At 49.1% G+C, this 72,089-nt stretch overlaps 1 long non-coding RNA gene across 1 annotated transcript; it reads left to right on the top strand.

Annotated features, from left to right (window-relative positions):
- Positions 1-27,993: 27,993 nt before the first annotated feature.
- Positions 27,994-33,487, top strand: Gm31542. The gene is made up of 3 exons (XR_382469.1): positions 27,994-28,308; positions 28,543-28,611; positions 33,402-33,487. It is a non-coding gene; the product is annotated as a predicted gene, 31542 (long non-coding RNA).
- The last annotated feature ends 38,602 nt before the right edge of the window (positions 33,488-72,089 follow it).

Here is a 72,089-nt window from a genome sequence, read left to right as displayed (position 1 = left end):
AGAAATGGGTCTTAGAAGAGCGTTTCAGTCTCCCACTCAGGAAGTCACTTAAAAACCTGCGACCCATGATGAGACAATGCCACTGACCCATGATGGTAGCACTGAGCCATCAGAGTTGGTGGCTTGTCTTAGGGCCCTGATGGAAACCAGCTTAATTCATTTCCTCTGGGGACAGCACAGACAAAAATCAGTGAAGAAAGTTCTGGCAGTCTACATGAGAGTTGTAGCCTTGCAGGGCAAGGTGGTCTGTATGCATGCACACGTGTGGGCACTACAGATAGACTGGTGCTTTAAAAAGACAACATTTCCACTCCAGCGCTGACCTAAGCCTGCCTGGCAGGGCTGTTTCCAGGGGATGTGAACAATGTCAAAGCATGTTCCCTTCGTCGGAGGGCAGATACACTACCTCAGTGGTGTGTGAAGCTCCTCCCACCTCATGCTGGATTGGAGGCATCACGGACACATCACCCACCCAGGGACAGCCACTCCCACCTGTACAGTGTTCGTCACCCCCCAAGCTGCCAGGCCTTTGTTCCTGCACGCCAAGGACATGCCAGCCTGTCCCTCAAACTGAAGCAGACTCCCATAGGATTGTACATAGGTCATGACCCCATCAGACGCTCCTACCCACTTCTGACCCATTCTTTGCGCCCACCAGAGAAGCCCCAAGCGGAGAGCAGGGAGACCACCTATGCACCCAGGCTCCTTCTCGGGCAATGGCGGAGCCTTTGAGGGGAAAGTTCGTTTTGTCAATCAACCCATTGTTGGCCTGCCAAGCGCAGGCTCGTCCTCCTCCGATGTGTCACTGGGTGCTGTTGACACAGATGTCAACTGTCAAGGGTGCCCTCCACCCTCCAACTCCCTCCTAGGGCATTCTGCAGGCCCAGCACAAGGGCCTCTGTCGCAATGCTCCCCACTGGCCCCTTGCAAGAACCATGGATTGCCACACCTTCGGAATTGCCAAAACTTGACTGGATACTTCATCATGTGGATTGGCCACAGAGGCTGCAGCTGACACGAACAGGTATGGCAGATACTTGACTATTTGCCAGGTGACAAATCCCAACTGAGTGAAACCTGCAGGCTTCACAGTGCACGCCTCCTCCCGCCCTCCCCACCAAAGTGGCAGGTAGTAGCTTCCTGGGACCCATTCCTAGAATGGAAAAAAGAGAGGCTACATTCCCATGATCTAGGCATACGTTGGCCCAGCAAGCAGGCTACGACCATGGTCCTGCCCGGTCTGCTGCTATTCCTTCCACATCTACTCAGACCTGCCTCTAGCCAGGGAGAAGCAGGCACACTGGGAATCTGTGCAGGGATACTCATTGGCCTCATTTCCATTGGTATCATCATGAGTCCCAGTATACCTCATGATAGGGGTTATCCTTTCCTCTATGACAATTACTACATGGTAGAGACAGCATGAGTCCCAGAGTAGAAGCAAGGCCCAAACTTTACTGAATTCTAGTTCCAAGGAAATCCAATACAGCTCACGTTAAAATAAGCAATCCTGTGGAAACTTACCTGGGTATGCCACCATGATCCGGCTGAGCTCAAAGTCTCAATCTGGGTCTCAAAAGAAATGTCCACCAACCATAGCTGAGCCTGTAGGAATGGCACAAGGAGGAGGCTGTTGGGTTTATCATCTATGTTATATTACAATATGCGCAAGTCCCTAGACTATAACCTAGCAAGCTTGTCACTAGACATCCTGTGCTCAAGTCAGCAGAGAGTCAAGCTTCCCAGCCAGTGTCTAGGGGGAACAGTGACTTAAGTGAGGTGGCTAAGGAAGTGTGTGGAAGTTGACACCACAGACCACTGAGACTTCCTGGTGTCACCCACCATCACCCCTGTTGTTCAAGTAAGTAAAGCAAGGCCTGCTGGGAAAAGGACTTCTGTCAGACCAGTCAAGTGAGGATGGAGGCCCAAGGCTTGGTTTGTGAGGCCAGTGTTCCAGCCACCATGATAGAACAGGTTTTAGACCAGGAGATGATGCTCAAGGCCCTTTCTCAGAACATGCTGTTATACATGGCTAGTGATTCTTCCCCATGATCAGGCCAGATTTCCTACCCAGAGGCCAATCCCGCAGAGCTGTAGCAAGGAGAGAGAGGGGGTGGGGGTGGGGCAGAGGTAAGCAGCCAGGCAACAGGTAAGCCTGGCTAAGGCCAGGGCAGGTTGACAGGAGAGGACTCTAGATCTCTAATTTTGAAATGTCTATGAAATAACTGTTTTGAAATCTTGTTCACTTTTGAAACTTATTTCAGATAAACCCAGATCTGTTTCTGATGAGTTGATTCCTTGAGGACTGGCCCAGTATGAGGATGTGGCAAGCAGTCTCCCCTGTCCTCATGACCTTGAGGGCTGGCTCGCAAGTCCCACTCTGCAGCCATCAGTGAGATGGGAACTGGCACTTCCTGGTGTTCTACCTTGAGACAGAGTCACTGTAGAAAAGCCAGCAGACACTGAGTGAGGAACAAGGTGCATAGTAACTCCCTGGGTCATGTTCAAAGCCCACTCCTGCTGGGTCTCATATGGTGCCTGGCCCACAAGGGCATCATGAAGTAACCCTCTGCTGCCACTGAATTCCTTACTGTAAATATGAAAAAAACAGTCAGATGTTGAGATAGCCTGTGATTTCCTACTCAAAGACTGCCAAAAGACCTTCAAGGTCTAGATTATGGTCTTCAACCATAATCTAGGTTTACATGTGTAAAACAAGTCAATGAGTGACCCAGGGACTGAGAAAGCTAAATTCTTTCTTTTTCACTAACAGAAGTAGATGTCCCAAGGGGCCCCGCAGGAAGCCACAGAAGAAACACAGAAAACTACAACAATGAGGCCAGCCACCCTTTGATCTAGGAGATCCTTCGGGGGACTAGTCTCTCCCCTCTCATGCCCACTTCCCTCATACTATTACTCTAAGACCAAGAAGACTGTCTGAGGAAAGAAGAGCCACACAGAAGAACATTCTAGAAGACTGGCCTACTTGTATGTCCAGATTTGCTCTTTGGGACAGAGAGACCAAGAAAGCCAAAATGTTGATCTACTTGAGTAGGATAATATCTTCCAAGGTTGGTATATATTCTTTAATACAGCAATGGCATGTCTCAGTATAATATGCCCTGGTTGACCATACTCTGCGTTCATTTCTTGAACCTATGGAAATGTTTTATGGTACATCAAAACATACAGCTCTACCTCTTATGCAACATCTGTGAGTCAGGATTCAGGTCCCATGTACACTGGGTAGTTGAATCATGTTTGAAAACTGTCTTCAAACACCATCTGCATGTTCAAAGAAATTCTTCTGGCCACCTGCTAGGTGTGCCCTGGAATTAGACTTCGAGACAGTAAAGGCAGATGAAGGGTTTCCACTGGGAAGAGAAGAAATAGAATCCTTGCACAAGTGTGCCAACCTCCAATCCCATAGCCTTGACTCTTCCTGATGACCACAACTCCCTCTAAGGCCAGTTTGAAGAAGAGACACCAGCTGCCAAGACACCGGAGCATGGCTCAGCCAGGCAAGCAGCATCTGCTCTCCAGGCTTCAGCTTCCCATCTGAATAGTGGGGGATAAAAGGAGCTGAGCCAGGCACTGCCAAGCGCCAAGAGGAAGGAAACCCAGCTATATGGTTGTAATGTTCTTATCACAGTTATGTAGTTGTTACAACAGAGGAGGGGAACAAGAGGCCAGGGTCCCCTCCTAGGTACGGGGAGCCTCCTTGTATCTGTCTTCATATCCTGACTTCAGCCACTCTAGCCAGCTCTCCTGACTGGGCCACAGCCTGAGAAAACAGCCTGGACAGAAAGTTAGTCACCCTCCCACCACAGGCAAAGGCCAAGGTGACACAACTCAACATACTTCTTAATCCTGCTCAATGCCAACAGTGGGCCATGGCTGGAGATGGGGGCATTCCTCCTCGTGTGATTCACCTGCAGCCAGGTCACTGCCCACATGCTAGGGATGGTCTGACCTGGAGGTAACCTGAAGAGTTGAAAGCACTCTGCCCCATTCCTCACCCTGAATGGCTCTCCTGACACCTACTATGCTGCCTTCAATCCATAATTACAGTAAATTTCTTTGGATGTTGAAGACTTTAATGGTCTCAATTTTTGTGGCTATTCGATCTTTTAAAACTGTATTTCTATTAGTTCCTTGATAACTCCAATAAATATATTTTCCTCATATTTATGTCTAACTCCTCCATCCCCCGTGGCTCCAACTTTGTGTATTCTTTGGAACCCTCCCTACTTCTATAATGGTCTCTGAATCTTGGGGGAGGTGATAAAGATTCACCATCATGTTGCACATGCTCACTGTCAGGTATTTTCTGCTTTTATCTAGTTGTTTCTATGTTCAACACTGTCCACTACACAAAGAAACTTCTCTGAGGAAGTCTGAAAGCTATACCAGTCAAGATATAGAGATAGGTATTTAGAGGACAGTTTGGTAGCATGTCACTTTAGTACCTTCTGATAGAACCTTTAGAATGGTCTAGTAGAAGAAGGTTCACTCCTTGAGCCTTTGAGCTCCCCAGCCATGGCAGATTTACAGTACTAGACACGTGTTTCTTCTTATGGAGCGGAACAGTCCTTAAGTCCCAAAAGTGTAGATTACCCCATAACATTAATGCCACCATTGCATCCACGGGCATATATTCCTACACCAGTAACTATTCTAGTTTACAAGGTTCACAAATGGATAAAGCTGTTGACGATATCTCCTGACCCACAAACTACACACCACCTTTGGTGCTATGAAAGCTAGCCAGCATGGAAGAATGCTGGTCAGTACCAATTCGACTTCGCCATATCCTGTGACCAGAGTATGATATCTTCAGCAATTGGGTCTTGCCACTAATTTCCAGTTGGCAACCAAGAGCAATTGTATTGTTTTGAGGGTCTGTAGGACATCTTTGACCAACAATTCAAAGAGAGTGATCCTACCTGGCACTGAGTTTTTTTCTTCATAGGCTATGGCTCTGGGGAAGACTGTTAATCCCAGGACAGAAAAAATCCAGTTAAACTCTTATATGAGTATGTGTGTATGTGTGTATGTGTGTGTGTGTGTGTGTGTGTGTGTGTGTGTGTGTGTGTGTGTTTGTACTTTTTAGATAATAGGTCTCAATTTTTAGAAAGAGCCCATTTGATAGCTAGATTTCTAACTTCTAATTAATTGAAAGAAATCAACCCAATGACTAGAAGACTTTTGAAACTCTCCAGGAAATTCACAACTCTACTTCAGGTGGTCCTCAGAAACAGACTGATACATGGCCCTTGAGTTACCTTTGACCCCTCACTAGCCATACCCTTATACTGAATGTCTTAGAACACCTACCTGGAAGCTATAAACAAACACTAATGCCACACTATTTCAACAGCTGAGTGGCCTATGACACTTTATCTGCCCTCCCTGGACTATGGAAACCTTGTTATTGGTATTAATATGTTTGGGGGGCTGAAGGCATCTCACCAGCTCGGCATCCTTTACCTTTACAATGGTGCTTGGCATGACTTCCAAGAAATCGTGGGTGAGTCTCATCTCTCATTCCTAGGAAGAACTCTTACTAGGCAAACATATGGTAGGGTACAGTAGTCACCCTAGTGTGATCAAGGTGAAGATGATATATAAATATGGGTCCCTTTTGTCTAGAACCAAGCACTTAAGATCTACTCTGACATACAGCAGAGTAGTCATTTCTGTCACCATTAAAAACCGCTTCTATACCCAAGAGGAACCTTATCTGAGCTTGGGTAGGCAGAGAGAGTGGTTCTGACTATAGGGAGCTCTGATCTCCTTTCCCCTTGCCTGGAGTAGGGTAGCTCTGGAGAAAGCTATAGGACTGAGGACAGTTTGAAAGTCGTCATGGGATACCCTCTGGCTTCCAGCTTCCTGAGAACCCCAAGAATCCTGGGATGTTGTGAGCAACTGCTAGAAAATATGTCACTGCTCATTCCAGGGGTCTCCTCTCCTTAGCCACCTTCCCCTCCTCTCAAGAAGTCTCAAGGAATAGCCATGCCCTCTTCCTAGTCTCTCACTTCTACTCAGGGAAGCCTAGATATGTTTTGTTTTGTTTCATCCCTGTGACCAAATTCCTGACAAGCTGCTGTAGGGAGGAAAGGTCTGGTTTGGCTCACAGTTTGAAGGGTACATAATCTCTATCATGGAGTGGAGGGTGTGTGTGTCTGTGGCTGCACTATCATGGGGTATATGTCTGTGGCTCACAGTTTGAAAGGTACACAGTATCTCATGGAGTGGAGAGGGTATGTGTGTGGCTGCAAGAGCCTGTGGCAGCCACTTGCTCACATGTCAGCAGACCAAGAAGCAAAGCTGGGGCAGAAAGTGGGACCCGACTATAAATCTCAAGCCCACCCACAGCAACCCACCTCCTCCAGCTTGTCCCCACCTCTAAAAGGGTGCAGATCACCATATATTAAAACACACACACACACACACACACATGCCTGTGGGGGAAACATTTTGCATTCAAACATTAACAGAGATGGTTATCAAAAGCCGAGGGCAGCAGATGACAGAGGTGGCCAAAAGGTGACCACACGGGAAAGAGACATCAAAGTAACTTGTTACCTCAGTCGTCACAACTGTGCCATGCAGAGCAAGCTCCCTGCTTCTACTCCCCTGTTCCTTGGTTACTTCTTGTGAAGATGAAGGTATCTCCCCCCTCTATCACAGACCCTACCAGTAGGCACAGCTCGCATAAGGCATCTCTACCACGTGGCAAGGCTCATGTATTTTGAAAGACTGAAAGCTCAGATTTAGTGTAAGGCCAAGAAGTACCTGTGAGAGGAGCACCACCCCCACCCCCAGAGAACATGAGGCGTCCCACCTACCTCTCCCCGCCAAGAGACCAATAACCTTTATCTTCCTTGACCAAAAATATGACAACGGACAGAGACTGGTGGTCTCAGGCCTGACCCTATCTCTGTCTCCCAATGTGGCCAAGGAGTAGAGCAGACCCAGACAATCCCAGAACAACGGTTTGTCCTCTACACAGACCTTCAGGATAGTCCCTAGGTGACCCTCCAAGGAAAGCCGAGTCCTTGTGAGGAAGATGGACGAGACCACTTCCGCTCTAGCGTCTCTCACAGCTTTCACCTGCCCTCCCTGGCAAATGCAGGTTCCGACCAGGCTTTGGCACTCCCCGCCCCCCACAGGCACCTTCACAGAACCCCACACTGGCAATTACTCCTAATTACATGATGTGACAAGGTGCTGGGGCTGGGGCACTTAACTCAGGCCCTGCATTATGCAACGTTTTTAATCCTCTTACTTAAGGCCGAAAACCGATATGGTGCTCCCAGCTCGCATGAATGACTGGAAAATAATTCTAAGAAATAAAAACATGGCCGTCGGGATCACCTTACCAGCTCCCTGAAAGGATTAAAAAGGACACATACCTTGAACCATCAGATGCCCTCTGCTGAACCCTCCAGGAGCCTCCCTGATAAGAAAGTGCCTCAGAGGGAGCAGAACCAAGCTGACATTCCCTGGCTCAGGGCTGAGTTCCATCACTTCGGAAGAGCTATAGCTGAGATGTCCTGGGCCTTGTATGTCCCCAGGGTATCAGAGTACACAGGCAAGTGCACTCCACAGAGCCCCCTCCCCCTCTCTTCCTAAGGCCTTCTTACCTCACAATTCTGACCACCAGTCTCTTCTCCCAGCACCAGTTGGGCCTAGCTTCTAGACATGACCATGGAGCCCACAGGCCCCAAAGAGAAACATGCAGTGACGACTAAGATACCTAAATACCTCAGACCCTGAGAAAGAGGAGAGGCCTCAGCACTCACTGGGCTCAGGCTGTGTGCTTCCAGGATGGGCCTTTATCAGCCCCTAAGAGGCGACTGTCCCACACTGAACTCACTGGAGGCCCCAATACACTCCAATTTGCTGCTCGGCAAAGTGGGCAGGTGGGCAAGCAACAGTATGGGTGCCTCCAATGCCCACACCCCAGTCAGCCTGGAGGGAGCAGCTTATACGGGCAGGTACAATTACAGTGGCTAGGCCCATTAAATCTTGGAATAAAGAGCTGGCCTGGTAATTGCCCCTAATCCCTTTTCGAGCCTTTGTCTGTTAGCAGTTCTGCTGTAAGCCTAATGGGCTGAGGTAAGTGGCCAGACTCCCAGCCCTCCCCAGGGCGCCTCAGGCAGGCCTGGGGTGGGGACACCCAGTCAACAAGCCCACCAGTATACCATTCTTAAAGGGTTCCTTTGACAGGACCCTCCACGAAGAAGAAGTCTGGGACGGGGGAGGGGGGGGAGACAGGACTAGATGACAGTGAGATGCCTGGGGCTATCATATGGTACCAGAAGAAGAAGATTCCAGAGCCCAAAGGGAGCTGAAACAAGCCAAGCCACGTGGTACCTGGACCCACAACCACAACCACGCTCTGGACACACTCAAACTGAACTTCCTGCACTCAGGAGCCACGCACCTGCCGCGTACACTGCTGGAACTTCAAAAGTGAGGAGGGATGTCCCACCTGCAGCCAGCACAGAGATCGCCCAGGGCTGTCAGCCTCAGCGCTCTTTGTACAACCTACAAAAAGCAGATGGAACTCTGATGACCCAGGACGAGTGACTTGTACCTTGTCTTGTGGACTCTGTGGTCCTCCATTGAGTGCTTGGATCCAGAGGCTCCTGGGTCCAGCAGTAATGGCAGAAGTGAAGCCCACCTGTTGTGTCTCCACGCTGGCCCAGGCAAAATGAATCCCCACGTGTGTGTTAGTCTGGAACAGACAGGCCTCTCAGCCTCTGTTCACCCTACTGTCTCTAGAGAGAAATTACTCCACCCCTATTTTTAAGAGGGTTTCCTGGGGCTGGGGAAACAGCGCAGTGTGCAAGAGTACTTCTTACATAAGCAACGAAGACCTGAATTCAAATCCTCAGCAACCCTATAAAAATGGTCACATGGCCTCTCTTGCACCTATAACCATGATATAAACAGACACTCAGAGATTGTGCTGGGTGGACTAGGGCAGGAGACTTCCTCCCATGCTACAAGCCCAAGAGGCTAAACTTGCAACTCAACAGAACAGTTCTATTATGTCCGGTGTTAGCTGCCTGTCGGCACAGAGAGATATTATTGCAAACTTAGAAATGTATGCTATGGTCAGGCTAGATGGCTCAACAGGTAAAGGTGCTTGCCACCAAAGCTGGTGACCTGAGTTCAATTCCTGGCACTCACATGGTCAGAGATAATCAAGTCCTTCAAGTTTTCCTCTGACCTCCACAAGTACAAACACAAACACACACACACACATGCATACCACAAATGTAACCACATGTATGAGCATACCATACACACATGTGCACACACACCACACATGCACACAATACGTAAGTGTAATTTTTAACGTATTTTATTATCTCACGCTTATTTAGCTTAGTAATCTAGGATTTGCTGCTAGATCCTCTTGTGTGTAAGGGTCTTCTGTGAAAACTACAGAAGATGCATCAGCCGGGCTATGTTCTCATCTAAGGCCTGGCGATGGGGAAAGACTCACCCTTTCTGTTACATGTGACTGTTGGCATAATTCTATTCCACGAAGCCCAGTGGATAGAGCTTTTCCCCTGGCCTTTGCATTGAGTTCTGAGCTAATTGTTGTAGACTGTCCTCAGCCCTTTCCCAAAAAGATGCATCCAAGCCTACAAGGATTCTCCAGGAGTTGACATCTTGTCATCTTTTACCCAGTCCACAAATAATTACAGGTCCTTCCTGACACATGAGCAACCAGTGGGAGGGTACTAAGGAGGAGGATTCTAGAGTATCCAGCACACGAATAATAAGATTTTTATTGCCCGTGTCCAAAAAGACCAAGAGAAATGAAGAGAACAGTAGCAGTGAGGTGTGCTGACATCACTCGTGAGTGACAGACACTGATCCTGGTCCCAGCACTCTCCAGCCTGCTAGGACTGCACTTGGGTCAACCTTTAAGACAAGTCTCGAAGGCAACTACACTCTAAGACAGAAAGGGCACCTTTAAAGCAACCCTCCCTCAGTGTATGGCTAGAGATGTAGCTGCAGACTTGTTGAATCTGTAAGTTGATCATTAAAGTCTCAGACTTCCAGCACACCCTATTCTGTCTAACACAAGCACTTTTCACGCCACACAGACTACTGGCTGCCTCAGAGACAAGTGTTTGTGTGACCCACAGAGCTGTGAAATTCACCAACCACTTGAATCATTCGATGCCATTTTTACTGGGTGGGGGGGGGGGGACAGAAGAACTGATAAACAATTTACAGCTATCTAGATGTAGGTATTTGGCAGGTGTTTTCTGGAAAATTAACTTAAGTTTGTTGATTCAAGGAAAATAGCCAGCAGGATTTGTTACTAGAGATAAAATTTGAGTTTTCAAGCAGTATTAGTGTTTGGGTAAAAGTAGCTACCCTGTGTACTTGAGAGCCCCTGAGTGATTCCTGTCCAGTTGAGATCAATAGCTATGAATCTGATTGACTAACGGCCTAAAAAGAAATGTGTTAACACTCAAAAGATTTGTGGCTTAGTGAACCCACCATTTTCCAAATAGCTGGTCCATGAAACAGAAAGCAGATGTACCAAATCTCCAAGTGTCTCCACACTGGCCTTTGCTGAGTTCTCCCTTGAGACTGAAAGACATTCAGAATTTTCTGGAAAAGCTATTGAAGACCCTTCACCTTTTCTAACTACACATGAGAATGAAACCACTCTTTCTTTATATACTTCAAGTTGAAACAGCATGCAACAGACTGAACACAGAAAGAACTGAGAACATACCTATCTTCTATCAAAATACGCATTTGGGGTCTGGAAAGATGGCTCAGTAGTTAAATGTACTAATTTCTCTCAGAGAGGACCCAGGTCTGATTCCCAGTACCCACATCACAGTTCATAACTATAAATAATGCCAGTTCCAGGATAGTGACCTGGTTTGTCCCCTGTGGGCGTCTGCACACACACACAGACATGGTGTATACACACATATATGTATGAATATATACATTATACACATACATAAGTATTTTCAAGCAAACACATTATAGAAATGATAAAAATATGAAATAGCTTTTCAGCACTCTTGTTTGGGCGAGTAAATTTTCACAAAACATTATGTTAGTAGATTACAAAGATTTCATTTTTTTAACCATTAAGTATTTTTAAGTTTTTCTGCATTAATTTCCCATATGGTAAATGGTATTAACAGACAAGATGCACATAAACTTTTTGGCCTTTAAGACCTTCATTCTAGCTGCCTAGAAGCCAGTATTCTGCTAGCAGCCTTCAGATGAAGATGCAGAACTCTCAGCTCCTCCTGCACCATGCCTGCCTGGATGCTGCCATGCTCCCGCCTTGATGATAATGGACTGAACCTCTACACCTGAAAGCCAGCCCCAATTAAATGTTGTCCTTGTAAGAGTTACCTTGGTCATGGTGTCTGTTCACAGCAGTAAACCCTAAGACAGGTGCCAAAAGCAGGTTGAAAGCAACAGCCTTAGTGGTACCCAGCTGTAGTGGGGCAGCTATAGCCTGCAATCACAACTACAGACTTCCAGTGAACCAGATGAGGAGAACAAGGATTCCCAATGCAACCAAATAACATTCGAGAAGATACAAACGCTGCTCGTTCTGCTGAAGTCATCACACATTGTATTCACATCTCAAATGACACCCACCGTAAAGGTACAAGTTTTATACACCAATTATTTTTTTAAAAAAATATCAAGATCACAAATACTTTAAAAAAAAAAACAAACCAGCAAATTCAGTGCATAGTTCAAATGAAACAAAAAATCTGTGTGGAAAAAGCAGACAAAGGGGGTTCCCAGGCTCTGATGGGGGTAATCTGCACACTTACCTACAGCCAGGCTGCTCACGGTGTTTCACAGAGGCAGGAAAAGTGAGTAGCATGACCATGTAATGAGAAGAGACGTTTTAATGGAAAGACTCCCTCCCTCCCCATCTTCCATAACTGAAAGTCAGCATACAAATACCATTTAAAAGCTCAAGGTAGACACACATTTGAAATACAGCAGAGAGCCAAAGAAACAGCTAGCAGTGCAGTTACCTCTAGAGAGCAGGAACCAGGAAGAGGCATGCAACCATGGTTGCAGATGTCACAATGCTGGCTGACGTTTGGATAAAAGTCTTCCTTATCAAGAGTAAAAACTACGTTTAAAAACTCCAGGCACCAAAGAACAGTCTCTGCTACTCCAAGCCCTGGTCTGACAAACATTCCTTAGATTTTTTTCTTTTCTTGCTACTTCTTCAGACCCAGAGCTGCCTGTCCTGCATGGGAGCATGCCATGACCGTGGTCTGGCCAGGAAGTACAGATCCCTATCCAAATGCTGTTGTCTCCTTGGACTGCCACCTGTCACTGCCCTAGTGGGCCCTCATGTCATCTGCACTTACTGTTAACACTGGGCTCTACCTAAGTTTCTCTGAGGATATGTCCCTACAAGTCCCATACCATCATTTGTCATCTTCTTTCACGGAAAGCCTATGCTCTCTGAGATGAGACAGACGGCCTCCTCAGGAAGAATTGGTGACAGTGGAGATTTGAATCTCAGAGCCGCCTCTCAAATATGCATTGTGCTCAAACACCAGCAGCCCTCTCTCTTCCTGAGTTTCTTTTTGTTGTTGTTTTTATTTTTTCATAATTTATTTTTCCACTCACACTACATCCCAATCACAGCCCCCTCTCTCCTCTCCTCTCATTCCTGCCCTTACAAATCCCTCTGCCACTCTCCATTAAGTTTCTCCCTTTTCTCTCTCTCAGTGGGTCATCTGCTTTCCTCCACAGCTGTTCCGGCTTCTGCTCCTCCGGCCAAATGCCTTCATTGATTCTCACGTGTGCCTTTTCTTCCCTTGAGGAGGACGGCCCAGAACAGAGAGAGAAAGGGCTAGCCTGAAATCACACAGCAGCACCCTAGGTGACCAGTGTCACCTTCTGGCATTGCTTTATTGACACCCCAGATCCAGATGCCCTTCTTGTCCCCATCCAAGTTTTGCGATTGGCCTATTTGCAAGAACTCCTACCCACGGGTTCCCAGAGGCAAGCTTGTGTCCATTCTTCAGTTAAAATGGTACCAAGCAGTAGGATGTGGTGGGACCTGTCCCCAGAGGGCTTAGCCAAGGTCCAGCAGCCTCCTCCAGCTTCCAGAGTCCCCTGTGAATCACAGCCTTTAAGGAGAGCCATTCCAGGAATCTGGGTGGTGCCAGGGCTGAGGAAGGCAGGAATGAGCGGCACCCCACAGCAAGAACCGAGTCTGTCTCCTTTCCCAGTCATCCTTCACAGTCCAGAGGGTACCAGGGAGTGTCCCCTCCACTCGTTAGCTTAAACACTACTGAAGTATTGTGCCCAAGAGTCTTTCCTGATGCTGACAAGCCACACCCAAGGCAGGGCATAGCATGGACACTGATGGATGCCTTGTAGGTGACAGTGGGCCCACACAGCCAACTGGCATCATTTGGCATCCGGCTCTGCCCAAATTAGAGGCTGTGGCCTCTTTCACAGAACAAGGAAATGTTTCCACAGACACCCAGGAAATGTCTCCCATTCCATCAAAGGCATAAATGATATTTTCAAAGCTAATGAAGTTTAGGTCATCGACCCAGACCATTCTCCTCCAGAGCAGTGATCTTCAAAATGTAGTCCCCGAGCCAATTGCACCAGGATCGCCCGAGTGTGTATGAGAAATGCAAGTTTCCAGAACACGCCCCAGACATAATTAATCATGAGCTCTGTGTAAGAACTAGGAAGGCAATCTGCTTTTTAAAAGCACAGTGGGTGGTTGCAGTGCAGGCTAGCTTGCAAACCACTGCTCTGAATAAAGGCCTCCAAGAAACATTTCTGATCCAGAGTTACTTCCTTAAAAAAAAAAAAAAAAGTCATCAAGGGTCACAAGTGAGTATCAAATCACAATTTTCCGACATCCATTTGTCCTCCTGTATCTCTGCAGACCTGATCTGATGAGTGTAGTTAACATATAATTGGGGGCAGGGTCATAACTTTTTACAGTTGTGTGTGTGTGTGTCCCCATCCTCTAGTTCCCCACTTACTTCCCCAGTAAATTTCCTAATCAGGAGAGTCAGTGACTCCTGCAGGAAGATTCAGCCCATCTGAAGCTAGAGGGAGCTGAGCTGGCCACCACTCTGCCCTACTTCACACCCAGCGCCCGCCCTAGGCTTACATTACAAGTAGTTTCTGCAAACTCCCTCTGAGGCTGGATAGATAACACAGTTCTCCTGTAAGTAAGTAAGTACGCTTACTGCTACTACCCCTTCCTGAATTCCCCTCTTCCTTCTTAATGAGAGGCACATCACGTTGTGAAATCCTGGAGCCACCATCTCAGCTCTGCCTCCCCCTTCCATCGCAGCCTCTGATTGGACCTCTGTGTCCGGCTCCTCCCATTTCTTCCCCAGACCAGCCTCTTCCATTAGCCTCCCCTGGCTGAAGGTCAGGTGCTCCACTACTGGGGATGGAAGGGTGGAATTGCACTTGTTTTGCACCACTTCAAATACTTTTTTGGGGTACGTGAGAACATGAAGAAGTTCTAGGGGAGCAGGCCATGGGCCTTTCCTAGCTCAAGACCGGGGCTTGCACCACGGACCCTCTGAGAACCTCATGAAAGCATTCCAGGATGTAATAAACCCGTCAAGTCCCGGCTAAGTTATATGGAAGCGGATGATTTCCCATTTTTTAGAATGTAAATGTTTACACTGTAGCATTCCCCTGCCCCGGCATCCGGGGCCCTGGCACGAGAGTGATGGAATCAGCCGCTTCCCCTCGGGAATCCTTAGATGGAAGAGCCACGATGCCAGCCGGCATCCGCATGGAGAAGCGTTCCGCCTTTAACCAGCCGGGTGTGCAAACCCCGCACCAAGGAAAGCCACTGCGTTTGCTTAATGTCACCCAGTTCCATCTGGCTCTTACAGGCGAGAAGTAGCACTTTTAAGTGTAAGCCTCAGAAGAGAGGGTGCAATTCTAACTACATAGCTACCCAGGGTCTCTTTGCCAAGCTTCTCTCCAAAATAGTCAATTACTGGGAGCTCTAATGATTTATTAGATCATTGTGTTGTAGAAATAGTGATAAATGGGTAGGAAACCTCAACACAGCAATCCAAGGAAACCATGCGCTTCGGCCAACAGACTCCCAAGCACCCCACTGTCCTCTGTGCGCAGGTCTGACTGAGGAGACTCCTGCCCTCTAACACTCTGGGTGTCCGTGAACAAGTGTGACTCCGAGTAAAGAGCCTGCACTTGGTCATGAGCCCCAGAAACTATCGAGGTCTCCTTGAATCCTAAGCAACGCTCACCCTGAGAGCAAGCAAAGAGGCCCTGTGATTCGTCACTGGCAACCAAAGCATGCCTGTGGTTCTGGTCCATAGACAAGCCCACATTGTATCCAAAAGGAACTATGTATGCCACCGGGCCCTTTAGCTTCCTCACTGGCCCGAGTGAGGAAGAATGCCTGACCCTCCCCACCTCTAAAGAATTGTGTGAGAGAAGTAAAAAGCCTTTCCCCCACCCAGGAATGGGAAGAGATACAAACACCTTGGAACCCTGGTCCTACGGTTACTACCATGTCTGCCTGTGCTTCCTTGGGTAAGTGCCTGACTTCCCTGAGCTCTGTGTTCTTCAAGATGATGGAGATGCTCTTCTATTGTACCAGTCTTCTAGCTACTAATAATTACCAGGTGCTGAGTTTTTTTTTTACTCTCTAGTCTACGGAGCAGTCAAAAGGGTACCTGAGACTGGACCATCTGCTGGGCAAACAATATCTTCCCTCCATGCGTGACGCCTGGCTAGTGACAGATAGTGCTCAGGGCTGGGAGGAGGCAGACATGACCCAGGGGCATTCCTGCACTCAAAGGCGTCTCTGGCTCACCCTGGCCCCATCAGAGGCATGTGGCAGATGCATGGATCAGCCATCATTGTGATGTACTCGACCACAGATCTCCATGCCTGTTCTCAGAATCCATGACAGAAGCAGGAGTCGGGCCCCTCTACAGCTGAACCAGGTCACCTGAGGACCAGGTCTCCAGGGAAACAGCAGAGTGAGCCTCCCTAGCCCATCTCAGCCTTGCTGGCATCTGAAGCTCAGAGGCAGCCAGCCCAAGGCCCCACAGCCACCTGTGTAGAAGACCAAGCCTAGTGTCTCCACCAACCTGAACCCATCCAGGGCTCAGCAGGGAGCCCTCCTCCTGTTTCCAAGAACCAAGCCTCAGTTCAGTACCATTTCCCTCCCTCTCAGTACCATTTCCCTCCCTCCAGGAAAAGGTAGTCAACTGAGGGCCCCTCCCCAGCCCACCCCACCTACCCATCCAGGCCTCTCCAGTCTGATTGTCTCAGAACACTTCCTGGCTGTTCCTGCTCCAGCCAGCTCTACACCTGCTAGACACTTCTCCTGTTTGTTTTCATCCTGGTGACTGTGAGTGGCATCTCTAGCCCCAGCTTTGGTGGGATTTAAGGAGCTAGGCACACACACACAGTGCCCACCAAAGCCACTGAAATCTGCCTTCTACCAAGGTCGCCACTAGATCCTGCCTTTTCCCAAGCTGCTCCTGGCCTTGCCTGCACAGGCGCTCCCTCCTCCCTAGGTACAGCCTGCTCAGAGAAGGGCCAAGAAGCTCAGCCTCTACAGGGCTCTCAACAACCCCCTTAGTGAAAGGCAGAATGGAATCCTCTTTGGATCCGTGTCCACATTATGGGTCATAAAGGCCTTTATGTGCCTATAAAGCAAAATTCCTGTGAAGTGTTTTTATTTCAACATGCTTTGTGCAGTAAAATGTTGCTGTATACACACAGCCCTCATGCCTGTCAGGGTCTACACACATGGATGCCAACAGTGTCACCTGCACTCACCTGGCTAGGAAGGTGTGCCTGGGGGTGGGGGGTCTCAGTCCCAGCCCTAAACTGGGTCTTTCACTTCATCTCACTGAGTAAGATGGAACACCCACCATAACCTCCTGGAGCACCCACCATCACCACCTGGAGCACCCATCATAACTTCCAGGAGCACCCACCATCACCTCCTGGAGCACCCACCATAACCTCCTGGAGCACCCACCACAACCACAGCTCAGTCGTCAAACTAATATAAAACTCGCTTTCCATTTTATCCATTGACTCAGCAGATGAACAAACACCTATCGGGTCATTAGCTGAAGCACAGGACAGCAGAACTTTGGTTGGCAAGCCCATGCTCTCTCCATGTGCCCATCCTCAAGAGAGACAATAAGAAACAGGTTCAGGGAGATAGATACCTGGCAGTTAGGATGAGGAAGTATAACACGTCAGAGCTGCAGGAGCCATGATGGGCTGAGAGGGAGGGCACATGATGCATATGGACCAGCACTCCTTCGAGGAGAGAAACCCCTCTGTGGCTGCGTTTTCATGGTTGCGTGGCAAGGGCACCTTGCATCACAGCACAGCGGGAATGGATGGAATTCTTGGAGCCTTACTAATACTGTGTTAGTTGTGATGGCTCCTAGAGACAGGTCACATGCCAGTCCTACAGCTGAGTCCTCCTGCCCCCTCCTCGGGGTGAGTCTCCTGACCCCTGACCTCCCAGCAACAGCTCAATAACCAGCACACAGCAGGTACCTGGGATCATCAGAGGCACAACTAGGAATCTGCTAGTTTCAGCCACCAAATCAGAGCCACCATGTGTAAGTGCAGAAGAAAGGAACCTCATTTTGTCCTTTGTGCAAATTAACAATGCCGGCCCTAAAGGGCAAGAAACATTGCTCATGACAACTGAGACTCAACTTCTTCAAGCTCATCTCCCACAAGGCTAATGGGCTCTCCTTACCCCCTATCCCTCTCCCTCCTCCTCCCTTCCCCCCTCCTCTTTCCTTTCTTTTAGCGCCTGATGTGACAGAGGTAATCCAGGTTACTGATGAGTTACACCTGTGTGCAGCTTGTCCCCAAGGGAAGTCTTGACACATCTGTGTCTGGTTCTGAGGGTCCAGGTGGTCCCTCTGGGCCAGAACACGTTGACTGGCCCAGGCTGAGCAGTGTGACTGGTATGGAATTAAAGCAGTAACATCCTGCCATCAGGGGCTGTGGGAGATGGTGACTCATGGCTTTAAGTCTGCCAGTGTCCACAGCACACATCCTACATAAGTATCACAGGGTCCTCCCTCTGCAAGGAATCATGAGTGGTGAGGCTTTGCAGCAGGCAAGCCCACACAGGCAGAGGGAGAGAGATTTGTTTAAAGGGCAGGAAGCCAGAGTAGATGGCGAATAGGGAGGTGGAGAACCATCAGTGGGTTGCCTCAGGCGATAGAGACCCTGCAGCCAAGCCCCAATGATGCTGGAAGGGGCTACCTTTGGGTACGAAGGATTAGGATGCAAGCCATCAGACAGCTAATCAGAGCGGGCCTGCAGAGCTAGCACAGTGAGGCAGCCAGGCCTTTCCTGAAGCCACAGGTAGTTGTATATCCAAAGGGTGGAGAAGAGCAGCCTGCTCCTGGAGTCTGGGGCATGTAGAGGCAGTAAGCCAAAGGGTGCCAATTTGTACCAACACCATTGCTCTTAAAATGCCCCCCCTCCAATGCCCAGGAACCAACCAAAATCGAGTATAGAACTGAAGAAGGCTGGTCATTCGTCAGGGAGTCCCCAGTGCTGTGGGGATAATGGGGCACAGAGAGGAGCACAGGAGGGTTGTAGAGCCAGGAGTGGTGTGGCCCTGCCCAGGTTGCCCAACCTGCTTTCCAACGCATGCAACAGGTGTTTTCACACCCAGCCTAAGTCGGGCACCCTTCCTCACCAATCTCAGGGCTCCAGGCATTTTGACAGAGATGCTTGGCCTCATCTCTCAGTGAAGCCAAGCCTGCTGTGACAGGAACAGGCAAGGAGGGATCACCATCAGCGCTGGAACCCTTGGAACTCACCCTTGTCATCTGGCGAGCACCAGGAGCCCTACATTTTAACATTTGGCAGTTGGGTCACAGCAACTTCAGATCGCAATCTTCAGGGAAAAAGAAAAAAAAAAAGAATCCTTCTCACGATGATCTAAAAATCTAATGTGATCAGCCATCTTGGCGTGGAAGGAGATATGCATGCCACCTCTGCTCATACACCCCAGGAAATGTAAGGCAGCCCCAGAACACAATTTAAGTTCTGCCCCTGAGGTCCAGGGTTTCCTCTTCAGGCTGACAGTCCTTCGGCTTTCTGCCTACACACACACACACACTCCATGATCACTGACTGGACACAGAGAGCCCATGTCTCTGGCAGTATACAAGGAGTCAGATAGAAAGAGGATGAGACCCCTGCTCTCGTGGGCCAGTGAGACAAAGCCATGTCCAGTCACTGGGGTCAGTGAGAGAAGCACTCCCATAGACACTGAGCAAAGGATTTTAGGAACAGAGCATGAGGCCACTGAGGAGACCACACTGGAAGTCACCACATGGCTGAAGGGGAGGAAGTATAATTATGGCCAGAGGTGGAGGGATCTGAAGACCAAAGCCCAGAGCCAGGCAAGGTCAGCTGAGAGCAACTTCCCTGGTGGCCACCAATGTCACCACTCACTGACTATGGTCCCTACCTTTCTCCAGGCTTCCTAGCTTCTCCCAACTTCTTTGTCATCCAGGACTCTCCTGTAGACATGTCAACTGGCCTGAAGGTGTCCAGAATCCAGTCACACATATATACACAAACATATACACAATCCCCATCTCTCTTATCTCCTGGAACTCTCTGGGCTCTGCCTGGTACTGGTAGAAGCTAATCCATAAATTTATGTCTCTTCTGTCAGCTCTCTAGATCCTGACATCAGATATATTGTAATGGAGTCATGGGGGTCTGTCCTTGAGAAACCATGGCATAACCCCTACTCAGGATACACAAAGACCCGGCTGCTGGTAGAGAAAAAAATAGGGCATCATGGTGCCAGTCCTTGGAGAAGAGTTTAGTTATCTTCTAAATACTGAGGTGGCGCCACCACCACACTGCCCTCCCAGAGCTCACTCAAATATTTATCAGACGCTCCCTCCATTGTTGGCACTGACAGAGGAGCATATTTCAAATTTTCTACCCTTAGGTGACTGCCATAAAAAACCTCCAATCCTTGTGTTCATTGGATATTTATGGGTCTTCTGTCATCAGCTAGTCCTGCCGCAGCCCCACACACTGGCTTTACAGACTTGCCTAAGATCATCTGGGCGGTCACCGAGCTGACTCTTTATAGAGGAAAGAGGGACTTTAAGGAGCCCCACCCACCCACCCAACCAACAGAATGCATGCTACAGAAGTAAAATCTTGTGATTCAATAGAGGGATGATAACGCAGGGCACTTAAAACTGAGCAGTCAAGATCCTCTGAGCCCTCACATCACTCAAGGGGCCTTATGCTCGCCTCTAGCACCACGGAGATGAGAACAATCACACTCTAAACCTTACTGGGCTGCCATCTGCCCTCGCTGGCCTAAGTCTGCAGCCAGGACCCACGCAAAGCACTTGGCCACCCTGAAGAGCAAGGAGAAGGGAAGCAGATCCCTACCCTACAGCCAAGAGGAAACCGGACACGTCTGAGAGGCAGGACCTAGGAACAGGGCAGCAGAAGCTGGTTGGCTGAATGCCTCTGGAAGTGATCAGTGGTGCGCATGCGCAGGTAAGATTGCGTATCAGCAGGCAGTGCTGCGCTCAGCCCTGGCTCCATCCAGCAATGTGAGCGAGGGCCTGAGAGTTGAGCTTTGCTATGACACACTCAAGCCGTCAACAACCCCCCACTGATGGGCACCCCCATGTCAGACACGGTCCCGTGGTTTTTTTCTCCCTTGTCTAGATGGACCTCCAAAGGTGCACGGAAATTCTCTGCTGTGGTGGCCAAGATCAAGAGATACCCATTTCTCCAGCCTTCTTCAAGACTAGATCAGCTCCCTCTGGTCTCTCCCTCCATGTGGGCCACCGAGGAGAGGACCACAGGCTCTGATGCAACCAATGCTCCTCTGGATTAGGCCAAGAAACTTCCCAAACCATAAAGATGTCCAAACATTGGCCCAGCTTCTCCCAAACAGACATAAACTGCCTCAATCACATCCGGGCCCACCACACCCCCTCCCCTAGGCTTCAGGGACCATCTGGCATCTCCACCCTCAGGCAGCCCATAGCTACATGGTGGTGGGAAGCAGGACCAGGAAAGAGGGCCACCACCACGCCCGGCCCAGCCCCTGCGGCTGAGGCTGGGCCTTTGATGGTGCCTACCCTCACCCATTGCTGCGCAGACAGCCGGCTTGCTAGCTGATGCCAAGTTGCCCCGAATCCAGTTATTTTTAGCCTGTTTGTGTATCCCATTTCAAGCTAACTCTGTCACCACTTGCTATCATAACAGACAGCACCTGGACGCCTCTCCGAAGAGCAACAAATACACTTTGGAGAGTGCCGGGGATTGCCAGGAGCGCCAACTACACTTCCAGCCTGACACCCAGCTGCAACAAAGCAGATTCCTTTCTTTCCTTTGCTCGAAAAGCCTAATCCAGATAAGCCGGCCGACAATGGCTGCCTGGCCTCGAAAGACTTCCCTTTCCAGGGTGATGGGGCTCACACCTGGTGACATCAGCCTGGCACAGTTCAGCCCTAGCTTCAGCCAAGAGTGACTGCCCTTCCCCCCACATTGCCAGTCTAGGACTAGCCCACCCTGCAACAGCCAGGACAGCAGGACAGGCTTGAAGGGTAGGTACTAGGTGACATGGTCATATCTTTAGGCTGAGAGCCACTGGGGAGCCCCAGAACACTGGCAGGCCTGGCCTTCTGCTAATGTGTCTGGATTGTCCCCAGAGTTGCCCAGAGGAGTGGATCCTGCAACAGTTGGTCTAGAACATTCTTTTCTGTGGTCTGGCTCCTGCCAAGGTCAGAGCCAAGTTCTCCCAGAATGTCACTCTTGCCATCAGACGGATGAGTACAGATGGAGGACCCAGTGACTCTCACGGGACCCTGGCATCGTGTGGACAGGCTGAGCTACTTGTCACTACCATCTTGGGAGCACTACCCAGATACCCTCTTTCATGTCTTACCCCAGGGAGCTGGCTCTAGTCTGTGTTTGGAGAAAGAGGATGACAGGCAGCCCTTCAGGAATGCCTTTCCACACGGGTGAATCTTTCTACACAGTTGTACCAAGATTCGGGTGACCTCACATGGAAACCTTAAATGGCTCCCACTCCTCATCATTCATCTGAGTGTCTGCCATATGCAGTATACTTCAGCAACTATGGCTCCAAAGGCAGGCCAGGAGGGACAGACATCCCAGGTAGGTATGGAGGAAAGCTGGTGTCAGTATCCAAGAGAGCCAGCTCTGCCATCAGACCCACGGCTTCCATCCCTTTGCAACCACTAACTTCTGTGTTAACTACTGTTGCTATAATAACACTACAAGTCCCTGGGATCCTCAGTACTGACCCCTCTGTGACCCCCGTGTGACACTAGCTCCTTGTCCAAACCCCTTGACTGCTATCTTAAGGTATGTGGTCAGTGGAGGGAAGAAGGAAGATGCTTCCCCGGGCCAGGGGATCAAATATCCCAAAGACCACATTGTCCATAAAGTGCTGTCTACCTGAGCCAGCAGATTTGAATGGAGATTGAATTTGGAGACTAGAGCAGGAAGCAGGGATCTGTGACTATAGGGGTGATTGCCACTGTACTTTGCTTTGTCTTTATCCATGGAAGCTTCCAGTTAGAAGAATCTAACCGAGAATTGTTACCAAGAGGCAAAGTTAGCCGAGGCAGCCATAATGGTCAAGACGGAAGCATTGGAAGAGCGAGAGCTCAGGCAGAAGCCTTGGGTGGCAAGCCAAAGCTGCCCTTGGTTGGGGGACAAGGGACTGGGGAGAAGGAATGGCATGGAGAGAAGAGATGGGCTTTAATGAGAGGCTCATGGGGGCAGGGGATCAGGTCCAAGCATCAGACTGGGATGCCTGGGAGATTCCTGTCTTAAGTACCACAGTTTAGGAATCTATGGACCACAAGGATGTCTACAGCCTAGCAGCTCAACCTGGAGTATGATTCACAGCAGATACTCTTGAACAGGTGCCAAGATCAGGAAAACACTGAGAAACACTGTGACATGTCTCTTCCTCCTCCTAATGAGCTGCCTACCAGACTAAACATGAGAAACGTGCATGCGTGCGCACATCTACCACACACAACCCATCACATACACACAACCCACCATGTACACAGACACACACCACAGACATACCACATGTGAGTGTGCACATACACACATATCCATACCTACCTTCCCTCGGTGTAAGAGCTGTTCTCCGTCACAACGGAGACATGATATCGCAAATGTCTGCTCCTCACAAGCCCTTGGTCTTCATTCCCTTCTTTCCCAGCTGGAAGATGCAACTGAGATGATCTGGTAGGAGCCTGTCTTCAAGGGAGGGCATGCCAGCCAATCACACAGCACTCATCTAAGCCCTCCTTGAGAACTGCACACAGCTATGCCACACAGAGAAGGCCTTTACCACATGTAACCAAATCAATCAATGCAAAGCAAAACTGCCTCGAGACAACTCCCTTGCCCTATCAGTGTGATGAAGATCTGAAGATCGGCATGTCTGATACCATCAGTGTAGGTGAAAGTGTGGAGAAATAAGTGTTTAACGTGACCCTAAGAGAGGAAGATACTCCAGCCTCTTTGACAGGAAAATATGACAATCCAATCCCCTTGACAGAGCAATATGACAGTGTCTGTCAAGTTGTAAAACTCGTGTGCACTTTGATCAGCAGGTCACCTTCCGGAACTTCTCCCGGGTATACATACATATTCAGCAAGACAAACATTTGTGCCCCATCATTTCTTGTTATAGAAAAAGGCAAGAAGAAATTGCCTTGCCCACCAACACAGCGCTGGTCAAAACAGGAAATATATGTATGTATGTATGTATGTATGTATGTATGTATGTATGTATTTATGTATGTATGTCTGTCTACATAATGGAAGCCTGATCAACTCCAAAAAAGGACGGCATGGCTGCATACAAGCTGATCTAGAGAGGGTACCAAGATGTGCCCAGTGGACAAGGGAGAGAGCGTGCAGAAGCCCCTGCTGTTGACCTGGAAAGTAGGATTCATGATGAGTACGGAACCCTCTTTACATGAATAGCTCATCTCTGGGAGGTGATGAAGCATGCACTGGCCACAAACAGATAGGGGGACCCGGTGGTCGGAGTCCACCCCTTTGTACTATGCACCCTAAGGCACCTTCTCCTTGCTGCTGTATCACTGTAAGGAAATCAACAAGCAAAGCTGCTTTGGGGACAGTGTTTCTCCTACCCACATCTATCTATGTTAGACTCTTCCCACACTGCCCTCAGCAGCCATATACAGTGCTGGTCTCCCTGACTCCTGGGCCCAGCCCTGTGCCTATAGGCACAGGATGCGACTGTAGGAGAAAGGCTGGCACTTCCGGTTCAAGGATCTCTGCGTCTTCCTGACAAGCTGACAGAGGCCACGGCTTACTTTCCTTCTCGGAGGTCTATGAGATCAAGTAGTGAGGCAGCAGGCCCCGCCACCAGCCCCACCACAGTACTTCACGGTGAGCAATGTATGCCTGTAAGGACCTAGAAGACACCTTCGTGTCTGGAAGGTGCACCAGCATAGGATGGTGCCCTCATGGTGCCTGTGACAGGCTGCCCTGAGGTTTTGGGGATGGTCTCTGTTGACTAATTTCTGTACATACGTACGCCTGGGATGAATCAGCAGGACTCCCAGGAATGGCGCCACAAGCTGTTCAGAAGGTGGAGAAAGGGGAACCCAGGGCACCCAGGTACAGAGAGAGGGGCTGGTGTAGGCTCCCTTGGTCAGGTCACATTCCTATAGAAGCTTCTATAGGAATCCATCCCCAGACTTTGTCAGGTGGAGAAGGAACCCTGCTCCTTCGTAGCAGAGCCAGGTACCCCCTCACCCCACGAAGGACCTCTGCTTCCCGCCCTGAGCTGTGTCAGCCCACCCCACCTGATGTATTCTGTCCACCCTCCAGAGGCAGCCAGGGTGACACAATGCTACAATTTATCAAGGCCTACATCCCCACACAAGTCACCATGACCTGGCGGTGGGCCTAGGGAGCTGACCCTTCCCTTCCCTTCCCTTCCCTGCTGAGCACCTGCCTGAACAGGCAGGCTTTTCCAGTGGCTCCCATCACACCCGGCATGTGCAACCTCAATCACCAGGCCAGGGCTGACATTTCTAGAACCTTAGCCTACGTGCCTGTCAAGTGAACCCATGGAAGTCATGGACCAGCACACTGGGCAGGGTGAATATAAGTGCTTGGGGTAACTGACAGATGTCACCAGAATGAGCATCCTTAGGGCCAAAAGAAGCCCATTCCATTCCAGAATCTTCCTCAGAGCACAGGGTCAGCGTCAGGGAGGGGAGGGTATGGGAGGAGAGGAGGTGGTCACAGAGAGAGGGCTTCTGCTGGGCGTTGGCACTTGCAAAGCCCGGTAGCATCACCTCCATCCGCACCTATGTTTGCTCTCCCTTCTCCTCTCCCCGTGCTGCCTGCCTTCCCGTAGCCCGCCCTGCTCCTGCAACAGCAGCATATCCTTGTTAGCAAACAGCGCATTAATTGCTTCTTGGCCATTTTTCAAATGATATCACAGAAGCGGGCTGCTCAATTTGAGCGAATGGAAAGGAGGAAGGAGGGGCGACCTGGCAATCCCCACCAGAGCCAGGGATGATGGGTAGCTCCAGTTACTAATTAATTGACTGCTCAGATGGAACAAATCTGAAGCCCCAACAGGTTGGGCGAGTGAGCCCTGGGCTCCCCGCCAGCCCTTTTTCAGCAGAGAGCAGAGCTCGGGTCCTGACCACCTTCATGATGGGAGCACAGGAATCCTGCTGCCAACCACCCAGGGGAGCCCTCAGCTCCTGAGGGCCAGTGCCCCGATCCTTACCAGAAGATCACTCAGTCCCTAATTAGTCACTGTCCCTCCTCATGCCAGCCTGTGAGCAGAATATGCCACTATGCTGTCAACTCTGGGAGGGCAATGATGCACCCAGGCCCCGGGAGAAAAGAGAAGGTTCGCAATTTGTACACATTAATAAGTAAGCAAAAGCTCTGAGGGAACTGTGCTCAGCAAACCCAGACTAGCCAGGCCTACTGACACATTCTATACAGGGATCCCTATCTTCTCCAAGATGGTAAAGAGGAATGGGCAACAAGAGGAATGGGCGTGTCAGATATAAAAAAAAACATCAAGACCACATACACACCAAGGTGCTCACTGGTGACATTTGTTCCTTTAATATCTCTCACTTTAATTTTCTCTTATTAGGGTGGGGGGTGGGAAACCACCCTGGGCCACAATTTCCGATTCTCCCTCCCACCCATCCCACCTTTTACAGCCCAGGTAGCATGTGAAGGAAAGCGCTCACCACCTCCTGCGTGACCCAGGAATACACCCAGCATGTAGGGGCCTTTCTTCCCCAGAGGTGTGTCTGACATCTACAAAGCAGTACATTGTTTTGAAGGGTTATTTTCTGTACTCGCAGTAATAATGGATGCAGAGTTCTAGGAACAGACTTGAAGCTAGCCATCTGCTTAGAAAGGAAGCTAAGAAGACAGAATCAACCAAAGTGTGCCTCAGCGGATGGGTGACAGAAATGGGCGCAGGCATGCAAAATGTTAGTCCACCTTTAGAGGAGAGGAAACCTTGTTATCAGGCCCTTTGTGAATAGAACAAGAAATGTTGTATTGACTGAAGCAAGGCATCAAAAAAAAAAAAGATACATAATACATAGTTCTCATTCTTTCGAAGCTAAAAAGTTGATCTCAGCCCAGTAAAACAATGGTCTCTAGAGATGGAGAAGGGTAGAGGGTAGGAGAGCTGGAGGGAGAGGTGGAGGGAGAGGTGGAGGGAGGTGAGACCACAGACACCAGAAGTGCAGTTAGGCAAAGGGAGCTATCTACACAGTAGGATGACTCTAGTTCCTAGGCATTTGTGGTGCATTTCAAAGAGACGAGATGACTCTGAGGGCACCCAACACACAGAGACGATGAATCATGAAGCAGCAGAAGTGATAATTACCCTGACTTGATCTTTACACACTGTAAACACATTTAATTATCACACTATAGCCCCATAAATACATGCAAATGCTACATGGCCATTAAAAATAAACATGCACCAGGAAAAAAAAAAAAACAGGGGAGGGGCTAGGAATTTGCCTGGAACTGCATTTGCATAGATCATAGGCAAGTATGGGGGGTGCTGTCTGTGGAAGAACAACAGGAGCACCCACCTCTGCCAAGGAAGGGCGTTACACAGTTTCATTTAATTCCTTGACTAACCAAGGAAGTATTAGCTCATTTTACAGATAAGTAAACTGAGGTCCAAGGAAAGGCTAAGAACTTGCCCAAGATCCTACAGTTGGCTTGGGGTAGGGTCAAGATTGGGACACAGGTCCATCAGATGCCACGTCTACTGCCACTGTTCAGTCCAATCCCACCCTCCTCCCCTCTGCCACATGCTCCACTCTCCCTTCCACTCAGGGACACCCGCCCCACCCACCCGACCACCCAGGCCGCCAGCCTGCAGCTGGAGGGCTTCAAACTTCCAGCAAATGGATTTCTGAGCTCAGTCTTTTTTTTTTTTTTTTCTTTTCCTAGTGGGAGGCTGAAAAGACTTCTGCTCTTGGTAACTGCTGTTCTTAGGCTTTCAAAAACATCAGGGAGCCTTAGACCCACCCAGGAGACCCTAGGTGCCCACTGGGGTCAGAGCCCCCCAAGTTCAGGGCTTCCTCAACTAAAGGAAGCCCAGAGCTGTTAGGACTCCCCTCCCCTCCTAGCCACACCTGCCAGGTTCTCTTCCAAGGAGGCCAGCCCAGCCCCAGGCTGCTCTGCACAATGAGCCCCCGCCTGCAGAATGTGTATAAATCCTGGGGCTCCACACAGGGAAGCCAGATCTCAGGGGCCTGGCAGCAAATCCCAGGATAAAAGCCGAGACCATCCTGCTGACAATTCATTCGCGCTTCTCCCTCAAATCCATCCACAACACAACTGTTAAGCTCATGTTTCCTCTTCTGCTGCAAACAATTGTAAAAATGATTGGTATCTGCCCTGGTGGAGAGCCTGTCTGCTTCATCCCCCGGGCTCCAACTTCCTGGAAGGGCTGTATGTGTGAGAAACAGGCATTCCCAAGACGTGCAGATAATAGCTTCTCACGGAGAACCTAATCACTCAGCTCAGAGAGGAGAAACGTAAAGACTGTTTCAACATACCCAAGAGCTCTCAAGCTGGAAGCCAGAAGCCCACCACAGACTCCAGGTGGGGCACCTGAAGGCAAGATGGTTTAAGGTATGTCTAGAGACTGAACTGTCCCAATGGGTATCATTCTGCTGCTTGGGACCCCGTGATGAGTCCTCTAGCCTCCTGCCTGGATCTCCTGTCTCTGTAGCTCTAAATGTCTTCAAAAGCAAAGGTGGCATTGAGGAGTGGGGGAGAGTGCCAGGAAGAGAACTCCAGCTGTTGACCAGCATATCTGTTTCTGACAGGTAGGGAGCTGATACCCACCAATGTCTGTACTTTCAGGGAAGAGCCTTCGTCTCTCTAGGCTTTGGCTTCTCATCAGGACCTTTGGAACAGATGCCCTCGGAACAGGTATGCCTGAGTGGCTCATGTGAAGTCAAAGATATTTTACATGAGGTAGCACTACAGAGCCAACAGCCAACCCCCAGTCAGGCCAGGCACTGGCATCTGTGCAGCACTGGGCACAGCTATACACACACACACACACACACACACACACACAGGGGCTCGAGCACGTGCACTGGCACACACTTTGAGACATCACATACAGGCCACAGCAACTCAAACAGAAGAGGGAAACACCTCTTCAACCTGAAGCAACCTGGAGTGGATGAGCCAACAGAAAAACCATTTTCCACCATGAGTTCAATGAGGAGTGCACTGCCTGTTCCTTCCCACATCCTTTTCCCTTCTCCCAGTGATGGCTCTGTCTCTCCCACGATGTCTATCCATAGAGGGGTCCATTTCTAAGCCAACGGATACATGAAGTTTCCTCCAGCCAAATTCACTCAGAGGAAGACCTGTGACCAGAGCCAGTCTGACCAGAATAAGCAAGGATCTCTGCCAGGGATGCTGGGATAGAGATTCTCAACCTGGACTGCTGGACCCAGTGTGATAGTGATACGACTACTGACGCCATCTTTACATTGTTATTTAAGTACATGTCTCCCTTCTTTTTTCTCCCTGTGCCTGTAGGAAGAGCCTTGGCTTTGGAACCAATGCTCAGTGCACCCAGCCAGCTGATGTGCCATGAGTCATCTCTCCAAACCTTCCCATTACAGCCTTCTGCACCGTCCTTTAAATTTGTGACCTCTTTTTTCACTATTATTGCATATACCTATTATACACATACATACATACATACATACATACATACTAAAATATAACATACTGAGTCCATATAATGTTAGTTATATGTCTTTAGGGCTGACCATTTGGCACTAGACAATGAATTGGTGTGCTCTTCCCTAGGGAAGACCATCTTACCAGCTTGTAGTTCCTTGTGTAGGGTTGAGGTGTCATGGGTTGTGTTTTATTTTGGGGGTTTTCTGTCTGGTTTAGCACGTTCGTTGGAGTCTTCCTTGTTCAGCTCATGTTTGGGTAGCCATGTTGTTGACTTCACAGGTATAGATAGCCTATGATGTTACTGAGAGACACAGTCTCACAGCAAATCTCTAATCCTCTGGTTCTTCCAATTTTCCCAAAGGTCCCTAGAACTGGAGTGTTTTGTAGATGTAGCCATCGGGACTGGGCTCTGCAGGTCTTTATTTTAATTGGTTGTGATTTTCTGTTCTGGTCTCTCTGTTGCAAAGGAATGTTTCCCTGGTGAGGTTGAAGACAACACTTGTCTGTGGGTGTACGGACAAGGGTTTAGAGATTGTTGTGAGGGATTGTGCTGGCTTAGTAAATTAGTGGCTGTAGATTCTGCCCCCAGTAAGCATGACCTCACTATCACTGAGGACTTAGCTAGGTTCCCAGTACCAGGCATGGGATCCCTCTTGTGGAGCAGGTCTTACATCCAATTACAGAACTGTTGGCTACTGCCAAAAGTGCGTGTGCCTCTACGGAATGGTTATTGCGTCATGCTGGTGGTCGATGTGTTCCTAGGCGTAAGTGTTAGCTAGGACTGGTGGCTGAAGCTGTCTCTTTTTTTAAACATTTATTATTTATCTTTTGTATATGAGTACACTATAGCTGTCTTCAGACACACCAGAAGAGGGGATCGGACCCCATTACAGATGGTTGTGAGCTACCATGTGGTTGCTAAGAATTGAACTCAGGACCTTTGGTAGAGCAGTCAGTGCTCTAAACCACTGAGCCATTCCTCCAACCCCCTGAAGCCCTCTTCTAGCCATATGGAGACTGGAAATAGAAGCAACTCTGTTTCAAGTACCCAAGCAATTGAAGAAAGTCCATTGCTTTCTTGCTCACTCATCAATCAGTAGACCATTGAGATAAAGACCATTAAAAGAACATCACACTGATTTCCTATGGTTCTAGTCTCCTTTGGTCAGCCTAGACCTACAAACACATCCAACCAGGTTTGGGAACTAGAAACAGATTGGTACAATCCCATGCTGGTGCAACTAAGATGGTATTTTTGCCATCAGGGGGATCCGAGGTCCAGTCCTCACCCTCAAGACTCATAGATGGGGCAACAACTCAGTTCTTCTCACAGAAATTCTAATTGCCAGTGGATGCTGTGGACACAGCATACGGTTACAGAGGAAGGGTATGAAAGACGTCTTCTAAGAGCTATCAAAAGGCATCTGAAACCCTCTTACATTTAAGATCTCTCAGACCTCTTGGACATCTCAGTGGCCCCACAGAAGCTGTCTAGGGCACAGACTTGTGAGGAAGTAACCCCCTCATTCAACAGAAAACGAGGCAGATTCTCATGGCAGGACAGAGCTAAGCAAAGAGGAAAAAGAGCCAAATCTTAGAAGGGTCACCCTATCCCATTTCATTACAGTAGCTGTTCCATTCAGTGGTTTTCCAGGACTCCAACTGTGGCATCAAAGGCTTAACCAGCTGTCCCAGATGCCTATGGTCCCTCAAGGTGGCAAGTCCCCACTGTGACACACAGACCCAGACCATGCACACTGGCAGGATTCATGCCTGCTGGCATCACACAGCACCACCAGACCCCTGATGAATTGCCCAGAGGAGGGGAAGATGAGAAGCATCTGGCTCACAGTCTTCATTCCAAAGTGGGTCCAGCCGGTGGATAGGTGGAATCCTCTCGTGTGTATGAGCAATGACGTCATCACAAACCAGGGACCGTAAAAGTGATTTTAAAAGATCAAGAGTTCACACTCAGGCAGCCCCACGTCAGGGGGTGTTCACTAAGCTGTGTTAGTATGTGCCTTTAAATTTCATCACCAAGGGTGGATGAGGATAGTTTAGGGCTTCTAAAACTCAGTTCCACATCAGTAAAATAGAGAGTGCCAAGTACCAAGAGGTGCAAACAGATATCGCCACAGCAACCACGGCTACATAAATGGCAATACCTTTGACTGATCCTAGAATGTCCACATACATCCACATATGCTGTCACACACCCACACACCCATAGGGGGGAAAAACTGAGGATACATTCAGGCAAGAGGAAAAAAAGAACCCAGTGATGCTTTCCCACAAAAGCAAACTACAAGGACATGATATTTAATCTCACAAAAGCAGCTAGAGCCCCTCACACCTCCAGAACCTGAAAAGCTGTAACCTCACTCCCTGCTGTAACACATTGAAAGCTCTGCCCACCAAGAGACATAGGTAAAGCCTAGAACTCATTTCCTTGGCTTCTGGGGGGCTCCAGCACACTCAACACACCAGCACTTGTTTGTCTTCCAGCCCTAGTTGTAGGATACTGTGGTATAGCTCCCTCATCTGCGGGTAGGCACACATCCTCAAGTATTAGGGTCATAGCCTTGGGAGGGTTCCCCACACAAGACTTCAGAAGCCTCTCCCCTCTTTTGTTTCTGACTTCTCACAAAAGTAGGCCTGGCTAATCATGGCATCTATCTGACAAGGGACTCGAAGAAGTCTCACAGCCAGATGACACTTGTCTTAGGGTTTTACTACTGTGAACAGACACCATGACCAAGGCAAGTCTTATAAGAACAACATTTAATTGGGGCTGGCTTACAAGTTCATAGGTTCAGTCTATTATCACCAAGGAAGGAACATGGCAGCATCCAGGCAGGCATGGTACAGGAGGAGCTGAGAGTTCTGCATCTCCATCTGAAGGCTGCTAGTAGGGTCTTAAAGCCCATGCCCACAGTGACAACATCTACTGTGCCAGCAAGCGCAGTCCAGTCCCATGAAGAGGAGGGCCAGGTTTCAAGCCAGGCCACCCCGTTCTAGAGTCTATAGCAGCAGACCCTGTACCATCAACACTCGGGGTCTCATCAATGGTTCTAGTACCTGAAAAAACATGGAGTCGTCCTTCTTGGTTAACACATACTACAAAGTGAACATGCCTCTACTATTAAATTCAAAGTTCCCAAAGAGGTTTCCCAAGGTCACCATGGGTACTCCTGGCCTAAAACAGATAGATACTCCAGGTAGCCCTAGTTTGGGAAGGAGAAGCCCAGGTATAGAAAGGAAGCTTTCTATTATTAGTTAGGCTTCTATTATGATAAAAAAAAATTTCCAAAATCAACCTTGGAAGAAAAGAACTCCATTCATATCACATTGTCATCTGTCACGAATGGGAGCCAGGACAGGAAGTCAAGCAGAAACCTGGATGTAGGAACCATCTGACTTGCTCAGTTTGCTTTCTTATGTACTCCAGGACCACCTGCCCAGGGATGGCACTGCCCACAGTGGGAAGGGCCCTTCCACACCAATCATCAGTCAAGAGCACGTTCCACAGGCCAGTCTGAAGGAAGCAGTTTCTCAAGCCAAGACTCCACTTGCATATCCATTCTGTCCCATGCAAGCCCTTGAGGGAGTCAGCGATGTGGAGGCCAAGTCCAGGAATAAGGGCCAGAGACCGCAGGGCCACTCCCTTCTCTAGAGGATATCCTGTGACCACATACCTCCCCTTCCTCTTCCTCTTCCCTCTAGCTGTTTCCATGGCAACAGAAGAGGATTCCATCCATAAATAGAACTGTTTTCTCAAAGGTCACCTCCAGTGAGCAGCTCCCATCTGCCCTTCGTTCAGGTAGTTGAATACCAGTCAGTATATCACGACTCAAGAAGACCTCCATGTCACAGTGGAGACATGGGTGTCACCTCACACCTGCACCTTTATACCTCAGCACGGTGACCATTACACAGACACTGCCAAGCACCTAGCTTTTCTTTCTGTTTTCTGGCCCCCTAGTCTTACTGGATCCTTCATATTGTTGCTTTTACAGGACACATACAGCATCACCAGCCATCCTGGAGAAGACTTACGCCTACTGCAAAATAGACAAACTTAAATCAGAAGAAAAGGTGGGGCCTTAGATGTAAAGGGTATTACATATGAAGCTCTGTGTTTCTGCTCATTCCCAGATAAACTATTTCCCAGATATGTGGCTTTACTATGGAGACACAACTGCTCTGTGTTAGATGGTATTTTCCCAGCATTCCATTAGGCAGGTCCCACAAAAATGCCATGTTGTCCAATAACTCCCAGCAGCCACAGACTCCACACTGAGAGTTTCTCTAACCACTCACCTTGCAAAAAAACCTGTCTGCTTCAACCAATCAGAGCAGTGCTCTAAGAGACCTGGATACCATCCTCCATGACAGCATGACTTAAGAGCTGCTCAAAATTGGTATTCCAGTTTCAGCAACACTGCTTCTTACTCCAGAAACATCTCATGGGCCTCTCTCCTCCTCCCTGTCCCTCACTGCTGCCCCTCCTTCTCCACTGTAACATGTCACAGCTGGAACACCAACACCGGCATTGCCACAGAACTTCCCGGGTGCAAGGCAGCCAAACATCATCTGTGTTTGAGACAGAAATACTTCATGTAGCGAAGGGCTGGGGTACATATTAAGGATCTGGCACTATTTTTTTAATGGAGGCTATTGTTGTGGTTATAGTTTGTTATTGTTTTTGTTTTGAGACAAGACCTCACTCTGTAGACCAGGCTGGCCACACACTCAGAGATCCACCTGCCTCTGCCTCCCAAGTGCTGGAATCAAAGGTGTGTACTACCTCCCCCAACAAGAACCTGGCACGTGTGAACACCTCCTCTGAAAGAAGCAGTCAGAAGGCTGTGGAGATCATCCTGTGCTGCCTACTTCCTATCCAAGGGCCCTCACAAAGCCAAGAGAAAGGACTCTTGATGATCTAAGTGTAGTCAGTTCTACCTCCCTCCTTGGGATGAGGCCAATCCCTTCAGGAGGCAATGGTCAGTGCCAGTCTCTTCATGGATACTGGGCCCCAGACTCTGCCTGAGAGGAAAACCTCCTGGGCTCTGGATCTAGACCACAGAAGGTCACATCCCAACCTGTTCCCAACCCACACCAGACCCCATGGTGCCTCGCGTGGCCAGGGCCAAGGCTACACACTGAAGCATCTCAGCCCCTCTCTATTTATCTATGGCCTGCCAGCCAACAAATCAACCCAGACACGGAGCTGTGGACTGGTCCAGCACTAGTAGTCCCTTCTTTCCACTAACACAGTGAGTACAGACTCAAGCCCTGACTCTGGAACCCCCCAAATCAGAAGTGGCTTCAGGGCTCGGCCTGTGTGAGCCCAGATATGGTGTAATTACCCACACCTGTAAAACATGGCCAGTAATCTCAGCCTCATAGACTATGAGGGTTAATGAGTTAATGTTGCAATGTAGCCAGCATGTTTATATACAAAGTAGCTTTACAATTTAATTTTCCTTGAATTATTGCTGCTAGTTCTAGAACAGAGCAATACCAACAGCCCTGAATTTTTGGCATAAAATCCTAACTTCTGCGATCCTCCTATAGCACACCAGGAACCACAGTGGTTCAGTCTTTGAGTCTCTCTACCCTGCTCCCTGCCACCTTCGCCCTCTTGCCCCAGCCCAGTACTTCATGCCACTCTGGGGACACACCTGATGCCTGGTCAGTGTCTGCTGAGTTGAACCACTACAATTCTAGATCTCTCCCAGCCTCATCCTTAGGCCCTTGAACTTCCTCTAAGCATGTGCTGCTTTATCTCTTTGTCCCCCAGAAAATAGGGCACCAAGGTTTAGATGGTTCCTATCTCAGGGAGTGCTTAAAAATGCTAAACAGAGCCAATAAATCGTCAAACTCTGGGAAGCAAGAATCATGAACAAAGCCCTGGGGACACAACCAAATTGTCTATTCTTCTGTTAGAAGTCAGAGATGGTCTTTCTTGAACCAGAAACATAGTTGGGCAATGAAAGCAAAGTCCTAGAAACCTACCTGCAGCATCTCAGCCCCTCTCTATCTATGGCCTGCCAGCCAACAAATCAACCCAGACACGGAGCTGTGGACTAGGCAGGTGCCACCCCCAGAATTGCTTCCCAACCAGATACGTGTCCGTTGGAGAACAGCAGGAGGAACTGCGAGTGCCCACATGTCCTCATCCTACTGCAGTGACAAAGCCTGTCAGTGCGGCGGCCCCACATCTGTACAGGCAAGCACATGAGTGTTTACATAAGGCCTGCAAGCATGATGTAAGATATGAGGCAGTGGGGTTTCCGCTGCTGAGGAATTCCTAGGGCGAGACCACAGAGCCCCTGACTTTCTTCTCAACCAGGATGCTCTGCAGAGCCGGGTGAGGCTCTCAGAAATCAGCTGAGGTTTCTTCTCTTCCCTGTGTGCCCCGGGGAGGGCCCCTGTTACCGGTGAGTGGCCACATTGTAACAAATTCATGGAGAGAGAGAAAAGCACAGGTCCTTTGTAACAAATTCATGGAAAAAGAAAAGCACTGGTCCTCAACTTTCCTGAGCCAAGGACTAGCTTCCCTAACAGCGCGCCCAACAAGCCACTGGGAAACGGCGCAGGCTCTGGAACAGAGTCTAGGTCAAGTTCGAGCTGAGCCTTGCTGAACTCTTGAGCACACGATACCTCCTAAGAAGTGCCAGTTAAATATGTTGATGAGAAGCTGCAACTGAGTGGGACCCAAGTCTTTGCCATTTTATTCAAAAATGTTTACTTCATGTTTCCCCTATTAAATATAAGCAACTTCCCCTTGTATATATTTGAATCACATCCACACAATGTGTTCCCCATCAACATTTGAGTTATGGGCACGGGCCCTGAAATGTTAGTTTTGTGGTAAGATAAATACTGGAATAATATTCACTCTGCTTTTGTGAAGTGCTCAGTATTTGAAGAGCTGAAGCACCATTTGCTTTGTTAAGTAACAAAAGGGTAAGCCGGGGGAAACCAGATCAAAATGGCTTCCCAGAACACTCTCGCTGTTCTCTCGGGGCCTGCAGTGATGATGCACCAGACACAGGTTCTCTGGTGGCCACCGAGACTCCCTGACCCTCCGAGCCTACTCCTGTGAGTATGGCCATGTCCCTGTGTGTGCCAGCCACCTGTCATCACTATAGCCAACGAGGTACAACTGAAGCCTTGGTACCAGTGCCAGCACAGGTTTCTCCATGCCTCTTCAAGGAACTGGAGAAAGAAAATGGAAGAAAGAAAAGGGAATAAGATAGATTTGGGGGTTGGGAGGCCAACAGTCTTCTCTTTTCTTGCTGTGAGGACACCACAGACCAGGAAGATGCTGCTGTGTGTGCCCCTCCCTCTCAGTGACTCCCTCAAAGCCTGTTGTAGAACTTGGGGACTATAGCAATCGGTCAGGACACCCACTCTGCTACCCACCATGCAATTGATGGTCCTGGATCTGAGGAGAGCACTCAACCAAGACCATGCACGGTCATCCCGCCCCACTGTGGTGATGCCTAGCCTTCTGGCCATTCTGAGAAACTTAATGTGCTCCAGGCTGAGTCTGGAGAGTTCCCCTTGATGATGAGGGACTCAGGGCTGATGGCAAGAGGCTGCTCTCTGCTCAATATTTCCACTGACTTGTTTGGTTTATTTATTTATTTGTATCACAATCTAAGTGTGTAAGAAAAATTGGAGTGTGTTAGAGAAACCCCATTTAACAGGTGTGGAAACTGAGGCTCAGAATGATGTCAGAGGTCTCCTCACAGATCCCTCCAATGAGTTGCATCACCAGCACCTCCTCTTCTGTCTCTGAAGTATGAAAAGGGGGACCCAGGCTGTCACAAACAACCTACCACATAGCTTCACAGGAACTCCATCCCCTCCACTACAAAATAAGGAGTTGCCTTAATTACCATCACAGTTGTTACTGCTCTCTAGGGTATTAGAGCATTGTGGTCCCTTCCAGCCCAGCTTTTAACCTCAGCATCCTTTTCAAACACAAAGGGCTATGCCCAGTGGAACCTATGCTCCTCAGCCAGGGAGCACCTGCTGCTATGGCCACTCACTTCTCACAGCCCCTCCGTGTCCTGTCTCCTGGTCTGCATCCGCTGGAACCGGACAAGAACACTGCATAGCCTGAACTGGCAGCTTCTCTCCATCTTGCAAAGCACACTCACTTCCCCAGTAAGAAAAACATGGTGCACTTGGCTCTGACTTGGGAAGCATTAGGGTAGAGTCATTTGAGCTCTGTTCAATTACTCCTATTAAATGCATGAGCGAAACACATAGCTGGTGGGTTAGATTCTTGTTAAGCAAAATAAATGGGTTTCAGTTTCAAGTTGGAAGACATCTCTAACCGAAGGATCCAGACCAATGAAGTAACTTAAGACCTTTCCTCCTCCGCAATGTTTCGATCAGAGGAGAAATGTGCCCCATTCACCAGACAGAACCCTGGGCCCTTTCTACTGATCCTGTCAGCCTAAACCCAGCTAATTAAATTAAGTCACTGCCACCTCCTTCCTAAATGGGTGAAGAGGGGGCCCATAAATTATTTTGCCCTGAGCTCCCTACAAATTGCCCGTCCCCAAAGAGGGCTTTGCCATTTGAGAAAGTGCATCTGAAAGCAGCGTGAGGTGGCGAGCCCCTCATAATTGGGCCTTGTACGGGCTGTGCCAGTGGAGAGATAATGAGCAGCCAAAGCCAGAGGGGCTGAGCAAGGCAAAGGGGCTCCAGAGCTCAGGCCAAGGGCCAGCCAGGCTTGCCCACAAGTGTAGTGATCCTCAGAGCCACAATGAGGAAGGGAGGCATTAGGAACTTCTAGATGAAGCCTTGATACACCATCCCATCATACTCGTCAGAAGCCACAAGCCACACTAGAAAGTGGTGATCTGGGCCAGCAAGACCTCTGTCTGTACCATAGGACTGCAAAGGACTGGACAGGCCAGCAGGCCTGCGAGCTGTGTGCTGAGCCGAGTGCTGTTAAGCCCTTGGCACTTGGAGCAGCAGCTTGGCTGTCCCTCAGGTCTCAGGAGCTGCCACAAAGAAAGGAAGGAACAGAAATGACCCTTGGGAATTCCATCCAGTCGCCAAGGGACCTTCACGAGCACTTCAAATGCCCAAGGGGTGCAGGGGTGTCCAGATCCCATCTGTTTCTCTGCGTTCCCAGCAGAAGTTACAATTTCTCTGCCAAAGCAAAGAAAGAAAGAAAGAAAGAAAGAAAGAAAGAGAGAGAGAGAGAGAGAGAGAGAGAGGAAGGAAGGAAGGAAGGAAGGAAGGAAGGAAGGAAGAAAGAAAGAAAGAAAGAAAGAAAGAAAGAAAGAAAGAAAGAAAGAAAGAGAAAGAAAGAAAGAAACCTCTCCATCACTTTAGCAACGGGAGTGGCCCCCATTATGTGCAGAAAAATTCCCCTGGGTGTGTCAGGGGGAAGATCAGCCGAGAAACATGCAGCCAGGAAAGTGAAAATGCAGGCAGGCCTGGGATGGGAAGTTTTCAGAGCGCTAATCCTCCTGCACCAAGGGACTGATTTTAACAAGGCAGGCAGTTTGCGAGGAGATGCCGGTTGACTCACAGGGGCTGCTAGGGCAGCCTCTCCTGCTTTGTTCTGGGTTCAGAATTTTCACATTTCAGGCTCTCTGATCAGAAAGCGTCTGTGCTGGGGAAGCCAGCTCCATGTTGCACAACTCCTCCTCGACAGGAGACAGTTTTATATGTCGCTTCTTTGCAGCGCACTGCTACTCAAAACGGCGTCAGGGATAGAGAGGGTCGCTCCAGGCCCCATCCGCATCCGCTTCTGCTTCTGCTCCCCTGTGAACTGGGAGAGCACCCTGGGAAAGGAGCCGAGTACCCCCACTCCAACCCCAGCTGAGGAACAGCCTGATAATTGGGCTGTGCAACTAGGAAAACCCAAAGGCCACAGGGGAGCCAGGGCAGGGCCCTCCCTAGGCTGCCCTCTAGAACTGCCCTCTGGGGATTCAGACAATAGCTATAAGAGCAACCATTACTGCGCGCCAGGTGCCAGGCACCGGGCCAGGCACGTTACACGCACCATTTCATTAATCCTCACGGCAACTCCGTGAGGTACCCATCATCCCCTCTCACAGACAAAGAAACTGAGGCTTAGGGGAGCTGAGAGAGTAGGCCAAGGGCGCACCACTGACCACTGATTAGAGCTGGCTTTCCATGGCAGGATTCATTTCCAAAGGCCGGTGTTCTCCTGCCGGTGTCTCCAGGGCATGAGTCTACCCCACACTCCGCACTCTGGCTGGTGTGGGGGAGGCCACCATACCCTGGCCGGGCTAGAAAAGATGGGAACACAGAACAAGCCATTAAGGCAGTGGCCTTGCCATTTTCCTAGGAGACCAGAGCCAGCGTGTGTCCCTCAGACAAAACTACCTCAGTACTTTCATGGGCCTCAATTGGGTAGCAGTGCAAGCCCCCTGTGGAGCCTGAGGAATAGCACCTGGCTCAGGGCCAGAAAGGGGCGGGGGTGGGGGGTGGAGGGTGGGGGGACGGGACGCACGACCTCCATCAGGAAATTGTTTTCTCTGTTCCTCCCCAACATGTGTACCAAAGGGCTGAAGACAGCAGGCTAGGCCACACTGTGAGTCAACAGAGTGGTGTGGGCGACGCCAGGAAATGGAGCTGACCTTCTCTCTGAAGTTACTGCTGACAGCGCTGATCATGTGACTTGCGTTGGCCAATGGCAAAAAGAGGATAAAACAACCGGTCCTGTGGATGTTGTGACCAGCATCCGAAAGTCCATAAGCCCCCGCTAGTAAGCACAACCAGTAGACAGGAGTTCACAAAGCCACTGCCATGACAGAAGCCAGCCCAAACAAGGGCAGCCTGAAGAGACAGCCACACCCTCCCTGGTCCTCATTTCTCTCAGCACCCCCTGGATAAACACATGCTAAATAACACTCACTTTGAAATCCCAATCTAGAGGCGAAATCCCAGGGTTGTCAGCACCAGACTCCACAACTTTTGTCAGGCATCACAGGACAGAGCATGAGCCCAAGGGTGTGGCCGCCCCAGCCTATGCAACCACGTCTGGTTGCATCTCATCTCTAACACAGTAGGTCTGACTTTCAACTGACCTTGAAATCCACAGACTCCAGCAGGGGAAAGGGGGAAGAGGGGATTGGAAAAGGGGAGATAGAAGACAAGAGAAAGCAGCTAAAAGGAAGCAGAAATAAAACAAGCTGGGGTCACCCCATGTCCCCCCAAATTAAAACCAAATGATCATATCAAAGGGCCCTTCCCCTGGTTCTAACACGCCCTTGCTTTAATCAAGCTGTCCAGAGAGAAAGTTTCAGGTGCCCACAATTCGCTACCTGTTTCACACCGGCACACCTTGGCCTGCGTCTAGGAGGTTTTAGGGGTTCCCTTTCTCAAATGCATGAGCTTTTCTGATCCCTCTCTCCATGCCATGCCAGACTCCCTGACAAGGCTCTGGATTTCCCTCTGGGGTATCTAGAAGGCAACAGAGGGGACCTCTACATGGACTCTGACTCAGACAAAGCAGGTCCCACAGATAGAGGATACCGCTGCCACAGGACAGGCAGAGGACGTCAGAACTTGGGAGTGCCAATTAAATAGAGGGGTACGACTTTGCCTCTATTTGCACTTTCAGAGGGATAAGGTATGGAGAGCTCTGATAGAGAGGTAGTAGGCCCACCCTCTTGAGTCAAACCTGCCACCTTTACTGTGTACCAAGCCACTCCTATTCCTTAATTGAGCCCTGGGTGCCCCAAAGGGGTAGGACTATGGAGGGCTCTGTTCAGAGAAGGGAGGTGAGCCTCCCAGGGCCACACAGGAGCCGGCCACAGCACGGGGATGAGACTTCTTGCTAGGTGCCTGTGGCAGGCTTCCACACAGCCCCTCGAGGCCATTCCATCTCTGGTACTTATTCATCAGTTCCGAGACGGCTGTGGTGTGGTGCCTGGGGGTTCTCCCGGAGAGTCGTCACTGTGTGTGTTCTGCAGAAGTCCTCAGAGGCCCAGTGTGGAGGAAAGGCTGGTGAGAGATGGGAGGCGAAAGGGCGAGAGCCACCTTGGGAAGGCCGAGGCCTTGTTTCCTGGCCCCATCCACAGGAAACTCTTTTCCTTCTTCATTCTGGAAACGTGATTGCTCTAATGAAGCCAATGGATGAAAAACCTGGGACTCAGAATCCATGACTTGCCCAAGGTCTTCCTTCAAGTTCAGGTACGACCCCAAGCACACAAATATGGTGAAGTCCCACAATACATCGGAGGCTTCCTTCTGCTGAGGTACTCACAAAAGCATGAACAGTCTGTGCAAGCATCTCTGTTACGTTACTGACGCATCTGTTGTTGAGGCTTGGTCTATGGCTAGACGTTGTAATGCTAAACTCTATACCCAAAGGTCTAGGCCTATGGATGACTTCTGTTGCTGTACGAACCTTGCTCCTTGATTTAAAACTATTGGTTAAATAAAATTGGCTAGAGCCAATTACTAGAGGGATTAGAGGTGGGTAGGTTTGGAGTGACCTGATAGGAGGAGGAGATCAGGGAGGAGGAAGAGAGAGGGGAAGCCACCCTGAGGGGAGATGGACGAAGAACACATGGCCAGGAGAAACAGCAAGTATCTAGGGTACACCACTGGGGAGGTAGCCAGGCCAGCATTTCGAAGGGTAGATTAGGGGTTACCCCCCACCCAGTAGTTGTCAGAGCCAAACAGAATAACCAAGGTCTGAGTCTCGCTTATTTGTAAGCTAGTCAGGGATAAGCTTAAATTGGTTCTACTACAATCTGTAGGCAAAGAAACAACATCAGAGGAGAGACTCATCCTGGCTCACAGTTTCAGAGTCCGTCACCGCAGGGGGTTTGGAAGAGCAGAACTACTCACATTGTACCAGCTGGGGAGCAGAAAATAGGAATTCAGGAAGGGACAAGGGCAAGATATAACAGAGGCCATTGGCCCTGTGACCTGCTTCCTGCCCATCCCAACCCGTACTTTTACCACTTCCCCAAAGCCTTATTATGAGGTTGCTCTTTTCATTAGGTCATAGTCCAACCACTTCCCTGAAACCCATCGTGACTCATAACCATGCCCCTGGTACAAGAGGCTATGCGAAACATTCCAGACCCAAAGCCTGACATCTAGGAACATGCTATGTATTCTCTGACCACCCAGCCAGTTGTATCAGGACTGGCATCAGAGACAGCTATCCTGCCACAGAGTGCCAACAGGCTGTGTCAGGTTTGTCTAGCACATAGCTGGCCGGCTCCGACGCAGCAGAATTTCTACAAGCCATTCATAGAAGAGGCTGGTAGCTGCCAGCCTGGGGCCCTATCATGAACAATTCCAAAGCAGCATTCCTGTAGTTCCAAGCCACAGTAGCAGCCCTGTGAGACCCTCCATACACGTGTGTGTTCTGTGGGGCTTTCCTCCAAACAGCCTTGAGGTGTGAGCACCGGAAATCCTCTCCACACAATCAACGCCAAGAGTGGCCAAGTCTCTCAAGGTCAGCTAGACCTTCAAGCTCATGGGGTCCTCAGCCCAAAAGAAAGCCCAACCCCTACCACCACCAAAGAGAAGCCCTGCTGTGGAAGAGTCACAGGCTTTGAGGCCAGGTCACCTGGTTGCAATTTTGCTCTAACCTGAGCCTGAGTATCAGCGTTATCACCTGCAGAGCCGGGTGGGGTGCCCGCAGAGTGGGGTGCCCGCAAGGGAGGTGAGGTGGAGACTTTGCTAGGAGACCTTAGAAAGAGTTGCTTGAACAAGAGGAAGAAACTAAAGAGGAAGAAAACTAAGACACCTGTGAAGCCAATAGATGCTAAACACAGGATGGATGGAGTTGCCAAATAAGGCGTATTAACCAGAATCCCCTTGGGCCGAATCACCAGCACTGACTGGCAGGTGATTCACCACTGCGAGCTCTGGGGAGGTGAGACTAACACCAGGAAAGAAAGGGCACAGGGTGGTCAAACTCTAAACATTTCTGAGGCACCCACAGAAAAGATGGCGCTCTGAGACTTGAGAGAAGTCACATACCCCGTGTGGTGCTCGGCTCAGTGGGCCTCCCTGTCAATGGCAGATGGCCAGCCTGCCCCACGGGCCTTCATCCCCTTGGAGGTCCATTTCCAAGGCTGCAGGACACTGTTTGGTTCCTCCAGGAGGACACCCCCGGACAAGAGTCAACCCTCACACACGGAGTCCTCCTCGTCCCGACCCTGGCCCTCGGCGATGCAGAGTCCCCGGCTCCATTCCGCACTGGTCTCTGCTCAGCTCCAGGATAACCCCTGCCACGCTCCGCAAGCACTATGTCTTCTCCAGGGCCTGGCTTGGAAAGTCTGTTACAAGGCAGCATGTGGAAGGAGACTTGGCCAGGAGCAAGGATGTGCTGAGGAACGTCCATCTTCACTCGCACAGGAACCGAAGCTGAGACTCATGGGGGGCGAGGGGGGCACCATATAGCTCCCAGTGGCTTGCTCGGTTACCTTTGATATATAGCCCAGGCCCACCCTCCCAGGGATGACACCACCCACAGTGGGCTGGAGCCTCTAGAGACATGCCCACAGGCCGATCTGATGGAGGCAATTTCTCAATTGAGGCTCCCTCTTCCCAGGTGCATCTAGGTTTGTATCCTTGACGAACATTATGGTGAGACCCGTGGAGGAAATGTCAGCTCTCCGCCGTGTCAGTTCTGTGCTGGGTTCAAGTCATCCGCCTGGCCTTAGCCAGTTTCCAGTAAGCTCCTAGGCCACAGCATCTTGAGCGGAAACTGAGGGACAGGGTTTGGGGGGGAGGGGGAGGGGCGGGGTTGTGTGAGAGCAGAGATCACCCGGCAGGTGCATCAGGGCCACTGTACCACGCGCAGGCCCAGTGGCCTCCGCAGTCCAGTGGCTTCTTGACAGTTATTGGCAGGGCCTCACCACCAGCAAAGAGAAGGGGGAAAGGAGGGGGAGGAAGAGAAAGCCAATTTTGTTTCCCAGGGAGAAACGATTGCTGACAGCTGTCCATAGGAAAGCGGAGGCACGTGCCCACGTAATCTAAACTCAAACAGCCCAGGTCTCCCCTCAACCCAGAGATGTGCTTGTTAGAAGGCGCTGGATCCTAGCCGTCTCCCTTGACAGCTTCCTTCCCCTAATACGTGCGGCAAATTGGCAACCTGTCCTCCGGCATTTGCATCCCGTGTCCCTGGAGGGAGATATCTCTATTATTCTGTTTTGGATAAAAGAGGCAGTTTGAGATGACAGGTAGCGAGCGCCTCTTTAATAAACCACACAAGCAGCGGAGGAGAAGCCAGGCTGCGGAGAGGGACTTGACAAATAGGTCGATTTGCAACCCTGGAGCATTAACAGGGCCAGCCAGAGCATCGAGCAACAGAGGGTTGGGGCTGTGAGATAAATCACCCCCCTTGTTATTCTGGTTTAACCATCTCCCTGCTGGAGACAATGTCTACCCACAACCCCACCCAGCAGGCTCTGGAAATGGACTCACACACTGCTTTCTGGCCCAGGCATTGCAGGTTGCAACTTGATTCTCTGAGCTCATCGCCTGCCATGGTGCGGTGAGACTTCCCGAGTCAGTCTGAAGATTTTTGGAGACGGGTCCCTGGCCTTCCCTCACCCCATCCCTGTTTTCTCTGATGCCGAATCTGCTACTGTCCTCACCAAAAGCCCCATTATAAGGAAAACAAACACTGAGTGTTGGCCATGTCCAGCTAATGTACTGTTCCTGGTCTTAGTAGCTCAGTCCCCTCTGGTATCCTCTGCCATGAGCAAATCCTCCACTGCACAGCTCCACGTAAGATATTTCTCGCTAGGCTCTCTCTTCTCCCCATTTGTTTAATCCAGAAGAGTGCAATGCGTCCTATCCAACCATGTACTAGTCTGTGTTTAACAGCCAGCTCTCAGAAAAATCAGATCATCCCCTGACATGATGCTAACTGCGGCTGATCTCCAGTTTCCAATGAGATGTTCTTGAGCTCAAAATTGGAAAGGAATATGCATGAGCTGTAGTGCAGGCTAGCCCCAGTACCCGCCCCGGTCTATGCCTCTTTGCAGGCTTCCCATTCCCCTCCACCCTCGGGAGTCAGTGAACACAGACCACTTCCTCTAGCCAACATGCTTTGCACATGTCTACACATGAAATCAAGGCTCTTTGCCTCGTACACCCAGGATTCGGGCCTCCAAATTATAAGACGCTCTTGGGGACTGGGGCTGCAGTCCAGGAATGTTCTTTGCTTTCATTTCCTCTTCTGCAAGTGGACATCCTAACCCACAAAGGAAGATGGTGTCTAAATGGGCCAGTGTGTTACCCAATACCTGGCTTACAGCAGATATTGAATAATGGCTGCACATTTCCTCCTCAAAAAAATCACTTGACCATGGCAACTCTGTCCAGGAGACCACCACTTTCTTGCCCAGGATCTTGCCACTTCATTGAGGGCTATTGGACCAAGACTCTGAGCTTGTTTGCCCCTCCAAGATATAGATATGCACTGTGGTGAAGCAGAGGAAAAGCCATGAATTCCATCCCCAACCCACTTCCTGCATTGCCAGCTCTTATAATGCAGCCATGTGCTGCAATCAACTGAGGAGACTGACAGATGTGTCTTGACTTGGTTCTCCATCTTGATCGAGGGACCTCTCCTGTGCAATAGCATTAGTTGCTGGCAGTGGTGGCGGCGGCGGTGGTGGTGGTGATATTTAATCTCTTCAGATTATTCTAATGTACAACCAAGACTGAAAACTATGTGAAGACTAAAGGCATGTGTGTGAGAAGCAGTTTGCAGCCAGGAAGCTTTGGCATCCATTATGGTGCCCCATGTCCCAGGCCACCAAGTCCCTGGGGCTGGAGTGATCCATAGAGGTGATGTTATAGAGAGGACCCACTGCCCAACCCAAGGAGCCCAAGACTTTGTGGTCTAGAAGGGTTTTCTATTCAGGAACACTGTGGCTTCCCCAGTGCCTGGGAGCTACCATCAGTGCCTAGACCAAGGTAGACTTCCCTACCCCAAGAGCCATGTGAACGGTGCCCTGGGGGTTCTTCATGCGTAATCCACACCACTCTACCAAGTGGCTCAAACCAAGGTTTCAACTACACACAAACACAAGAGACCAAGGACCTGTTTACCAACTTCAACCAGACACATGGACAGCACCTTCTCACAAACCGGTACGGCACTGCTGACTCCCGTGTGTCTCCCACAAACTGCTAGTTCCATGGGATGTCTGTGGGGAATAGGGGAGGGGGTCAACTTCTGTTCAAATACCTAGAGATGAATCAGCTCATTTGCTAGAGGACTTCTAGGAGCCACTGAAGTAATACTGTGGCGTGAAGAATCTCCCAGCATGGAAGATGCAACGCTTCCCAAAGTCACTAGATAGACCATGAGGCCACGGGCTCACAGTATCTCCAAGCCCAAAACATACAAAGTATGACTGACTTTGGGAAGTTCACAGAGCTAACAAGCCCCTGGATGAGACACGGTCCCACCAAAGGATGGTCACCGAGAGGAGAAGCTGCCATGGAAGCAACTCGAGACTTTAAACCGGGATCCACACTAAATCCCACAAATACTGTAGAGCAGACTCGGGCAAATTGTGGATTATGTAAATACGTATTTAGGGACTTTTTAAACACAGATTATTCACCCAATTAACTCTAATGGCCCCTCAGAGCTGAGAGAGACTATTGTGTAAACATGTGGGGTTGAAGTATGTGGGGCTGAACGTGGCCTTGCCCCAAGATTTCCTCAAAAGACCAGGTTTACGAGTCCCCCATAAGGGTTCCCTCTGGGCCCCAGCTTGGCAGATAAGTTCATTGCTCGGAAGGGAATTCTTACCTAAAATTTGGGAAAGGCAAGAAGAAAAAGAAGGACCCCGTCCTTTGTAAGTGAGCGAGGAGCTCTCTAATTAGACTCTATATACATTTTCATTTGCCATAAAGAATATGTTATATGACACAGGGCATCTGGAAGCCTCTGGTCACTCTTTCCCAATAACGGAAGAAGTAGAAGTTACTCTCCAGCAGTCAGTGCACACATGTTCCAAATGTCCCACCGGGATATACCATGCCTGGTTGGATTCAGCCCCATTCTTGCTTCAGTGAGATGGAGAAGCTCCACCCCCACTAGCCAGCCCACCTGTCCAATGGTGGGTACCTGCAAGAAGCTACACCTCTTCCAGGGGTTAGAGTGAAGATGCAACAGAGAGAGGCTCGGTGTCCAAGGACACTCATCCATGGCCACATCAGCCAAATGGTTAGAAATGGGGGCTAATTTTACAAACTTAACCAGGAACAAGTCTCCCAGGATCCTCCAGGATACTCAGGGGCTATAGTGGTTTTGATAAGAATAGCACCCTTAGGCATACTTGTTTGCGTGCTTAGTACCCAGTTGGGGAGCTGTTTGGGAAGGATTAGGAGGTGTGGCTTCATTGGAGGAAGTGTGTTGCTGGGGATGCACCTTAACGTTTCAAAAGCCCATGCCAAACCCAGCCTCTCTCTCTCTCCCTCTCTTCCTATCTCCCTGTCTCCTTGTCTCCCTCTCTCCCTGTCTCCCTCTCTGCCTTCTGCCTGAAGATGTAAAGCTCTCAGCTACTGCTCTAGCACCAACCATGCCTGCTTCCTTCCCACCATGGTGATCATGGACTCACCCTCTGAAACTGTAAGCAAGCTCCCGGTTAAATGTCTTCTAAGAGTTTCCTTGATCATGGTGTCTCTTCACAACAACAGAACAGAGGCTAAAGCTGAGACCCTATAGACCTGGTCCTCCCTTGGCCCTAATCAGCTCTCCACCTATCTTGATATGAAAGCTGTTTGCCTCAGATTCTCTCACTGTGTGTCCCACTAGTCACTTCAGCCTCCTCAACATCACTAAAATACCCCAAGGTCTTCTCCAGAGCTACACATAAGCTTTGCCCGGGAAGGCCAACCCTTCACTATCCACTATTTGGAAGATAAATGTGATTTTGGTTACATTGGCTCAGAACCATTTCCACGACTCGGCCGAGGGGGCTCTTGCACCCAGCTGCCTGTAACTCTCTTCCCGCCTGTCTTTCTAAGATACCATCCCCTAGTCCCCCAGATCTCCGGTCCAGGGTTGACTCCTGCCAGCATCCTTCTCTGATCCAAAACTAGCCAAGCTCTCTTGTAGCAGCATCTTTATGATTCTTTAGAAGTGGATTCCAAGGCTACATCCTGCCCGGGGTCCAGCACCCCGCACTCAGTGAAGGAATAGCGGGTTTGTCCTGGGTACATGTAGCCCCCTATTAAGTGTGTTGTACACTGGTAGCAAAGTCAGATTTTGAACCCATATCTTACTGACCTCAATGCTCACATTTTTCCTCAAGCCTTGAAGAGTCTCACTGGACAAGTGGGGAGCAGTCACACTGGGAGGTGAAGGTTACAAGGGGACCAAGCAGAGGTCTTAGCATGAGCAGAAGTAAGTCTATATCAGCCCACCAAGCAAGTACAGGAAAGGCAAATGTACAACGGGCTGGCAGAAGGTTCTGAGAACAGAGACCAAGAGTGGAGACCTCCCTTTGGAGCCACAGAGTCACTGCATGCCAGCCTTGGAGCCTATGAAGTATCCTGGATGATGGCAAGTCGTGAACTTCAGCCTGCCCTCCATGCCAGAGACAGTCACCAGCTGCTTTGTCACTGTACCAGCTGTGGCCTGTTTAGACCTTTTAGCAGGTCTTCACATATCACCAGCCGACCTACGATGAACAAACAAGCGGCAAGTGTGGGGCACGCCCAGGACGCTCCTCCGGAAAACGGACTCTGAGTTAACATTAGTGAGTCCTGTCTCTTTAGAACCTAAGTGGGGACCAACATCTGCCTCCTGGCACAGTCAGTCCAACGAGGACTTGAAAGGAGGGAGAAGAGGGCCCAGAAGGGAGTCCTTGAAAATGAACCTGACCCACTACTTTTATCCCAAAGCCTCAACCTTCCTCCAGGAAGCCTTCCAGAGTTGAAAACAGCCGTTGAGCTCCCTGGCCATTGAGCCCAAAGGTGGCCCCTCCCACGTTTTCCTCTCTCACCCACTGCCCACGAAGCCCTTTCCCCGAATCTTAGCAAAGAGAGCAATGCCAGATCTTAACAGTTCCCAGCCACCCTGTTAATCTCCCCCCTCCGCTCTTCCCACTGGCCCACGGACACCACGGCTTCTCCAGGATTACAAGCTAATAGGGCTGAGATGGGCCCACTTCACCCCTTCGGGTAGCAGCCAGCATGTATAGGCAGGCACCTAATGCCCAGTGAGGCCTGAAAGCCTTTCAGGTTCTGGCGGAGCATTGGCTAATTCCAAAACAACAACCATCAACCACCATTGCCTCTGGGCCTACCATGCACCAGATACTGAGAGGAACACAAGATGGTGGGAAATGGTGTCTGCCACCCTTCCCCCCCCCCCAATTGGATCGACCAGACTCCAGCTCATAAATAATCTCTGCAATGTAAATAGGAAGAGAAGGAAGGTTGAGAGACGGGCATGGGAAGACAGCAGAAATTACTTAGAGGATGCAGAGGATGCTCTGAGCCTTCAGGAGAAGAGAGGTCCAGGCTGGAGATGAGGCTGAGGAAGAGACTTCTTAGCAGAGTCAGAGATCCAGTCAGATGGTAATGTGCCATGCAGCCGACCAGAAAAAGAGCTCTGGCTAACACCGGGTGGAGGCAAGGAAAGACCATGGTGAAAGACAGCTGAGGCCAGAAAACTGTGCCCAAAGACCATTGCCCAGTGGTTTGTGATTGACCCAGGCATTACTGTGTGCTCCAAAGAATCACAGCCTGTGTGCGTGTCTCTCTGAGCACACACAGAGACACACACACACATACACATGAAACATACACATGTTATGTTTCACTGGCCAAGGGCATTATGTAAATCTGTCGCTGGACCTTTTCTCCCATGGGAACTAGCTAGCAGGCAGCACTTGGGATTCTCAAAGCGCAGCCAGGAGGTGCCAATCTCAACAAGCGATGCTTATCTTGTTCTTGGCGGATGCCCACGGTGTCAGCCGCAAAGACCATAGGAAGAAGAGGAGCCAGCTGAGGAGCCCCCTCCCACCATGCTACCAAGACCTTCCTAGCACTGTTCTGCGAGGCCCACGCTCAGAGCCATGCCTGTGTTCCAGAAGATTAGGCTGTAGCTCTACCTAACACCTCCATCCTTCTGTCTCTGACAGCCAGGAGCTGGTCCAACTGCAGTGCTTACACAATGGCCTCATTACACGCTGTGGGCTTTAGAGCACACCCCAGCTCACCGCAGCATTGAGAAAAGCCGGCACTGCTGTCCTCATAGCAGAAGACTTTGGGGGGCTTGCCCTTTTCTGAAATCAGCGTGATGGCCCGAGCATGGCAGGTTTGGATTCCGTGGTCTTTAGAACCAGTGTTTTGTACAACCGTAAGGCCCAAGGGAATCATAGCATTGCCCTAGACCCAGCAATGGGGCCAGAGTTCACCTGGGCCCCAGCACAATCTACTTATCTCTATGAGGAAGGCTGCCCAGCCAGCCAGCTGTGTCTGCAGAGGGACTTGTCTGTGGTAATAGCTCAGCGCCTAGCACACATAATCCCATCGCAATGCCAACAGGTGGGCTCTGTTTTGAAACTGATTTGGGAAGCAAGGTCAAATGGCCACATCCCAGACTCGGGCCTTCTCCAGCCATGCCTGTGGACCGTCAAAACTCTCTGCACCTGCCAACTTAAGGATTCAAGCCTGTTAACAGAGGGTCAGCTAACATTCCACTGATGTTCTCGAAGCTCCTTCACCACTGTTCACCAGAAGGCAAAAAGAGAGAAATCCCTGGGAGCAGCACAAGGCTCAGAGCCTGGCAAAGAACATAACTAAGCCATTCATGAAGCAAAAAGAGACAAAATGGCTACCAGTGATCAAATAAATGCAAACAGGCCCGGTAGTCTATGATCTTTCCCTACAGCAGACGTCCTAATCCGCAGTTTCCATATTTCAGTGACTCACAGTCAACCAAAGTCTGGAAATATTAAATGGAAAATTCCAGAAATAAACAAGTCCAAATGTTTTAAATTGTGTCCCCCTTCTGTCTAGGTAGCATGAAGAAGCCCCATCATCCCACGCTCTTTTACCTGGCACATGAATCCGCTTATTTTTTTTGTCTGTTGTATCCATAAAGTATACACTGCTCACGCCGAGTCACTATAAGTAGCCATCTTGGGCGTCAGACCAAATGTCATGCATGGTGTCCCCTGTCAAGCACAAGAGTAACGGTACTGACAGTCACACTCCCCAAATGGCAAGAAAGAAATTCCTTTAGTTATAAAGGTACTAAAAGTTATTCTGAGAGTGAACCAGACCGAATTCCAGAGTCTTCATTGTAGTGTGATTCTTCTTTTTTATTAGTTTGTGGCTAGTCTCTTACCATACCTTATTTATAAATTAAATTTTGAGCTGGAGAAATGGTTCAGCATTAAGATCAACCATTGCTCTAACAGAGAACCCTATTTGAGTCTCAGAATGAATCTTGGGCAGCTCACAACTGCCTGTAACTCCAGCTCTGAGGGATCTAACTCCATCTTCTGGCCCCCATGGGCACTTGCACTCACATTCACACACACACACACACACACACACACACACACACACACACACGCACATCATTAAAATAATAAAAACTTTAAACATCATCAAAGATTATGTAGATAAAAGGTCTGGCATGATCCAGTGAGTAGCTCAGAATCTCTCTTTCCTCATGGTAAGAGAACTACCATCCTAGACTGGCAAAGGTAAAAAGATTAATAGAGCTAGGTTGGTCAGAATTATGGAGAGACAAGAATTCTCCTCCAATGCCAATGCCCTATGTTGGGGCCAATTAGGTATTATTTTCAAAATGGCAGCTTTACAAAGCCTCGAAAAGATGTTTGCTGAGGTTTGCTCACAGTAAAGAAAAGCCATAGACAGAAACCTTTAAACATTTAGCGTTTGCACATGAGGAGAAGGCTGCCCAGAGGAGCTCTGATACTCACAGAACACTATAACCCTGGCAAGCAGCTGCGGAATTTCTGAGGCTGAGGGGATGTGGGTACTCGCTGACTCTCACTACATCTCCATATCCACGGCTGAACATTTAGTGGGTGGCTTCTGCTTCTGCCGACAGGAGCAGACACTCACAATGCAAACTATCTTAACACTGTGATCTTAATGCGTATGGGGGGTATCATCATCTAGGGTATTTCCAAAGGAAGGGAATTATAAACTGCAGGACCCAAGTCCCCAAAGGTGTGTGTGTATTCATGTGACAGTCATATGGCCACATTCCTAAGTATTGTGAATTTCATTTTGCTTAACTTTTTTGCTTCCTTGGTACTTTTATGTACTGCCTGAGCAACTTGTGTGACCATATGTTATCTTGACTTTAGATAGCACCTCATAGCACTGCCCTAAACCAAGCAAAAATGGATATGATGCTAGGGCTGTGTCTTTTCTGTTTAACATTATATCCTTGGTTGTTACAGTGACTCCTACACAGTAGGTCCAAAGCACATGCGGGGGCGGGGGTGGTGGTGGCTTTTTGTTTGTTGTTTGTTTGTTTGAATAACTTACAGCCATAAAGGACAACGCTGGTTCTCTTACTCAGCTCAACAGTTCTGTCAGCCGGAACTAGAAATGTCTGAGCACAGACAACAGACTCTCATTTGCCTGGGCTCCTCCAATGGCCTTTCCTCACTACCTCACACTGATACTTTGTTGTGATTTTTAACTGCCAAGACAGACTGCTGTTTCTCACCAGCTGCTCAGAACACAAAAGAGTCAGCTCTCTGGAAGGCATTAAAGGGAAGGTAGCGCGGAGGGCCAGGGACCACCATCCCAGTCAGACTCCCGGACACCATCACCCAGCACTGAGGCCACATTTTCCATGCACAGCAAGTCAGTCATTAATTATGGACTGATTGAGGAAACTGGATGTAAGGAAACAGTGACCCACCCAAAGCCACACAACTGTCAAACTGGGATTTAAATTCACACTCTGCAAGTCCCATGTCTACGCTCTTGAGCGTTGCTGTCCAAGAAAGCACAGAGAGATGGAAGTCACAGCCCTATCAGCAGATGCCACAATAGCCCAGCAAGACGGAGTCTGGAAGGTGGGGGCGTGTTTGAGCATAACCATCAGACAAGAAATGAAAATATTCTATTTGGCTCATGGGACAGAGAATATTGTCTACTGGACCTTGGAGGCCAATCCAGAGAACAGGCTACGTATGTCCAGAAAGGATGCCCTTCAGCTCTAGAATAGAAGGAAGATGAGCTTATGTATCACACCCTGATTACCCATCTGCCCCAGCGGTGACCAGCCAAGGGGTGTGCTGTGCCTCTTCTCTACCTCAGTCCAGGAGACTATCCCTTCATGCCAGGCTAACAGGGCGGCACTGGGGTCTCAGCACGTGGGTAAAGGCAAGCACCTTGGAGCTACACAACCCCAGGCTGGTGCTGGGTGGAGATCCCACACTGCTCAGATATGCCTGGGTACATTCATTGTTCCAGGCAGACCTGGGATCACTGGGCTACCTGAGTCTAACTGAGCCTTCACGTGGAGTCCACCATGGATGAGCAAAGGACACAGGTCTTCAGGCCCATCGCAGGTCAGGAAGAAAGTAATATAAACCCCTTTCTAGATCCTTCCATGCTCAAGTTCCTTCTTAGACTGTGTATTCAGGGGATCCCCGCTTCCCCCAAGACCTTCTCTAAGATCTATGTTCAAGAAAAGGGTTTGAAAACCTAGACTGTAGTGTAAATAGGCAGGAAGGGGCAGGGGCAGAGGGCCTACTGTGTGCCAGTTCTGAGCATGCTCAACCCTGAGAAAAGAGGGCTCCTTGTAAAGGTCTCATCCATGGAGGAAAGAGCCCTGTAGAGAGTAGTGGAGGGCCAGGGCTCACTTTAGCTTTGGATGGCTAAATCTCAGGAGGCCTCCAAGGCCAGAGTGTTCTGAACTCAGGTGTGGAAAACAAAATCAATTTAGGAATTCAAAGAACAAAGGTGTTTGCCCAGAAGCAGCGGAGTCCCCCATGGCCATCACAGACACAGTAACTGCATGAGGGTGTGAGAGTCAGCCAGTGGGACGTGAAGAGTCACGGAGAGGGTGCATGTGTGGTAGGACCAAAGACCCACTGAGAGGGTGCATGCATGATGGCCTGCCAACTCTGCATAGATGGGGAAAATGAGACCTGGAGCACACAGACATGGCAGAAGTTAAATCAACGCCCACAGGTCTGGTGTCTGGGGACACAACTCAGCATGGTCAAAGCACCGACCCCTTAGTGGGTTCCAATGCCTCATTCCCGGGAGAAGATACTTTCTGAGTCTGCAGAGAACCAGGCCACGGAGCCCCATCACAGTAGCCACTACAGACAGGCGCCAGCTCCCTCTGTAGGGTTGACAGAGTCCTGGACTTACTGTGGTCAGGTAAGAAGCACAAGTAAACAGGGAAAGAGCTTAGCAGAGACACCAGCACGTGCCAGACCCAGACAGAGGCCATGTCAACCATCAAGAACCATGTGGGGGGAGTGGAGAGGGTTCAAAGGTGCCTGTCACTGAACGTCACTGCCTGAGGCTGATCCCGGGACCCACAGGGTAAAAGGGAGAACCAACTACTCCAAGCTGTTCTTTAATATATACATGATATATATATGGATATATATATATATATATATATATATATATATATATATATATATGAAATGTGTCTATAATATATATGTATATTTATATATTTACCTATTTATATACTATATTTTATATTTATAGTATATATGTGATCTATACTATAAATAAATGAATGGAAAAAAGAATCATGGGGAAGCAGTGTGGGTACTCCCATCTTTCCTGGGTTGGAAATTAGTCCTCTCTTATCTCACCCATGCCCTCAATCTACACGGCCCCAAGAAACTTTCCTTAGAGAACATCAGGCCCAAGACATACTCCAAAGGGGCAGGACATGCTCTGCTGTGCTGTGCACACATCCATTATAACTGCCTAGACCATGTCTCCTCCATGTGATGTCTCCAAGCTGAGTGGTACATGCACAACAGCACATACTCAGCCTTGACTGATGGCTGCATGGCTAGTTGACCAGTGGGAAGGGATGGAGGGGAAAGCAACTGTCTAGTGAGAGAACATAGAGTGAGTGGCAAAGAACAGCTGACCGTGCCTTCCAAGTGCTGATTTACTGCTGGGTGCTGGTCTGGGCAGAATAACACAGTCATCCCAGAATAAGCTCTATGGCCATCATGGTTTATGAGAAAGGAAAGTGAGTTGCAGAGAGGTTAGGTTACCTGCCTAGGACCACATAGAACCTGATAGAGCCGGTACTGAGCCCTAGCAGATTGGCTACTCTCGACTATAAAGCTACAGAAATAAAAGCCGAGAGAAGCCAAAGCACCAAGGACAGAGACCAGGGCAATGGCCAAAGGTGAGGAGCTGTTGAGCCCAACCTGAGGAAGAGAGAGCAAAGGGGATCAGGAACTCAGGGGCCTGCGCTGCATGCACTGCTCCATGTGTGCTTGAGGCAGTGAAGCAAGGAGTAGGTGATGCAAATCTACACAGCTGATGGCTGCAGAATGAGCTCATGTGGCCAGCTGGGCCTCACATTTCCAACTGTTTACAGGCTACCCTCTACCCGCCTCAGCCTGTCTCAGAACACTGGATCCAGCGCTCAATCCCAGGACGGGCCCACCAAGAAAGAAAGGCCTCGCCCCGTTCTGCTAGGCTTCAAAACAGCCGCTTTCTCTCCATCCGCTGGCTCCTCCCTTCTGCCAAGTCCTCCGGAGTGCTGAGAGGATTTGCTTCCCAAACAGCTTTCAGCTATGCCTAAAGTGCACGCTGTAAGATGCTGCCTATTTATAACCTCAAATTCCCTCCCACAGAATCAAACTGGACAAAGAAAAGTGGCCACTCTATACTGTCTTTGATTTTTGTTTTAAATAACAGCTCTGAATCGCATCCTTGACTGTATCCAAGTTACTCCTTTTCCCCATATATGGCCAGATCCACTGTTTGCCAGGGCAGGCCATGTTTTCCTTATTAAGCAATATACAAAGTTAGCAAACAGAGTCTGCTCACTGCCCCGTGTCCCAAGACCAGTGGTCACAGCTGGAACAGGAACCTGACCAGGCTGCAGGGCTCCGCTGTGAGGCACAGACCAGAGCACTGAGTGAAGACCCGCGGCGTGCTAACCCAGTAGGGTCTCTGAGCATGGATAGCATACAGCCTGATCATCCAGGCTCTGAGAGCACTCACGTGGAATCCTAAAACTACCATAAGGCATGGTTGGGTTTTCTTCCCTGTCTTATGGAGAATCAGAACAGACACAGAGGGAATGCTGGTTCAAGGTCAAGTTCAAGGTCATCCAGCCAGGAGGCTAGAGATGGAGAGGCCCGTTTCTGACCGCAGGTCTTAGAGAAATCAAGGATGCTCTGTGGCCCACCTGATCCATCTGCTCACTTCCCATGAGTCCCCTTTCCTCTCTGGGTTTAGTTTACTCATCTGTAAGCCGAGATGGTCAGAAGGTATTTCTCAAGCCCCTCTGGACTTCACACTCATACCTGCTCTGCTATAGGTCTGCAAACCCTTTGTTCAAAGTCTGCAATAGATAAAGAGTCACAAGTATACAGAAACAGATGCCCACTCAGCCCAAGCCAGACTGTCAAGGTCTGTCTATCGTGCAGAATAGTCTCATCCCTCTCTATGCAGTGTTTTATGGTCCACAGAGCATCCTTGATCTCTCTAAGCCTACCTCCCTCCGCCGCTCACAGCATGCCCATGGCCTGCCCACAAGCTTCATATGCCTGACTTCGATTCCCAAGCCTCTCGTATCTGATACCAAGAACATATGGAGCTGAAGGAAAATGTTCCTCGGTCCTTACCTGGACCTACTGCACCCTGAAACAGCAGAAGCCGTGCCCTGCCTGGCGTCAGTGGGAAATGTAAAAGCAGCCTGACTACTTCTTCAGGGAACCCACTTGGCCTGAGGACCGTCTGGGAGATGCATGAATTGCATGCTTAACCATTACAGGGCTTTATGATGACATTGATGAGAACCACCACTCGGGACAAGACACACTGGCTTCTCCCACTCTCAGATGCCCCATTTCCCACCTCCTATTTCTGCCCCTTCTGTAGACACAAACACAAACCTGCAACCTAAGGATGCTCCACAGACCCATGGCTTTCCCTTGTAAACTATACTCTCAGATGCAATGTCTATTCGTCAGACAATAATAAACTCAAGCAACCTGCACTTTAAGGTGCTTTTTTATTCCACCAGGGAACCACAGCATCTTACTTGGGTCTAGAAAGTGGATGCTAACCCTCATGGTAACTGCTCTTCTGCCCATTGAGAGATGCTATGAAGTCAGGTCTGTGAACACAGGAATGAAGAAACAGCCTTCCAGCGAGCCAGCATTCGGCAGGTGATTTCACACTGGCCACAGCTGGGACACTTGGGTCACATGCGGCTTTGAATTCATGATGACTGGGCACTGGGATCTACACCTCAGGCTGCAACCAGACACCCCAACCCCCTCCAACTCAGATCAGCATCTCAGGGCCCCTACCCCTGCCACTGATTGCCACATAGGTGCTCTCTGACACCCTGTCTCCTTTGGTGTGTAGAATTAGAACTAAAATGTTGATCGCTTTAACGAGTAGTGTGATTGATTCCTTGTAAACACTTTCAATGACGGAAGAGCGGGATCTGGGCCTGGCGTGAGCGCCGAGGGCCCAAGTGGTGCATCCCCTTCCTCTCTGCCCCCAGCACTCTGAGAGCCCCTGGGAAAGCACTGAGCACTGAAGATCTGGCACAGGACAGTCCCACCTACAGTTACTGAGCAGCCACGGGCCACCTGGCGCTGCGTGGCCCACAGCAATGCTGTCCCTGACACGGTCACCACTCCTCACCCTAAGCAGTTTTACTCTTTGTGCCTGATGATATCTGTCTTGTCAAGGATGGTGGTTTGTCTCGCTGTTTCCCCGCTGTCTATTCCCCAGCACAGAGCTCTTCCATCCTTCTGGGATGCCATTGCAAGTACTCTCCTCTTTGACCCCCGAGCATCTTCAGGAGCTCCCACTGGCCTTCCTACAAGCCCTCGGTTTCCTGTCTTCCTAAAGCTACACAGACTTCCCCCACTAGCAGTCTTCTCTACCTTTGCTTTGCAGGATCCAGTCACCGTCATCCTCCAAATCCCTGTCTGACATGCTGTCATCCCCAAGACGATTCCTCCATAAAGCCCTCCCTGATGACCCGGCAGAGACTAAATTTCATGTATTTGACTCTTCTATAGTCCCAGACTCCTGAAAAATATGTAGCAGATATACAAGCCACTCAAGAATGATGTGTGGATAAATGGAGCACACATACATACATACATACATACATACATACATATGTAAGCATGCTGCCTCGTAGTCAGGGTAACTTGGAAACAACAGCTCTGGTGGAAAGAGTTAGAGTAAGACAGACACATAAGGGTCCTACTTACACCTCAGTAGACCTGTCTACTGGCCTACCCAACTCCTCCCGTTGTGTAGCCTCAGAACCTCCAGCCAGATCATGAAAACAAAGCTCGCCCATTTTCCATTAGATCTGATTCTTTTCCAGACTCTCTGAGCTCTAGGGTGGCTCCCTCACCACCTAAGATCCCTTTACTTGTTCCTCAGCATCCGTCTGTGAAGTTATACCAGTCCCACGCACCCCCCAAAACACACACTCCAGTCTGCTTCATTCCATGGCTGCTGCTCCCACCAGGATGAATTCTAGAGTTTTCTGGGGCCTGCCTGTCTCGGTGTGCCCACCGGAGGTCTTGTGACTCCCTTCCCCTTCTGCCTAGTAGCAGACAGAACATTCTGCTGTGGCATGACATCAGCTCTTGAGCCACTCAGTCTGTCCTGTTACTCACTGCCATCCCTTGCATGCCAGACCATAGGAAGATCCATGAAGTTAAATATAGAAAGGGCAGCCGGGAGGGCAAGGAGTGGAGGCAGGCAATATGAGGGCCAAGGCCTGTCCCTGCTAGAGACCCCAATTCAGTGCATTCAGCGCTGAGCATTCCAGTTGGGGCCAGGCTGGAGATCAAAGGGTAGTAGGCCATGAAGACACATGTTTTCTCACTGGGACATATCTCAGAGCAAAGGGCACACGCCCAGGCTCCTATCAGCAGCTCATATCCTCTGCCGGTCCATGAGGGGAGTCTCCCATATAAAAGACAGCCCTCATCCAAGCCTCGTAGGAGAGCAGGAGGCTACACCACACAACCTGTCCCTAGTCAGAACAGGGCAGGAGGACCAAGCTCTGCCATGGGGGCAAATATCCTGTGGTCAACCCCAAAACACCAAGTCAGCCACTCCTGGTATCCAGGCCCAGCCCAGAGCTTCACGCTGGATTTTTGGACTTGTTCTGCTCACTGGGGCCCAAAGTCCTTAGGTCTGGTGGTCCTTGGGACAGTGCAGAGGAAGGTCAGAGAATGGGGACTGACAGGCAGAACTCAATCACCTATTCAAGCCCCCAAACAAGACTACTCACCCTGAAAGCCATTCTGAGTTCAGCCTTCACCCCCTAAGGGGCGCCCCCCCCAAGCCGAGAGACCTGGGGTGAGCTGCAGGGAGAAAGGGCCCAACAGTCAAGGGGCAAAGTGCCAGCTCACTTGCCACAGTGCTATTAAGTCAACCGTCTCCCAGCATGGTGGTTATACAATGTTTGCTCTCTAGTAATTTGTTAAACTGAACGTTTTCTATACATGTTATATTTCACAATTTTTTAAAAGGGTTGCATAAAAGACAACTGCCTCCGTGAAATGTAAACCCAAGCAGATGCCAAAGCCATCAACCAGGACACTGACGCTGATGGCTGGCCATGTGCAGAGCCACCCAGAGAGCCACTCTGGCTGGGAGGACCCATCCACTGGAACAGGGTTGCACTGATGGGGGCACTGATGGGGGAGTCTATGCTCACTCCTGATAGAGTAACTCTGTATAGGAAATGTGAGACACTGGGGCAGGCCACAAGCTTTTCTCTCCCTTGTTCTCCCACTCGAGGCCCTGACAGCCTGCCCAGCCTGGGGCTAAGGGGTTCATGGAATGTGGACAGCAAAGCAGAGTCTGTGGGCTCCCTTCTAAAAGTGAGAGAAATCTGAATGTGATACCACAAGCCTCTGACCCTAGCAGTAGTTAGACGCAGGAGCAAATTCAGGGCCAGCCTCAGCTACACAAGAAGTTTGAGGCCAGCCTGAGCTACATGAGACTCTGTCTCAAATAAAGCAAAACAAACAGAAATCAAGAGTGAGTAAAACTTCGAAAAGCAAATGGTGTTCAGAGGAGTCACGTGGCCTTAGATGTGCACAAGAGCCAAGCCATGCTACACAAAGAAATGCTTTCAAAATGGCAGCAGGGCTGGGTGGCAACAGTTAAGTAAAGTGACAAGGACGAAGCAGGCAGGAAGAGCCTCTCACAAACCAGGAGCAGAATAAGGCTTCTCTTCAGGACAGTCTCGCACTGTCTACCAACACCCAAGGCCTCTGTGCCATTTGCCTTTCTACCCCCAAGGAAACTGAAGTCAAATAGGAAAATAATATTCAGGAAGCGACCTTTACAGTAATGGAAACATTTTAAATGCATGAATAAGGGACGGGGTAAGTTAGCTGTGGCATAGCAGAACACCACAAAGCTGCTCGGGAAGCAGAAGGCTGGGCAACAGTGGTAGAGTGCCCGCCGGGCACACAGGAGGCCCTGAGTAACCACCACAGTGGTAATACCAGCCCCCAAACTCAGTTCCAACCAGGCCTCCAGGACGGCTTCAGAACTCCCCTCTGTGCGTGTCTAGACTTTTCCCTTGGGGCTGCCCAAATTTCTTGGGTAGGATGGAGAAAGGAGATGTTCCAGAGTACTGTGTACCATGACCTTGTGCCGACCTAAACGTATATAAATATGATGTGTACTTCAGCATCCTGTTGCATGTAACTCACAAAGGAGAGAAACCCAGGATAAACACTGAAGAGCAGGTACGGAGTGGGCATGTTATGAGAAAGGCTTGCTTGCTGTAGATCATTTTTTCCATTTATTTTATCTTTATTTATGTGCATGTGTATGTGTGTGAATTTGTGCATAGGAACATGTATGCTTGCTACCCACTGAGGCCATCAGATGAGGGCATCAGATCACCTGGAGCTGGGATTACAGGAGATTGTGACTCACGTGACCTGGATGCTGGTACCAGAACGCAGGTCCTCTGGAAGAGCAGCAAGGGCTCTTAACCACTGAGACTTCTCTCCAGTTCAATAATTTTTTGTTTGGTTTTGCCCCAGGGTCTCACTGTGTGGGCCTTACTAGCCTGAACTTGCTTCACAGACAAGGCTAGCCTTGAACTCATAGAGATTGTCCTGCCTCTGCCTACTGAGCACTAGGATTAAGGGTATGCACCACCACACGGAGGTCAGCCCTGATAATGTTTTTAAATGATCACATACAATGGAAGATTTTAACACCCTTTAAAATACTATGTATATGTAAGAGATGGCTTTCCATAAGTCCACAAGGATGCAAACGATAAAGAAACAAGCAACGGCCACAGCATCTGGGGTGTGGGAAGGCAGGGGGATGAGAAGTGACTTAATGGAGAGATGTGAACTAAATCCTAAAACAGCAAAAAGTCAAAAGATGCTGTCATGGAATGAGACAAAGCTCTAGGGATTAAAGCTACAGGGTGTCTGCAAGATGAGGGGCTGTGGGCATGGTGGCTGGTAGGATGGCCCGCTGCCTGTGGCTGCCAAGTGACAACCCCTCTGCTCACTGAGAGAAGGCTGCAGGATTATTGACTGGGAGGTTAAATGGAGAAAATCTGGCTTTGAGGACATGGGTGCTACATTGGTAGGGGAAATCAGGTGAAAGTTTAAAGTCTGAGTGTGTATACACGTACACATCATACACACACACACACACACACACACACACACACACACACACACTCAGCCACAGGTCATCAAAACTATCAAAGGGAAAAGGCTACTCTGGGTCATCTAGTTATCCTCCTGGAGAGGGGAAAGGAGTGGAGGAGATTGAACACACACACACACACACACACACACACACACACCTCCCAACTGGCTTTTTAGTGAGTGTAAATGAACAGGCAATGAATAGCCATCGTGAGAGAAGTGCATGCCCGCACACATCCAAAGAAATAAGTGTAATATAAAAGCACAGAAATAAGTATAATATAAAGGCACAGAAGACCAAAACGGAGTCGTAGGAGGGAAAAAGGCTCCTGGGAAGAAAGCATAACGCAAATAAAGAAAAACAGAGGAGAATGCTAGAGAATAAGAGTTAGTGCAATAAGATACCAAAGGAGAGGGAGCTAGGATGGCCCAGGGTTCTATACTCAGAACAAAAGACGAAGAAAACAAAGTTAAGACTCCTGTGTCACAAGAAAGGGATGATGCGTAGCAATGACAGCACACAGGAAACCAAAAAGAGTTCTCAGAAATTCAAATCAGGATCAAACAAAGGAGCAAGAGAGAATGTTCAGAGAGCCTCCAGGAAACATGGAGAGTAAAGAGAAAAACCACAGGGCAGTGCGTGCGTGCATAGAGACCCAACATCCAAGTAACCTTGTGTACTGGTGACTGACTTGACAGATCTCCGTGACCAACAGGACCCACGGCATGCGTCGACAGGCACTTACTCCCAAGCCTCTCACTACAATGGTGGCAGAAAGGAAGAAAGAATCTCAATTGTTCACACGGCCTTCAGTCCTCTGCCTGCATCGTAATTACCAACACACAGTTGGCCTCAAGTAAGGACACAGCGAGCCCAGTGTCAGTTAGGAGGGAGCAGAGTTACGCTGAAAGGGCATTGAAGCAAGGAGCAGCTGTTTCTATGGTCCCGCACATTCGATCCACCACGTACAACTTTTAAAACAGAGACAGGAAATAGAAAGCATAGGTAGAGAAATCACTCTACCAACCATGCCTGGCTGCCCAGAAAAGAGGACAATGCAGGAGGATTACGAATTTGAGGCCAACCTGGGCGATGCAGCAAGACTCTGTTTCAAAACTGAACAGGGGAGACGGCTCAACAGTTTCGGGTGTTTCCTACTCTACCAGACCTGAGATTAGCTCCCAGCACCTGTGTTGGGCTGCCACCCCCATCACTCCACCTCCAGGGGATCCAACACCCTCACACACACACATATTTGTGGATATAAATAAAAATAAATCTTAAAAAAATAAAGACAAACAATTCTAGTAGAACTCCTAAAAACTAAAGGATATAAGTCTCTCTAAACCAGATTACCCACGGAGCCCCTAGCAGATAAAACTAAGCTTGATCATACCAAGATGACTTTCAGAACACTGAGAACACAAGTCAGAATGTTCCAGAAGCATCCACAGTGGAGGCAGTAGCAATAGCTTTTACATAAAGACAGAAAATCAAAGTAACATCAGAATGTACAATAACCACACCAGAAACCAGAATGCAATGGGCAAAGCCTTCAGATTTTTTTTTAAGGGAGATTATTTCCAAATTGGAACTCGGTATCCAACTGAACTATCAAGTTCAGTGTAGTGGGAAACAGTCCCTTGAGTGTGTAAGTATCAAAGGCTTTCCTCTGCTGCATGCACCTCTGTGATCCCCAGAGAATGCACTAAGACAAGTGAGGGAAGAAACCAAGAAGGCAGAAGCAAAATAAAACCAATTGCCAGGGAACCTTGGGAATACAAATGCACCCCAGGGGCTGAAGAGATGACTCAGTGATGAGTGAGAAGGCGCTGACTGATCCAGTAGAGGACTCGGGTTCCGTTCCCAGCCCCCACACAGTGGCTCAAGACCACCTGGAACTGCAGTTCCAGGAGATCGGGCGCCCCCTTCTGAGCTCTGTAGACACTGCACATGCATGGTGCATGTACACACATGCAGGCAAACACTCCTGTGCATAAAACAAAAATAAATAAACCTCTGTTTAAAAAAATGAAAATTAGGGCTGGAGAGATGGCTCAGAGGTTAGGAGTACTGGCTACTTATTCCTGAGGACCTGGGTTCAATTCCCAGCACCCACATAGTGGCTCATAACTGTCTGCAAATCCAAGATCCGACACTGTCAGACGACATATGTGCAGACAAAACACCTATGCACATAAAAAATAAATAAATGTTTAAAATCAGTGTATAGAAGGAAACTAGTCTAAACTGAGGCAAGTCAGAATGTTCCAGAAGACATTTCTCAGGAGTGTGAAACCTGGTAACTATTGGACAGGTCTGAATATAGAAAGAGAGAGACAGACACAAGAGGGCATAGCATGAAACCAGATAGCAACACATAGAACACTAAGCAAGTAACAATTACTCATTGCGGAGAAAACAAAGTGTGCAGCCAAAATAAAATGCTTGAAATTTAATAGCATACTGCCCAAGTAATGTAAATGCTGAGGCTGGGGTGTGGCTCAATGGTACAACATGAGCACACGAGGGGCTCAGAGTTCAATCCACAGCTCCACAAAACATAAACAAAGACTGAATACTGACCTGTCCAGATGTCCTACATTATAGCTCTCTTGTGAGTGTACAGGACAAGAATGAGAGCATGTGGAGCATATGGGGGAATATGAGAGCATGTGAGAGTATGTGGGGACATGTGGGAACATGTGGGGGCATATGGGGATATGTGGGAGGATTGGAAGCATGTGGGAGAATGTGAGGGCATATGGGAGAATGTGGGGGTATGTGGGAGCATGTGGGAGCATGTAAAAGCATATGGGAGCATATGAGAACATTAGAAGCATGTGGGGGGCATTGGGGGAATATGGGAGCATGTGAAAGCATATGGGGACATGAGGGAGCATGTGGAAGCATGTGGGGAAGTGTGGGAGCATGTGAGAGCATGTAGGGGCATGTGGGAGCATGTGGGAACATGTAGAAGCATGTGGTAGTGTGTGGAAGCATGTAGGAGCATGTGGGAGCACGTAAGAGCATGAGGGAGTATGAGGGAGCAAGGTGTAAAAGGAAGTGAGTACTCTCACACCAGAAAGAGAAATTAATGACAAGTGCAGAAATGTTGGCAAGATAGACAAATTGAAAAGCTACAAGCATGTTTGGTGAAATTGTTAAACAATAAAAATGAATCAGCTCAGATAGCTGCGGTTCCTGGTCTCTGGACAGTGGCGAATGGTATGGGACTTTCTGGTTCAGAGGTGTTATGAGGGATGGAGAGCTGACTCGGGAGGACGGAGCACTTGCTGTTCTTGTAGAGGACCCAAGTTTGTCTTTCAGCACCCACGTCAGGTGGCTCACAACCATTTCTAGCTCCAGCTACTGAGGACCCAATTTCTCTACAGGCACCCACGTGGCAAATGCTAACACACTTACACATAAATAAAAACAAATCATTTGAAGGATTGGATGAGTATTTATTTCTTCATACTAGTGTAAAGTTTTTATAACAAGTGAAAACTGAATGCAGAAAGCAAAAACTCCTAGAGGGAAAAAAAAAACAAAACAAGCAAGGGAGAAGCCAGAAGGCTGATAGCCTTGGATGACAGCTCAAAGGCCAGCAGGCAAGGAGCTGGCCCACTCTGAAGCAAGCAAAGAAGATGGAGGAACTGGAGGGCAGGGCTGGATGGAGGGCTAGGTCAGGAGGTCTCTGAAGACTAAGCATCGCATCATTTTAGTGGGGTTAACGTCTTCCAATTCATCTAAAAGACGCTTTCAAAACAGTTTGCTGTTTGCAATACTATTCAGGGGGAAGAATGAAGGACTGGAAACCTCTCAAAAAGTTTATCTACAAAAGACTCACTAAGTGGTAAAGAATCCACAAAGTAGAACTCAAACCCAGTGTCCCACTGGGTGCTTATGCCATGAAAAGATACCCAAAGCACTCGTGTAAAAAAAAAAAAATGCACATAGAAACACACAAGAGATTCACTGGGAAAATAGCAATAGTTTATTCGGCCAATTATTGACAACAGTTGTTTGAGTGTTTTCTAGATTTATTTTATTATTATATATATATATATATATATATATATATATATATATATATATATATATATATATTCATACGTCTGTCTAGGCATATGTGCATGTGCATGCAGGTAGCTGCAGGTGCCAGAAGAGGGCGCCAGACCCCCTGAAGCTGCAGGCAGTTGTGTGCTGCCTGCTGTGGACGCTGGGAATCAAACTCCGTCAGAGGGGTACCTGTTTTTAACTGCTGAGCCATCTCTCCAGCCCGGACAGTGCTTGTTTCTGAAGGCATAGCAAAAGAATTTATATTTCCACATATTATGTACACTCGTTCTTCAACTATTTACTCAGCACTTAAATATATTATACACTGTGCTGTTTGGAGTTTTCACTGTGAGTATCAGGAGGGCAGGGGATGAAGAAGTACAAGGCAGAAAATAATCAATGCTAAAGCAACTAATTCAAATAGGTTTTCACTTAAAAATAATAATAAGATGTGCCAGGCATGGTGACAGACATCTTTAATCCCAGTACTCCAGAGGCAGAGGCAGGTAGACATCTGTGAGTTCAAGGTCAGCCTTGTCTGCAAAATGAGTGCTAAGCCAATCTGCACAGTGAACCCTGTCTGAAAAGATAAAAATGGAAATAAGATGTGACCCAGAAGATATATATGCCCCATCTACCCACACTAGAGAGGGGCCGCTCCTGAGAACTGTGGCTGAGTCTGTCTACCTAGTTCCTAGGTCGTAACCGCAGCCACTTGACTCTGATCTCTCACAGGCTGTCTATGTAGCTTGGCTGAGAACTGAGAAGCTGAAACCTCGTCGGGTCTAGCTGGCCTGGACCTACTGAAGCGGAGTGGCAGTACTCACCATTGTGAAATGGGAGTGCTCCAGCACCCAGGAGCTGTCCCTTATGGCCTATCCAAGGCCTCAAGTGCCCCTCCAACCTACATGGATTGCTTCTCTGCTCTTTCCAGGTCTAAGCTAAAGAACTGTCTCTTGTCAGGAGCCCTAAACAGTGTATGGAAGACAGCTTGGAGTCCATGAGCTCTGAGCACTGCCACCAGCTGTAGCTGCCTTGGAGGCTCCGGGGCCCTTGTGAGCAAGGATAGATTAGCACTGCCTTCACTCTAGGCTGACAGGGGGACTGGTCAGAATGTTGTATCTGAAGTAGCCAGCAAAGGCTGGTATGTGCTAAGATGATCAACAAATCCATGTGCCCTCCTCAGAAAAGGATTCTGACCACAGACACGGGAGGATGGAGAAGTCAAAAGGCATGGTGGTAAGTGATGGCAGGGGGCAGGGGGAGTCAAGGGCCCAAGCAAGCCAGAACACCAGAAGTCCTGAGCAGAAAGCCAGAGGGATCTCACAGATCAGTGCTCCAGAAACAGACAGCCACAGGTATCCATGCAGACATGGAGACCTTCCTTCAACTGCATAAGGCCAGGTCCCACAGGAGATGAGGCCAACATGAAAGCCTAGGACAGAGAGGCCTGTGATGCCTGCCATAAATATCACCCCTAAGAACAAAATAAAACACATCACCAGTTTCAGGGGATATGGCGCCCTCTTATGGCCACCTTGGGCATTACATGCATGTGGTGCACATACATACATACATACATACATACATACATACATACATACACACACACACCAAAACACTCATGCATACAAAATAAAAATATTTTTAAAAAGAAAAAAGCTTATTGATAAGAGACTGTGTATTAAGGTGCTGCTGTGCTGGTGTGAGAAATACCTATTCAGATTAAGGAAGTCCTGGCTGTTTATATTAAAATGGAATATATATCCAAATACACACAACTAAGCCACGGTTTAGGGAACAGCGTGTGATTCAGACTTGAGGACTTGTCTAACACGTGTGAGTTTGGTTCACTTGCTCACACACAGCTCAGCCCAGGAAACCCATGTGGAGGGGTTACCCTGAGGAAAACTGGCCAGCTCAGCGTTCTTTGTGAAATAGAAAAGTGAGCAGAGATTTGGCTCTGGGGACTCTCTCTATAGTGTTGAGAAAAGCCAGACGAGAGTCAGTCTGTGTCTCCACCCACAAAGGACAGTTCCAACAGTGACAAGTGGGTTTGCACTCCAGAGGACACCGTAGAATGATGTTCTGCTACAGTCACAGGTGGTCACAGTCTAATCAGATGATATCAATTACACCAGCCCATTTTGTTTCATATTATATAAAAGTGGCAAAAAAAAAACTTAATTAGAAGTGCCCTTGTTACTTCAAAGTTTCTGACTTTCTACAATGTTTCCTTTTTAATAAGTAAAACTCCTTTGCTTGGGAATCAAGAAGTTTGCCTTTATTAAACAAATGGCCAGGCCAGACATTGTGGCTCTTACCTGAAATCCCAGCACTCAGAAGGCAGAGGCAGGAGAATTATAGGCATGAGTTCATTCCATAAATCATTCCAAGACGGCCTGGCTATCCCTTAATTAGTTTTCTGTTATTGTGATCAACACCAAGACCAGAAGCCATTTGGGGAGGAAGGGTTTATTTTACGGCTTGTAACCTATCTCAAAGAGAAATCAGGGCAGACATTCAAAGCAGGAACCTGGAGGTAGGAACTGAAACAGGACAGCGAGGAAGAGCTACTGACTAGCTTTCTCCCGAGGATCACTTAGCTGTCTTTCTTATCCCGCCAGGACCACCTGCCCAGGGATGGCATTGCCCATGGTAGATTCAGCTTGCTCTCATCAATTATTAGTCAAAAAAGTAAAACAGACTCGCCCAAGGGCCAATCTGGTAGAGGCATTTTCTCAACTGAGATTCTTTCTTCCCTGATGACTCTAGCTTGTGTCAAATTGATTTAAAAAAAAAGAAAGAAAGAAAGAAAGAAAGAAAGAAAGAAAGAAAGAAAGAAAGAAAGAAAGAAAGAAAGAAAGAAAGAAAGAAAGAAAGAAAGAAGAATATAGAGTTCAGGTCAGTCTGAGCTGGATAGAGGGGAGGCAGAGAGGATGGCCTGATAGTCTCTGAAGTGATCAAGTGACTAGAGTCAGTTGTGGAATGCAGTCAGATCTGGCTCACAGCCAGCATGTCCCACAGCCCCCAAGGAGTGACTGACTGTGCCCTGACTTTGACAGTGGGGTGCGGTCCACACCTGGATGTGATCTCCAAACACTGTCACCAAATCTCAGAAGCCCCTGTGTGACTGTCACTTGAGCCTCCAAGGGCACAGAGGCCAGGTTGGGCATGAGACTGTAAAAGAACAGGACTGTGGAACTTCACATCCAGGGCTCAGGCAGCCCCTTTCTGACCTGCTGGGACCCTGCTAGAACCCACAGCTCTCTGACTCTCTGCTATCTGTATATCTGATGCTAAGCCCCTTACTGCCTGCCCAGCAACAGCACTGATGGAAGGAGCAAGCGGGATGCCTATACTACACTAGACACTGACAGAGGGTTGTGTGGCTATGAGGTTACTTCCTTGCCTATTCTACAGAGCCCAAGCAGAGGCCTGGAGATGGCCCAGGAATGTGCTGAGGGACATTTCCAACCACCTCCTCTCCTACCCTTGCACCATACCCTCCCCACCCCCACCACTTCTCAGAGCACACCTGCTGCATCTTTCAAGGAAGTCAGAGTCCCAAAGAAAAGCAAAGCCCTTGGGCGGCTGCTGGAAGCAACAGTAGCCCTACTGTCCCCGTTATGAGAATCCTTCTGCAAAGAGAGTTTGACAAAGAGAAAGGCAAAGAGAAAGGGGGAGGGGGGGTTATGACAACAGAAAGGCAGAGCAAACCATTTCAAGTCCTGACACAGGCAAACTGGTTCTGAAAGTCACCTGTCTCTGAGCAGGAACTCGAAGCTCTGTCCCGTCATGCCGCACAGCTGGGCCACACCGTGCGCTGCCAACCGACTTATGTAAAGCTCGTGAAAAACCTCATTCGTTTGAGTTCCCTGTTTGTGCAAATAGTGTCAGGGGCACATCCGAGCACCCTGGCCATCCATCATCACCAGTACCCTGCCTGGGCTGAATATGACTCATCTCAAGCCGAACCCACACTGCACACTCGGTAGGCAGCTTCTGTCACCTCAGGGGAGGCCTTGCAGCCTGTGAATACCTAGTATCCATTTATCAAGTCCACAATGGCTACATGAGCAATGATGAGCCCCCCTGAGCAGGCAGGAGGCGATGAAAGGGCCAGGGTGACTGAGAGGATGTGGGTGTGTCTATTTGCATTTCTCAGCTCATGCCAGCAACGCCTCAGACAGCACATCTGCCCCAGAGAGGGAAAGGACCAAAGTTGGCGGGGGTGGGGGTGGGGGTGGGGGTGGGGTGTCTTCCCCGAAGAAGCAATCATACTAGCCCAGAGAAAGGACCGAAGAGCTTGAAGATTCATATGATCACCAGGTCAACAGCTTGTAAGTGTGAGAGGACAGGAGGGTCTGGCTCAAAGTCGGTAGCGACTCCCAAAGTCAACTAGTCACCCACAAAGGGAAAAATGGGTGAGAAAAATGGGGGGGTCACTCATCAGGGGAGAACTCCTGTAGCATATGCTATGCCCCAGGTTCAAGACCAGACACTACCACCTCCTCTCTAGAGAAAGGAACAAAGAAAACATAAACACTTCCAAACACAGCATCGGTCTCTATGGACCAAGAGGGGTCAGGGGCACACGCCATGCCCAATGCTACCCTCAGCTCTGGGTGTGGCTTATGCTGCTTCACCCAGTACCTTGGCTCAGTTCATCAATAGAAAACAGACAAGTTCCTCTGGCAGCCCTGAGGATGACTGTCCAGTGACTACTTACAAGAAATGACCTGAGGGAAGCCAAGCCTATAACATACCCCACAGTGGAACACTTTAAATTTATGCTTTAAGTGTTCAGCACACGCTTCTCTTTGTTGGTTATGCACATTAACAAATATAGACACGATTCGACATTCATAGCCAAGGAAGACATGCCAGCATTCATTAACATGAGCCCACTGATGCCACCCCTCCTCCAAAGACACCCATCCATCCCTCCCAAAGGCTGGGACAGCGCGACCCCAGGCAGAACCATGGAAGAGGAGACATAAAAACTGTAAGCCAGAGGACCCGGATGAGTACTGCTAGACGTGGCAGAAAAGCTGCACCCATGAATTGAAGCCATATAGTTGCTAAACAAGACCTGCACGCAGACTGTACCCATTGACATGCCGCCATATGGGAAATTTCACAAGGCCCCACCTTTAGATGAATAACTACAGGAACCAACAACTGCTGAGGAATTGGTTTCCCCCAGAGATAAGCTTCCTGATACAGGTTATCCAATCCCAAGTGGCCGGCCCTAAGTACGTGTACACACCAGCAATGCTAAGTGGAGTCAGTAAGCTGTGTGTGTTATAACAGAAATAATCATGTTCTTGATTTGAAGTCATGAATTTGAGAGGGGTTAGGAAGCATGGGAGGATGTGGCCTGAGTACCAGAGGTTTTCCAGGGAAATCTCTGGCCAGGCCTGGTGCGAGGGTTCCAGCAAAGGGAAGCGAATGCAGAGGTGGTTACTCACAGCTCTCTGGTCAGCCAACCGGTGAGCCCCAGATTCAGAGAGAGGCCGCCTCAGAGAAAGAAAGGAGGCTGGCCCCTGTGTGCATGAGTACACATACTTTTATTATTTATTTTCATTTTACCTCTCTGAGTGTTTGACTCACATGTGTGTGCACGACATGAGTGCAGTGTCACAAGCCTAAGGAGGACATTGTATCTCCTGGAACTGGAGTTACAGATGGTCACATAAACCACCATGTGG

Source organism: Mus musculus, chromosome 13, assembly GCF_000001635.26.
Source record: "Mus musculus strain C57BL/6J chromosome 13, GRCm38.p6 C57BL/6J".
In the NCBI taxonomy this organism is placed as follows: domain Eukaryota; kingdom Metazoa; phylum Chordata; class Mammalia; order Rodentia; family Muridae; genus Mus; species Mus musculus.
This window is presented reverse-complemented; position numbering and strand designations above follow the sequence as displayed.